General features: G+C 35.4%; 3 protein-coding genes and 1 long non-coding RNA gene across 6 annotated transcripts; 1 reads left to right on the forward strand and 3 right to left on the reverse strand.

The window, feature by feature from the left end:
- Positions 1-23801: 23801 nt before the first annotated feature.
- On the reverse strand, positions 23802-26329 carry CDC45 (cell division cycle 45). The gene has a single exon (XM_079017083.1). The coding sequence runs from the start codon at positions 25986-25988 to the stop codon at positions 24195-24197; it is 1794 nt and encodes a 597-aa protein (XP_078873209.1). The 5' UTR covers positions 25989-26329; the 3' UTR covers positions 23802-24194.
- Positions 26330-42075: 15746 nt separating this feature from the next.
- On the reverse strand, positions 42076-48879 carry LOC145066518 (uncharacterized). 3 transcript variants are annotated; one of them, XR_013688776.1, is made up of 5 exons: positions 48372-48879; positions 48198-48281; positions 45865-45929; positions 44558-44629; positions 42076-42977 (listed from the first exon to the last, which is right to left on the reverse strand). It is a non-coding gene; the product is annotated as an uncharacterized LOC145066518 (long non-coding RNA). The 3 variants fall into 3 exon arrangements; XR_013688777.1 differs by lacking the exon at positions 45865-45929 and having other exon boundaries at positions 42078-42977; XR_013688778.1 differs by lacking the exon at positions 45865-45929 and having other exon boundaries at positions 42087-42495.
- A 4415-nt stretch (positions 48880-53294) lies between these two features.
- On the forward strand, positions 53295-55344 carry LOC145069608 (B-cell receptor-associated protein 31-like protein). The gene is made up of 2 exons (XM_079016564.1): positions 53295-54051; positions 54804-55344. Exons 1-2 carry the CDS (start codon positions 53772-53774, stop codon positions 55178-55180), a joined length of 657 nt encoding a protein of 218 aa, XP_078872690.1. The 5' UTR covers positions 53295-53771; the 3' UTR covers positions 55181-55344.
- Positions 55345-58282: 2938 nt separating this feature from the next.
- LOC145069121 (GPI transamidase component Gpi16 subunit family protein) lies at positions 58283-61775 on the reverse strand. Its single transcript, XM_079016090.1, has 5 exons — positions 61443-61775; positions 59979-61187; positions 59747-59896; positions 59258-59438; positions 58283-58620 (listed from the first exon to the last, which is right to left on the reverse strand). Exons 1-5 carry the CDS (start codon positions 61674-61676, stop codon positions 58439-58441), a joined length of 1956 nt encoding a protein of 651 aa, XP_078872216.1. The 5' UTR covers positions 61677-61775; the 3' UTR covers positions 58283-58438.
- Positions 61776-72089: the final 10314 nt, after the last annotated feature.

Here is a 72089-nt window from a genome sequence, read left to right on the forward strand (position 1 = left end):
AAGAAATCCCTTGTTTGAAAACACAATTATAAATCACACGTGATTGATTATATAACAAAGAGTATAACAACAGATTTATGTTTTTCACACGATGATAATCGTGTGTTTACTTGTATTCCCCCCCCTTTAAAGTGTATAAAATGCATTTATAAAACATTTGAAAGTGTTGTTTACAGGGGTATGAACTCACTTGATTGAAGTGGTTGATTTGAAGTAGTCGAGAGAAGAATCGAGCAGAACTTTGACAGGAAGAGTTGAAAACGTAGGAAAATCTCGGGATTCTCGGGAATCTCGGGAACACAAAACCTTCCTTCGGGACTTGAAGGTGAAAAACCGTGGCTTTGGGAGGGTCTCGGGGGCATAAACACAGAGTTTCGGCGCGAGAAAGAAAGGAACTGAGCAATGGAACTCGGAGCCCTTGAAACCTATTTATAGGGGTATTTCTGGTGTGCCACGTCGTGGCTAAGGCTGGCCACATCGTGGGGAGTCAAACTTTTCCTCTTCCATTGATTGGACGCCCTCAGTCACTTGCCGGCTCGCGGAAAACTTGTGCCACGTCGTAGCAAGCCTGACAGCCTCGGATTTCGGGCCTCGAACTTGTCAAATCCATAACTTTCGTGTACGAGCTCCGTTTTTGACGTTCTTTATATGCACGCGTAGCTAAAAATATGATCTACAACTCTCGTTTAGACTTCATCGGCTAATTTTGACTTTATTTTTAATTATTTATTTTTAACGGGCCGGGACACGAAAATTCCATTAAAAATCCATAACTTCTTCATTTGATGTCCGTTTTCGTCAGACTTTTCATCGTTGCACTACTATTGTTGAGACCTTTGATTCTCATTTAGGTTGTTTTGGCTAAAAGTCTCACGATCTCTATTTCGAGTTTTTAGCTGTCTACTGCTATATCCGGATCTTGGAAAAATCATAACTTCTTCATACGAAGTCAGATTTGGAAGTTCTTTTTATGTACGCTCGCGGTTTAATATTATCTAAAACTTTCATTTAGATATGTAAGGATGAAAACTATTGTATTGAAACTTCGCGTTTTTCGTTTAATCGGTGTTGCCGGTTTTGCCGAGAATTTTCGGTTGGTCATAACTTCTTCGTTATAACTCGGATTTTAGGGTTCTTTATATGTACGAAAACCTTGATACGATTCCTACCACTTTATTTAATCCAAATAAGATTTTAGGAAAGTTATATTTTGACCTAAATTTGACTGGTTTTACATTACATTGTCTCTAAATATCGGGTTGTCACATCATCCCCCCGTTAGAGAGAATTTCGTCCCGAAATTAGAGTTTAAGCAGAATTGATAATCATGCTATGGTTAGAAGTTTTATTTGCTCCTCGTGTCCTAAGTGAACTCTAGTTCTTGCTTGGCATTCCAGCGAACCTTTCATTATCGGGATACGACTTTGCTTCTTTCGTTTGACTTCGCTGGTATGATAACCCTTCTTGGTTGAATGTATGTTGAATGTTTTGTGGTTTGTGAGAGTATGCCCTACAAGTATTGTCTCCAGATCTTCAGAGCAATTACCACTGCTCATGAGTCAAGATCACGTGTTGAATAGTTAACTTCTTGTGTCTTAAGTTGTCTTGAGGTATCGGCAGTGACCTTTCCTCTTGCTTAAGAATACAACCAAGCCCTTGGTTGGATGCATTGCATTACACCACGAAATATGTAACGCCCCATTCCTGGTATGTTGCTTCCATGGCTTTTTATTTAGAAGTTTTCGAAAGGGACTCGGCGAGTCTATGGCCCGACTCGTCGAGTAGGGACGAGATTTCGAGCACGTGTTAGTCGGCGACTCGGCAAGTCCATATTCGGGACTCGACGAGTCTATCTGCTAGGTAGAAACCCTAAATCCCTGGGTTTGCACCTTATTTAAACCACCTTATGAGCCCCAAACTCGTTCCCTTCACCCTCAGAGCATCATTTAGCAAACCCTAATCATTCCCTTGAGTAATTGAGCATTTCTTGTGTGAATCTTGAAGTTTTGAAGAGAAGAAGGAGGCTAGATCCAAAGGAGAAGAAGAAGATCCAAGGTCTTGCACTCATTTCAGAGTTTATTGAGGTATCAGCCGATTCCCTTCTGTTTCTATGATTTATTTCTCTTTCACAAGCATATTTAGCCTCTTTTAGCCATTTCTTAGCTTGTTCTTAGTAGAGAGATCACATTAGATTGATTAGCATTCAGATCTAGCCATGCTTCAGTTCCAAAATCGTAGATCTATCACCTTTATAGAGCCATTTTGCATGATAGCCCTAGATCTACTCTTCTAAGTGCCTTTTTAGCCTTTATATCCTTTTTCATGCGTATGTACACGTAAAGTTGGAAACTTTACGTGGTAAATCAGCCTTAGAAACTCAGATCTATAAATTGTATGCGGTGGTTTTGATCAGAATCGAGTTTTTAGGATCTGCATGCATGTGACTCGGCGAGTCGTTCTTCGGACTCGGCGAGTCAGGCCGCGAGTCCCCGATCTTTACCCTTTGAGTGATTCCGAGTGGAGGCCAGTGAGTAGTAGGATGGACTCAGTGAGTCGGAGGTTAGACTCAGTAATGGAGGGACTCGACGAGTTGTTCATACAACTCGACGAGTCGAAGACAATCTACTTAGATCGAAGAACAACTCGTCGAGTTGTTCATATGACTCGACGAGCCGGATGTAGATTGCCTGAGCTTTTGAATCAAGAGGGTACTCATCGAGTCGATGCCATGCTCGACGAGTAGCCACGAGTAAGGTTAAGAAGTGAGACTAGGGACTCGGTGAGTTGGCGGCCCAACTCGGCGAGTCAGGTCGACTGTAGGTTGACTTTGACCAGGAGAGTTGACTTTGACCAGGGGTAAAAGAGTCATTTACCCAATGCAGTGATTAGCATCTGATTGAGTGTGTTTATGGATTTGTAGTCGGGGAGATACCGGAGCTGCAGCAGTTAGCTTCCAGAGCCATACACACAGCAGCCAGTTCACGAGGTGAGTTTCCTTCCAGTAGGAACGGGTCTAAGGCCACAACGCCGGCCCGTTCAGTCAGCAGTAGTTTCTGGACTTCGGTCCAATGCAGTAGTTAGTATGTTTGACGCCTCCGTGGCTCAGACAGGATTTATGTGTTTATGCTAGTTGATATGTTATGCTATGTTGTGTTCAGTTAGTCCGGACTTCGATCCGATGCAGGGGACGGGGTCCCAGTCAGTTTTGGACTTCGGTCCGATGTAGGGGACAGGGTCCCAGTCAGTTTCGGACTTCGGTCCGATGTAGGGGACGGGGTCCCAGTCAGTTTTCGGACTACGGTCCGATGCAGGGGATGGGGTCCCAGATAGTTAGTCCGGACTTCGGTCCGATGCAGGGGACGGGGTCCCAGTCAGTGGGCAAGGCCCAATATGTGCTTTATATGTATTGTATGGTATGTGGTAGTTTGGGGGAGCTCACTAAGCTTCGTTCTTACAGTTTCAGTTTTGGTTTCAGGTACTTCCGCAAGCAAAGGGAAGAGCTCGGGATGATGGCATCGCACACACCACAACTTCAGTTTTTGTCCTGGGAGTTGATTCAGTTTCTTGATATGTTGGATACAGTTGTGATACAGTTCTTCTCACAGTATTTTATTATGGTTTTCGAAACACGCAACGTATGGTTTTATTATGCGATACTCTGTTTTCATGGTTTTTGTTATAATAAAAATTGAAATTTTTGGGTCGTATTTTTGGGGTGTTTCAAAATATTATATCCCTTTTGGGAGGGATAATATTGGTGCGATGCATCAGGCTTACTTTAGCGTTTGGAACGCTCTTTCTTGTTTACAGACAAGTCCGGTGCTCCTCCAAGTGAGAAACTTGGCCTAAAGAATCCCCTTCTGAGGAGTTTGTTAAGCTCGCTAGGAAGTTCTTGCATCTTAGTTGGAGCTAGATGATAAGGTGATTTGGCTACTGGGGTAGCCCCTGGAACTAAGTCGATTCTGAATTCGACTTGACACTGTGGTGGTAATCCCGGTAGTTCTTCTGGAAAGGTGTCGGGAAAGTCGTGTACTTCTTGGATGTTATGAATGTCCTTCACTTTTTGGCTCGTATCGACGATGTGTGCAAGGAATGTGTGATATTCCCTTCGTAAGCGCTTTTGAGCTTAAATACACGAAATGATGCGAAGGTTCGTACTTGATTTGTCTCCATAAATAACAAGAGGTTCTTTGATAGGGAGGTTAAGATGAACTGCTTTATCAAAGCACCGGATGTCGGCTCGATGTAGACTTAACCAACTCCTACTGATTATGATGTCAAAACCTTGGGGGTGGATTAGATGTTGTGAAGGTCTAAAAGATAGCATGACTACTCATGAATTAGGGAAAAGGATAGGTATTTCTAAGTTTATTCCCACGGAAGCACAATCACTCTCAGTCTTGGGCAGTCTCCGTCCTGAAGTTCATAGTAGAACTCATACCTGGTTCATCAATCACAGTCTTGAGTATACGAGTCGTATATAATTAAGATTGAAACTGTGGGTTTTTGGATTGAACTTGATGTGCTACACGAGTGGTACTTCGAGGAGGTTTGATGAGGTTTCTTTGGAAAGGGTAAGAAACATGAGGTACTCTACGCATGAGTACTTCGGAGTTCTGAAGTGATAGTTTCGTTAGAAAGATGATTTCGGAGAAAGAGATTTACGCACGAAACTGGTATTGTGAGGATCAAATAGACTCTGATCGTATGATGAAATTGGAATCACTTGGAAATAAATGCACTAGATTTGATCATAAAGGCGTTACAGACAAAACACAACAGTGCAACTTTTTAACAGAGTTACAGTACTTTAGAGTAAGTACAGGAATACTGCTGTGAACAAAGTATACTATAAAAGGCAAGTATACGCAGCATGAGGGACCCTTAACTGACGGGATCTCGCAAGAGATAAGACTCGAGTTGCACTAGTTCTAAACATGTTTTAAAAACATACATAATACTGACGATTGGAAGTGAACCTATACTATAGTAGGGTCCTTCGTTGCCTCTTTCCATTATGAGGTCAAACTCCTCCGGATTCACCGTCGTTCTCCTCTATTGGACAGTCCCTCTTGAAGTGTCCCATTGCGCCACATAGATGGCATATTCGAGAGATTTCAACATTGGTGGTTGAAGTAATGTGTTGGATCCGAGTCCTGCAGCAATTTGTAGTATGTCCGTTCTTGTTGCATTGAAAGCAGTATAACAGACGACAACTACCCAGATGATGGAAGTTGCACTTGTTGCATTTCGGTAGGTTTCCGGCATACTGCCTAGCTGGTGTAGGGACAATTGGGATACTAGAAGGGATGGTAGTAGGAGGTACATATGTTGTGGCTGCGAAGGTTGCCGCAGGTTGTTGTCTTTTGCTCGCCCCTTGGGGTGATTTTCCTTTAGCCTTAGCCCAGAACTTTCGTTTGTTATTCTTGGGATTGAGATTCGGGGTGTCGTGGTAGCTTGTTGCTCGTTGAGGTAATTGATTGTTACTTGGATTGGAACTATTGTTAACAATCCCGCTAACATTCACGTTGTTAGCGTTAAGGTGGGTCAGAACAGCTGACACAGCAGCCGAGACTGCAGCTTGAAAGGTAGCTGCATCAATCTGAAGAGTTGGTGTTTGGTTGATGGGTTGATCGTTGTCCTTCGGCGACATGATTCTGTTACACGGAAAGAAAATGAATCTGTGAGTGAGTATGGTTGAACCTAGATGTAGTTCGATCGTTCATGTAAAGAATAGAAGTATGTTCTCGAAGGTTTGACCTACATCCCTATGATGCAGTCCCAGTACGGAATAGGAGTATGTTCACGAAGGTGTGACCTACATCCCTATGATGCAGTCCTAGTATGGAGTAGAAGTAAATTAATAGAATGGTCTCAAAATGTTTATCGTCCAAACTAGGGTATTATTGGTTGGTGGATAACATGATCCAACCTTTGAAAGAGAATTGGGAATGATCCCTGAGCTAATTTACCCTAGTCCAATAACTTGACTAGAGTGGGTTTCAGATAGATCCCAATGAAAGTATGATGAAAGTACTTGAACAAAGAGTGACTCAAAAGATAGCCGACTTTCAATATTGATATTCATGACGTAATAAGTTTGGGAAAATTGATCTTGTTGTAGGTCTTACATCATATTCGGAGTAGAAAAGTCTTTGACAGCGTAAAGACTTAACTAAAAGTACTTACAATACAAGGTAATTACATAGGAAGTACTACACAGAACGTTGACAGGAACACGGTTCTTTAAAACAAAAAAGTAAGTAAGGTATCTCCTACTGGCGGCGGTCACCCCCATGGTGAACCCTTAGTTCGGTTTAGTTGACGTTCCATATCAAGCAGGTATCTCTCGTACACCCTCTGGCGTACTTGGAGCTCTATGAATTCGGTTCGGGTTTCAGCTAGTGCTTGCAGCAGGGTATCATGGTTTCTCTCAAATCTCTCACTTGTGATCAAGGCAATTGGTGCAAATGGTATGCATTCTTGCATTGGTATTCACCTCTTCGATACGTTGGAGAGTCGTCCTGCCCTGAATTTCGTTTCGGGTATTTCTACGGATTAGTATTTGGAACAAGAGCCATCGGGGTAGGTTCTCTACTTCAGGTTCGGAGTTAGACCCTTCAGCAAAGCCTTCAGCTTGGTGACCATCCATAAGGATTTGGTGATCAACCACTGCCTCCTCTCCGAGCCATCCAACATTTTCGTGGTTAGGGTAGTACGGGTTGCCGTGGGGATGGAATCTAGCCATGATATCTACGCGAGAAAAGGGATAATAAGAATTAACTAAATAGACGACCTAACTAAGATAATTATCAGATGATCTTTATTAGTTGCTTCTATACTTGTTTAGTGCATACCAGTTATATGTATTTAGGATTGGATAAACCTTCGAATAAGTGACCTTAACTCCAAATTCACAAGGAATAGGGTAAAGCAAAAATTTCACCGATTCTAAGTCTATAACATCCTAGTAACATATTGTTGGATTAGTGTCTAAGTCCATAACTATTTTGGTATGTACTTGACCCGATGGTGCATGGTCCTTTTGGGTTGCCTTCACCAAAGCAACTTGATTGGAGAAATAAAAATAGAGAGAGGTTATTATGATTTATTAATATGTTATAAGAATAATATATTAAAGGAGAAATCATATTTGTTTAATTAATATTGGTCAATAATTAATTAAGAATTAATTTTGTGATCAAGTGTAATTGATTAAACTAGAGGGGCTGAATTGTAATTATGTGATAGTTACAAAATAAGGTAAGGATTATCTTATATATATGGTGAACGAATTTGAGGTGTAAATCCCTTAGAATTTGACTAGGATAAGGATTTCTAGGACTTATCTTATGGTTGCTTGGTGGACAAGCAACTAGATAAGGATAAGGACTAAAACCCTAATCTTTACACCTATATAAACCCCCTAAGGCTTGTGAATTCGGCCAACCCTTCCCAAGAGGTCCTAAGGACGAATTCTAACCTCTCTCCTCTCTCTTTATACCTTCTCCACTTGCTTATGGTGTTTGTAAGCCATTAGAGGAGTGACACTTGTGACTCTCAGCTTTCCAAGGTCAATTCAAGGAGGAATTGGATTGTTATTGCTATATAACAATCAAGGTATGTTCTTAAACCTAATTACATGTGAATTCTGATTTCCATATGCTAGAATTAGGGTTCAAAGTCTTGGATTCAAAGTATGTACAATAGAGAAACCTAGATCTAAGCATTAGGGTTTGTATGAGCACATAGGATGTCTTATGACCAAATCCCATCAGTGGTATCAAAGCTTTGATTGGTTTCTATTGTATTGATGCTTGTTGTAACTGAAAAATTCGATTTTTTGCATTCTGGAGGCTGGACTCGCCGAGTCCATGGCTGAACTCGCCGAGTCCAAGGTGACTTGACGAGTCCAAGGCTGACTCGACGAGTCAACTCGTCAGAAGGAGGGTACTTCGGGATTTCTTGCTGTTTTTGCTTATGGATAGTTACCTTATCATGTTAGATCATTATTAATCCGATTATATGATATATTTGACTATAATTTTGATCTAATTGAAGATATTTATCAATTAATAAGATAATTGTTTCCTTATAAGATAATTGATTAATTATTTTGAGTAAATTGATAAATTGTTTTGCAAGAAATCATTAAATAAATCAAATATGGATAATTATGTGATTAAATGTTAATTTGAATTATTTGTTATTTGATCCTTGATGCTATGAAAAGTTTCATATTTTGCCCTTTAAGTTTTATAGTTTAAATTTGAACCCCAAAAGTTTGTTGTTTTGAAATTTAAATAGTTGAAACTCTAATGTTTTGAAAAAGATTTCAAAACTTGCCCTCAAGTTTTGGAATTTAAATTTTGATTAAATGGTTTAATTTTGATGTATATTTAAATTCTAAAACCTAATGTGTTGAAATGTTTCAAAACTTGCCCTCAAGTTTTGGAATTTAAAAGTTGATTAAAAGTTTAATTAGGAATGTTAAATTCTAAAACCCTTGCATAGTTTTGAAAAAGTTCAAATCACACCCTTATGGTTTTATTAATTAATTAAGGTGTATAATTAAAATAGGTTTAATAAATCCATAAAAGTTTAGGTTAACAATTTAATTGAATTAAAAATATAATTGTTAAATTAAACCACCTAGTATTTTAAAAGTGTAAAATACACCCTATACTATATATATAACATTAAAAGTCTAACATTATATATATGTATGAGTAAAAGTCAGTCTTACCGTTAGTAGGCCTCATTCACGAAGCTGGTCTATAAGGGGTGTTTAAGGAAATTGCCTATAAAATGGCGATTGAATGGGTATCCACTCTTACCCACCGCACTCTTGACTAGTGGAGGGTCGTTAGCCGAACGGGTAGGATAGGACGAAACCTTCCATTATAAGTACAATGAATTATAAAAGTAACTAAATGTTTTTCAAAATTCCCAATCTTAGTTACTTAGGCAAAAGTGAATTGATGCAATTCCATGAAATTACACTTTGTGCCCTTGCGAAGACGTTAGTGGAGCGTGTGTCGTTTACCGACACACTAAATGGGTCTAAGCAAAGGTAGCAAAGGGTGACTCAATGTTTGTCATAGTTCGGTGGAGCGTGTGTGGTTTACCGGCACATCGAATAGGTGACTGAAACATGTGAGGGCACCATGTAAGTTTGCATGGTTATTCACACCCGCTTTGTGATCCTCGGCATCCCAGTCACAAACAAGAGGGGCATATCGAGATTTAAACATGCCATTGAAAGTTCAATGAATCTCAAAGGATCTAGGAGTTTTCATAGATTTAAAACTTAAATTCTTTTTCGTTTTTTCGTGGTGGAAATTAGTGAATCGTCATTCACTTACCTTCAAATATTCTGCAATTAGGGTTACGGCATCCCTCTCCCGAGTTGTAGAATATTGTGTTGGGTCCTAGCCTTAGTATCTCATTTGGGTGATTTACTAAGGACTCAATCAATCAACTAACTTGAATTTGTTTTCTCCCGTTTTGTAGATGTCAAAGTTCGACAACTATAGTCTTCCCAAATCCCGTGGAACAAGTATTCCACATGAAGATGGTATTCCACGATTTAATCGAGGAACGAGAAATCATGCTTCACTTCCTCCTCCTCCTCCTATTGTTCTCCCCAACCTACAAGATCGAAGAATTGAAAGGTTCAATATCACTAAATCCCTATTGGAAATGAAACATGAAGATGGTAAACCCGTGTGTGCCCACATTCTAGGAATGAAATCGCACATTGATAGGTTGATAATGTTGGGTGTGTCATTCCCAGATGAGTTGGCTGTGAATTGGGTTTTGCAGTCACTTCCTGAATCATATAATGAGTTCAAAAGAAAGTATTATATGATGAATCATGACGACAACCTCATTGACCTAACTTACATGCTCATTGCTGCTGAATCAGAAATGATTTGGCGAAGCAATGGAGCGTATTTGTTGGGAAAGTCAACCGACCATGCTTCCGAGGACGTTCTAGGAGAACCGACCTGCGTTTGCTGCCAAAAGAAAGGGCATTGGATACAAGTCTGCCCAATGAGCCTGAAGAGTCCAGAAGATGGGAGAGTCAAAGAGTATGGCTGCGCTTCAGGTAAAATCCACTAACTCCATTAAGTTCCTATTCATTAATTCTTAATACATAATGCAATAAGATTGCATTTGCATGTTTTACAGGATCAGTGAAAAGAAAGGAAGCTTGGTGAAAGAGCAAGATGAATCTAATCACAAGGAATGGATCTTGATCGCATGGACTTGAAGATTAGATTTTGAGCTTAGATAGTTATGATAGAGTTGTTAGAAAATTTTCTTTTGAAATACATAGTTTTTCAATGGATTTTGCATTGTAAGGACAAATGTTTTCCGCTGCTTTTATAAATAAAAATAAATTTTCGTTTGACTTACTTATTTATTTATTTATTTCCTTGCAATGAAATCGTTATGAAAATTAGTGTTTGCATATTTCTACAACAAATGGATATGATTCTTATTTATGGTGTTTATGGAAAAGTCGAGAATTTACCAAACAGGGAGAGTTTCTTATCTCCCAAGTTTCAATTGGACAGAAATTTGGAATCATGCAACTTGGTTGCACGATGAATGAGAAATTTCATATTTGGAAATTAGACTAATTCATTGACAAAGTGTCAAGTGAAGGACTTGGAGATCGAATACACAAAGTTGCGTGTTGATCAAGTCCACCATAAGAGTAACAATGATATTCGTCGTGATTTACTAAAGGTTTAGTAAATATGATTATACTTACATGATTAGGTGTAATTCTGAATTGATTAAAGGGTTTAAATCAATAGCAAAACGAATAAGAAGAATCAAGTAGGCAGAAAGATAAAAGTTTCTCCATTCTAAGAAGAAGGGAGAGTAGCTTTTATGCTTTATGATATGTCTTAGTGATTAAGAACCATATCTCAATTGATCCTCTAAGTGAGTCTTAGTACAATTGTATGTCTAAGAAGAGGAATCAAGAATTGAAGAAATGGTTAAATCAAGAAGTCAATCATACTTCGTCCCAATAACAAGTCTTAAAGTTAAGATTGTGACATTGAGTGAAAAGTATTAAGAAGGTTTGTAACATTCATCAAATGTGGAAAGTTGTGATGTCTTGGATAAGACAAAGACCAACTAGGACCAATTTATGAAGAGTTTTGATAAAAGCTACACTAACTCTTGAATATTTGTCAAGAAATGTTTTGACAAGAGAATCGTATATGTCAAGGAGTCAGTGGGAGTCTTAATAGTCTTGAAAGGTTTCAAGAACAAATCAAATAAACCTTATCGATCATCACTAGCACACGAGTTGAGGTTTACAACCTATCGTGTTGACATTATTTTGATTCTGTGCCAATCCAATCGAGTTAATTATGCATGTGAGTCCTATGAGTTCTCATTTGAATGCATAAAAGGCAAGGACCTTGATCAATGGAAAGTACATTGATAGGAAAAGGTGAGCTGCTTAACTACTTGGAAGACGTGGTGGGCAGTTGTGCTACCATAAGGCAAGAAATCAAGATTAAGAAAGTTCGATCCATATGAGTTTGAATTCGTCGTAAACTTTGGTTTTGACAAATTCACATGGATAGGAACATATACACCATTTAAATCTAAGTGTCATAAGATTTCCTCCTTCATGAAAATGATTGTGAGGAAATGCTTTCACTAAGACAGATTTTAAGAAGATAGTGATTGTAAAATTGCATTCGAATTCAATTATGGTTACGGCATCCCTTTCCATAATTTGAATTGTGAGGTTTGGCAATTAGTCTTAATTGTTTAGACACACATATGAACTATCGAAGGCAAATGTGTATAAGTTCAAGAAACCTTGATAAAAGATTATCAAAGCACTAAGTATTAGAAACATGAACTTAAGAAATTCAATAAGCATTGTTTTTCTGAAAGTTAAGATGTTTATGAATACATGTCGAAGCTAGTGGGAGCATAAGTGTTATGTTTTATAATAATCATCAAGATAGTGGGAGCATAAAATTTATGATTGCATGATTATTAAGGAAAGTATTGCAAGGTTAGAAATATTAATTATAGAAAACAAGAGTCATACTTTGCAAAGTCGCAATAGTTGAAGAGTTGTTTTGCTATAATTAAGGGAGAGAATATTATGCTTCATTTCAAATCTAAAGGTTTAGGTTGAGCAATGTTAATAAAATTTAGTCAAAGGTACAAAGTGTGTTCTTAAAATTTCGATTATGATTACGGCATCCCTCTTCACTATTCGAATTTTGAGAATATAGCAAATAAAACATTATGCGCCGTGTCCCATACGCTTCGGGTATAGGATCGATTGCAAATGCTTTAATGGTTGACCATTCTAAAATTTTCCAAATGTCTAGCGCATTTAGAGGGAAAAAGGACCAGAATTGGTTTTGACTAAAATAATTAAACAACTATCAAAGGACAATCCAAAGTTCGACGAGGATTGGTCGCTTGTGAGTAGTTGGAAGTATAGTATTGGAAAATATGGAAATGTTTCCATATTGGATGGACCATATCGACATCATTACGAATAGATAAGATTCTATTAAGAATGAGTTGTCATATGGAACATATGGAAGTGTGTCCATATTGGGAATTGAATATTGAGAAATCTATGATTAGATTATAAACTTCTATGCAAAAGGATGTTCAAAGAATGTACTTTGAGTGAGAGATATCACGTCTATGGAATTGTCTTGTAACAATCTCCGATAGAGGACTTTGTAATATCATTGGCAATAGTCTTTGTGACTTTGGTGCAGGGACATTACGAAAGGATAGTTGCATAGAATGTTAAAATCTAGAATATTCTATAAGTAGCAAGAATTTGATATTCTTTCACTTATGGAAAAGGATTTGGAGTTGTGAAATGAGAATGATTGGAAATGTGTTCAATATAATCTATTTCACAAAGTAAGAACCATAGGTAAACATTATGTGCATGCTAGGAGCCTGGGACAAGTGTTGTAATTCAAGTAAGAAGTTGATTACCCGAAACTACAAAAAATGAGTAATCCATATGGTGATAAATAAAAGGTGTTTTATTTATGCTCAAAGGGTTGAGGCCATATGGGATTAGTATTATTCTTGTGTTTCACATTTGCATGTTTTGACTTCCAGAATAATTGAATTTATTAAGAATAATCGAATTATTCGAACGGGCCACAGTTGTTCATATGTTGGAAGTAGATATGAATGAAGACTGTCGTGAATTGGTGTGTGGATTGTCTAAAAGAGTATTAGACATAAGCAAATGTTTGCTGCAACGTTCATGAGTGCTTATGAATGTGATTTGAGCATTGGATTAGACCCACGCTCACTTGGATCACTCCATGGATTGTATCACGAGTGATTGGTGAGACGATAACATCTTATATTCTTGAAACCGAGATGTGTGAGTTGTATCTTGCAAATCGGTTGCACATTGATAATATGTAAACGCACTAGTAACTTGGTGTTATAAAACATATTGTTGTGTGTGATTCGGTGCGTAAGTGCAAGCAAGAATTGTATCAAAGTTTATCCATTCCTTTTATTCAAAGTAGGATAAAAGCGATATCTTTGGGCCCCTCGATGATTTAGTGATGACAAACGTAAATGCTCGGCCAGGCTAGGTCTAATTTGATTTGTTCAATTAGTCAGTCGTCATAAATCGGAATCGAGATATAGTACAAAGAGAATGATTAGAAATCATATCTCATATGATATCTAGAATGGAGGAATATATGATCCCTTATCTAAGGACACGCGTATTTGATATGATCAGAGATGACAGCGGCTTTGGAAAGCTACGATTGCAGATCAGGATCCGAAGTCATACGCAGAATAGTTGTTAGACTTATCCAAGTGGGAGACTGTTGGATTAGTGTCTAAGTCCATAACTATTTTGGTATGTACTTGACCCGATGGTGCATGGTCCTTTTGGGTTGCCTTCACCAAAGCAACTTGATTGGAGAAATAAATAGAGAGAGAGGTTATTATGATTTATTAATATGTTATAAGAATAATATATTAAAGGAGAAATCATATTTGTTTAATTAATATTGGTCAATAATTAATTAAGAATTAACTTTGTGATCAAGTGTAATTGATTAAACTAGAGGGGCTGAATTGTAATTATGTGATAGTTACAAAATAAGGTAAGGATTATCTTATATATATGGTGAACGAATTTGAGGTGTAAATCCCTTAGAATTTGACTAGGATAAGGATTTCTAGGACTTATCTTATGGTTGCTTGGTGGACAAGCAACTAGATAAGGATAAGGACTAAAACCCTAATCTTTACACCCATATAAACCCCCTAAGGCTTGTGAATTCGGCCAACCCTTCCCAAGAGGTCCTAAGGACGAATTCTAACCTCCCTCCTCTCTCTTTATACCTTCTCCACTTGCTTATGGTGTTTGTAAGCCATTAGAGGAGTGACACTTGTGACTCTCAGCTTTCCAAGGTCAATTCAAGGAGGAATTGGATTGTTATTGCTATATAACAATCAAGGTATGTTCTTAAACCTAATTACATGTGAATTCTGATTTCCATATTCTAGAATTAGGGTTCAAAGTCTTGGATTCAAAGTATGTACAATAGAGAAACCTAGATCCAAGCATTAGGGTTTGTATGAGCACATAGGATGTCTTATGACCAAATCCTATCACATATAGCCTTAGTGTATCCACTTAGCAACTATCAACTTAGTAATGAAGATCCTTTTTAGTTCTCAAGTAAGTAATTATGGTAACCCAAAACACCCCTATGGTATTTTAGACTTAGGTCTTGTTATAATGTCCTCATTATGGTAATGTTGGTAAGTTTTTAGACTTGTTGCCATATCACAACCATTCTTGGGCATATGCTAATCACTCCTCGGACCAGCAGAGTTGATCTGGCTATGCCATTCCCAGGACTGACCATACATCCCCAAGCTTACTTGTGATATTCAACAATCGTAATACTTTTGTTCTTGTCATTGTGACACTGATTTTTGTATGAATGCAGGCACGTATACTTAATTAAATATTTTATTATTTAAAAGTATAAACTCTTGGTCAGAGTATTTTAATCCCATTGTATTTATAGTTAGTATATCTTTTATGGGTTGATATACTCAATTCACTATAAACAATGCTCTGATACCAATCTGTCACACCCCAAAACCGAGAACGGCGGAAACGTTCTGGGGCGGAGGACGTCATGTAATGTATCACAACAAATGTAAAGTAGTAAACAAGCAACAACATCGTCCATTGCATTAATAGTAATAGTTTAATACATGTGTGTTCTTTCATAGTAATAAGACATTACAACAAGTAATCAAAATAAAAGACGAGTCTTGACTGCTCCGTCTTCGCAAAACCTGGTCATCGTACCTGTCTACTGGTGACCTGAGAATACAAGTTATTTTTGAAAGTGTAGGTCAGCATTTAAGCTGGTGAGTTCATAAGTATTTAATGTCATCGTTTGCTTAAGTATGAAGAAAACATTTGGAATTATTCAATGTAACAGTTTGTATAAGTATGAAGAAAACATTTGGAATTATTCAATGCAACTGTTTGTATAAGTTTGAAGAAAACATTTGGAATTTATTCAATGTAACTGTTTGGATAAGTATGAAGAAAACATTTGGAATTATTCAATGTAACTGTTTGTATAAGTTTGAAGAAAACATTTGGAATTATTCAATGTAATTGTTCGTATAAGTTTGAAGAAAACGTTTGGAATTAATCAATGTAATTGTTCGTATAAGTTTGAAGAAAACGTTTGGAATTAATGAATGTAATTGTTCGTATAAGTTTGAAGAAAACGTTTGGAATTAATCAATGTAATTGTTCGTATAAGTTTGAAGAAAACGTTTGGAGTTAATCAATGTAATTGTTCGTATAAGTATGAAGAAAATGTTTGAAATTAATCAATGTAATTGTTCGTATAAGTTTGAAGAAAACGTTTGGAGTTAATCAATGTAACTGTTCGTATAAGTATGAAGAAAATGTTTGAAATTGTTCTACATTTGTATAAAACTGAATAAAATGGTTTGTACATGTTTGAAAGTTTCTAGAAAATCCCATATTTTCTACTAGTATAAAAGTAGTCTTCTACCAAGACTCGACTGTTTTGTATGTTTACCTTTAGAAATCCAGTATCTTTTCATAAGTGTGTATGTAGTTTAAAAACTCCAAAACTATAACAAAATGATGTTTTTCATGCCTAAATAATAGATTTATGTAAATATAAAATCACTAAGGCATTTGATAACCCCGTAAACCAATGTGTTTCTAATACTCCATGTGAGTTTTATAACCATACTAATGACCCAGACTGCCTGTAACAACGTTCTTCAGGCGTTGAAATGTTATGACGTTTGTCACCCCAGGCTTGCCGGCCTAGCTGTAGCTAACAGCTCAGGTGCGGGATTGTCAATCCCGTATAGATCTATACACAAATATCACGCTCCCCCAGAAGGGATTATGGTATATAATACAAACTTAATAATGCATACTCGAAAGTACGTGAACCGTCTCACAAAACTTAGTATAAAACAGATTTACGTATAAAAAAAATGTCCATTTGTTCTTGTATGTGAAAGTATCTCTTTGATATCGTGTTTCTAGTATGTAAATGTTCATGGTTTTCTCGTAAACTATACCTATTATAGTTATTCAAAGTGTGTGTTTCGTTCGTATTGTAAATCCTAGTGTAATGCTCACTTGTTTTGTAAAGTATAATATCTAAAGTGACATAAATGATCACATATACTTAAAGTATAAATAAAGTGTTTGATTTGTGTATACATATATAAACATGTTTTATTTCCAAAAGACAAGATGTTATCGAGAATATATATTGCATACGAAAGTTCCTATGTAGTAGTTATGAATCACATATGATTCACTTGATAAAAAGAGTATATGATGAAACTTTATGTTACACACGATAATAACCGTGTGTTTACTTGTATTCCCCCCCCCCCCTTTAAAAGTGTATACAACGATTTAAAAGTAGTTTGTTTGATAAGACAGTGTAAAGTAAAGAAATCCCTTGTTTGAAAACACAATTATAAATCACACGTGATTGATTATATAACAAAGAGTATAACAACTAATTTATGTTTTTCACACGATGATAATCGTGTGTTTACTTGTATTCCCCCCCCCCCCCCTTTAAAGTGTATAAAATGCATTTATAAAACATTTGAAAGTGTTGTTTACAGGGGTATGAACTCACTTGATTGAAGTGGTTGATTTGAAGTAGTCGAGAGAAGAATCGAGTAGAACTTCGACAGGAAGAGTTGAAAACGCGGGAAAATCTCGGGATTCTCGGGAATCTCGGGAACACAAAACCTTCCTTTGGGACTTGAAGGTGAAAACCGTGGCTTTGGGAGGGTCTCGGGGGCATAAACGCAGAGTTTCGGCGCGAGAAATTAAGGAACTGAGCAATGGAACTCGGAGCCCTTGAAACCTATTTATAGGGGTATTTCTGGTGTGCCACGTCGTGGCTAAGGCTGGCCACATCGTGGGGAGTCAAACTTTTCCTCTTCCATTGATTGGACGCCCTCAGTCACTTGCCGGCTCGCGGAAAACTTGTGCCACGTCGTAGCAAGCCTGACAGCCTCGGATTTCGGGCCTCGAACTTGTCAAATCCATAACTTTCGTGTACGAGCTCCGTTTTCGACGTTCTTTATATGCACGCGTAGCTAAAAATATGATCTACAACTCTCGTTTAGACTTCATCGGCTAATTTTGACTTTATTTTTAATTATTTATTTTTAACGGGCCGGGACACGAAAATTCCATTAAAAATCCATAACTTCTTCATCCGATGTCCGTTTTCGTCAGACTTTTCATCGTTGCACTACTATTGTTGAGACCTTTGATTCTCATTTAGGTTGTTTTGGCTAAAATTATCTCGATCTCTATTTCGAGTTTTTAGCTGTCTACTGCTATATTCGGATCTTGGAAAAATCATAACTTCTTCATACGAAGTCAGATTTGGAAGTTCTTTTTATGTACGCTCGCGGTTTAATGTTATCTACAACTTTCATTTAGATATGTAAGGCTGAAAACTATTGTATTGAAACTTCGCGTTTTTCGTTTAATCGGTGTTGCCGGTTTTGCCGAGAATTTTCGGTTGGTCATAACTTCTTCGTTATAACTCGGATTTTAGGGTTCTTTATATGTACGAAAACCTTGATACAATTCCTACCACTTTATTTAATCCAAATAAGATTTTAGGAAAGTTATATTTTGACCTAAATTTGACTGGTTTTACATTACATTGTCTCTAAATATTGGGTTGTCACACGTAATCCTTGTAATTAATATTTCTTAATTATGCATTTTGCCTTGGACTTGGCAAGTTGAAGGACCAACTCGCCGAGTAGAAGAGGGATGAGACGCGGGGTCTAAGCTTTGGACTCGGCGAGTAGACCCTGTTTGGGCAAAAACCCTAATCCAGGTGTTTACACCCTATTTAAACGCTCTAACTTGGCCTCCTTTTTTCCTAACACTTCCAGAGAGCTGTAGAGCGAAACCCTAGCCCCCATATTGTTCTTGAGAGTGATTTTGGCTTTGTGAAGAAGGTTTGGAGCTTAGAAGAAGAAGGAAGAGGTTGAAGTGTGCAAGGAGGGGAGGTAGATCCGGAATCTACACTGTGAGAAGCTTCCATTGAGGTAGAAAAGTTCTTACCTTGATCACTAGTTCATTAGATCCCCTTTTGTCCCAAATTAGTGGTTTTCAAGCCCTAAAACCTCAAGATCCATGTGTTATGCTCTATGTTCTGAAAGGACTTCAGATTTGGACCTTATGGACATCTTGGAAGTGTAAAGTCACTGTGGTTGGGGTTATTGAGGTCCCTATTGAGTGTATGACCTCTTAAAGAGCTTGGATTTGCCTTTTTGAGCTTATGGGGCCATGCATGCACGTAAAGTTTGCAACTTTACGTGATACGCATGCCCTAGGAGCATAGATCTATGGTTTAGATGCGTTGCATGTCTCAGATTTGGTCTGTATGGGAAGTGGGTCGAAGGGACTCGGCGAGTTCTATAAAGATGGTCTTAGACTCGACGAGTTGGATGAACAACTCGGCGAGTCCTATGAAGATTGCCTGGAACTCAACGAGTTGTTCTTCAAACTCGGCGAGTCATATGAACTGTTACTGAGTAAGAGGGTTCTAAGTGTTGAAGGTCCAACCCTTCATATCTGCATGCGGAATTAGCAATTTAACGTGTAGCAATAGTCCCAGAAACCCAATCCTCATAAGGGATGCTCTGGTGAGGATTTGGAAGCGAGTAGGAGATCTGCTCGTGGGGACTCGGCGAGTCGGATCGCGAGTCGGTTCTATAGTCCCAAGTAGTGAGTTAATGGTGACTCGGTGAGTGGGAAGAGGGGCTTGGCGAGTAGGACCGGGTTAGTAGGAGAAGGACTCGGCGAGTCTGTGCCATAACTCGACGAGTCCAGTCAACTGGAAATTGACTTTGACCAAGGATTTGACCTTGGACCAGGGGTGGGTCAGTCAATTGACCTAAGGGTATTTATGAGTGGCTAATCTACGTTTATGGATTTTTAGCCGGAGGATTACCGGTGTAGCAGTCAAACGTCTAGCAGTCAGACTTTCGGTAGCTACTTTTCGAGGTGAGTTTCCTTCCAGTAGGAACGGGTCTAAGGCACCAAGGTCGGCCCGTATAGACGATATATTAGTATCGGAGTGTGGGCAGAGCCCGTATCTCATAGTTGAGTTTGATTATGTTATATGACAGTATGATAGAATTGCTTATACTCGTTGTCTGTGTGATACTTGTATGTTATGGTTTAGTAGCTGAGTGTGGGCGAGGCCCGTATCTCCCAGATAGCGGAGTGTGGGCGAGGCCCGTATCTCCTAGCTGTTCATTGTATAATTGTATGGTATGACGTATTGTGGGGGAACTCACTAAGCTTCGTGCTTACAGTTTATAGTATTGGTTTCAGGTACCTCTTCAGCGAAGGGGAAGGAGCTGGCACGGTAGCGGCACATCATACACACCTCTTGTTTTCCGCACTAAGAGATTGTTATAGGATTTGTACTCTGACACTATGGTTGATTCCATGTTTTGGTTTTCAGACACGTAATATGTTTTAAGAAATGATATGATCGAATGTTGTTTATTTTCAAATGTTTCGCAAAGTGTTTAATTAAAATGAAATTTTTGGACTTGAAAAATTGGGTCGTTACATCAAGGTTACGACAATGTATCAAATATGAAAAGAAAACATTAAGGTGTACAGAAACGATTGTTACTTAGAGCATTCTATACTCCTTGTGGTTGCCATAGTTTAAATTTAGTAATTTATGATATTGCTAATTCGTGTGGTAAAGCTAGTGAATTTTTTGGAGTTATACAATATGTACATATATTCGATATTTGTTTCATCAACTCAAAGGTGGAAAATATTACAAGATAATATATCAAGTCTTACACGTAAATCACTATCGCAAACTCATTGGGAAAGTATGGTAGAAAGTGTAAAAGCAATTAGATTTCAAGCACCACAATTAAGAAAAACACTTTTACAATTATCCAAAAATTGTGGAGATCCAAAAATTAAAAGTGAGGCTAAATGTTTAGCTACACATGAACTTGAAAACTATGAATTTTTATTATGAATGATTATTTTGTATGATGTTTTGTTTGCTATTAACATTGTTAGTAAAAGCTTGCAATCAAATGATATGTGTATTGATTATGCAAAAGAATTGGCTTCAGAAATTAACGTAAAACCTGAATTTCGTGAAAAACGTATTATTCAAAGAAATAAACGATATGATGAAAATGTTGCTAATGAAACTATTAAAACTCCTTTTAAGTTATTTAAAACTGATTACTTTTTATATATAGTAGATAAAGTCATTAATTCACTTAAAAGTAGATTTGAACAATTTAACGAGTTTAAAAATATTTTTAGTTTTCTATTTAGTATAGAAAAATAAAAATCATTTGATGAAAATACTTTAAAAAACCTTGTTTAAATCTTGAAAAATCTTTAAAGCATGATGATAACTTAGATATTGATGGTTTATATTTATTTCATGAACTAAAACTTTTAAGACATATTGTACATTTAGATCGTGATACAATTATTAATATACTTAATTACATTAAAAAATTTAGTTCTTTTTCAAATGCATGTGTTGCCTATAAGATTATGTTAACTATTCATGTAACCGTTACCTCTACAGAAAGAAGTTTTTCAAAATTAAAACTTTTAAAAAATATATTTAAGATCTGCAATGTCACAAGAAAGATTAAATGGATTAGCTATTTTGTTAATTGAAAAACAGTTAGTAAAAAAAATTGGTTATGAAAATTTCATTAAAAATTTTGCATCTAAAAAGGCTAGAAAAATTAACTTTATGTCATAAAATATATTCACAACAAACATATACATAAAAAAAAATTAACTCCACCCTTTATAAACTTTTTAGTTTATTATTGTCGGTCTCAAGCCCGAATAAATAAGGAGAGTTTATAATATTAAGTATACTAAATGTAAAAGGACCTCAAATTTTTGGTTTACTTAGTGGCCCCAAACTCGTTGAGTCGACCCTGCAACCGAGTATGCATTGCATACCCCATCTCATGGCCATTACCGAAATTACACTTGCAAAGATTCGCACCAAAATCATTTATGTTGAGAGTTTATGTGTGTTATTCGCTACCCCTATACCACGATAAACCTTTTCTGATGATTTATCTCATAACACAACTTCTCATAAAACACAAAAGTCTAAAAAAACTATCCACATAAAAGTAACAAACCATAAAGTTTTTTTTTTATTATTTTTGTAATATTAAACCCAAGTTCTCATTAAACTATAAACTAATTTTTAATTTGAAATTGATATTTTTATCTATTGATCCTAACATTAGTTTCTTTTTACAAGGTCTAGTTTATGCTTTAGAAAAATGATAAATCATATCCATGATGGTCCTTTGACTTATTTAAAAAATCATCATATTATAAGTAATCAAGAAACATTAACGGTTAAAGGAGTGTACACATGTTTTGAACATGGAAACTCGATTATATAATTCTACTTCTCATATGAAAGTGAATAAACATCCCTCGTCATTACATAGGGACTTTTTTCCAAAATATTGGAACCCAACATCATATTAGCCCGTAAAGGTACAATTAAAATAATAAAAGGATTTATAATGGTTTTTAGCACAATGTTTATATCCTTTTTTGAGTTCTTTATTTTGATTTTTATAACATATTTTCAATTTTTAACCAACTAAACATTACCATGAAACCATCGTCACCAAAATTACATTCATTAAGTACTCAAAACAATATAACATGTAGTTCTAAAAACTATGATTTAGATTATGTTTGGTGTATTAGTTGAAAAGTTAAATTGATAGAAGATAATATTTGATAAAAAACAAATTGATAGCCTAGTTGGAAGATATAAAATTACATTAAATATATTTACGATAATGAGTTTTCTAAGTAGTTTTTTTTTTTTAAAAAAAACTAGCTTATAATCTATTTTTGTCATGCCAAAGGAAAATAATAATAATAATAATAATAATAAGTTAGTTTATAAATCAGTCGAAATGTATCAAACACAACCTTAAAAGTAAGCGGTATTACTAAATTTTAATGTGGTGAGTTGATATATAAACACATATGAGAAACAAGAAAAACAAAACAATCATTCGACTAAGGAACCTCTAAATTGGTACTTAAGAAACTTGTAAATTCAAGTGGCCGGAAATTCAACAATCGACTTTAACATAAAATATTGTCAACTGATACATACATTTTTCCCAAAAGCGTTGCTAATTTATACTTGTACCACGCATATTCAAAAATTTATTTGTTAAGAGTCTCATGTTTTTTAAATAATGTTTCAAAAGATGAGGTATTTTTTAACCGGTCCAACAAACCCGCAACCGGTTTTTCTATAACCAATTTTTAAATAACCTATTCAACTAAAACCAAACCTCAGGTTTGATATAGATTTTTATAAATAATTGCAACCATTTTAACTAAGAAAAAAATTAATTAATTAAAATAACTAAACTACATTTAAGAAAAAAATTAATTAATTAAAATAACTAAACTAGATTTTTAACGGAAACAAGTCTAGAAAAGATCGGTATATATACGCCTCTAACTGTAACCTATTCAATCGGACATTCTAAGACCATAAACAAGTTTTATGGCTTGGTTGAGTCCGTGATGGAAACAAACTATCTATTTTCTCACCAACTTGAGACTCAGCCCAAGCAGACATAAAATTCTTTATGATCCTAAAAAGCTCAATTGAATCGGTTAAGGGGCATGTTACCCTAAACTTTATTTCCCTTTTGTTATTTAGCAAAAAACAATTAATGCAAAACAGCTATATATATGCACTTGAGGGTATGTTCGACACATTTTTTACCGTTTTACATTTCAAAGATGTTTATACTTTATAAATATAATATGGGTGCGACTATTTGGTTGAATCAAAAAAACACTATTTAATCTCATATTTTGAGTAAATTTCGTGTTCTCAAATCTCAGTTGCCAACATGCCATGCTCTGAAATCTCAATTTCCATCTTGTTTTTTTCTGTTAACCTTTGTATTTTTGGAACTCATTTTTTTCATCAAAACAATCCATTGTTGGTGTGGTTCTCCAGTCTCTCTCTAGATGGCCCTTAACATTCATAACTGAAGCAGTAACTTAAAACTATGGGGACCAAAAGTGAAATATTTCTAAAAAATATTTAGAATCAGTTTTGAATAGATCTGTGTATAAAAGGTGTGTCAAATGACTTTGTTAACTTGATTCAAGCTCCAAAACAATCACATAGATAGTTTCTTTACAACTCACTAATTCAGTATAAAACACATCCAAATTAACCATAAATCTCCATAGTTTTTAACCACTTAATAACAAAGATACTTGACTACAAATACAATAAACCTGGTAAAACTCAAACTCAAACTAATAACAAATTAACAACTCAAATAACTCAGTTGCCAAGGTTTCTATGTCATAACTACTCTAATTAATATAATGATTAGAAAAGGCTAAGTTTAGTTTTGGTTTTTTTTTCTTTTTTATTAATAGATTTTGCAGACTCTAAAACAACATCAAGATTCAAGATAAAATAATACATTTTTTTGATTAAAAAAAAAAAAACTCACAGTAGCTTCTCAGTCAGCCTGATCATGAATGAATTCACAGCACTTGAATCCAAAACAATCCATGATGACTCAAAGAGTTCATGAAAAAACTCAGCCCCAGTCTCTTCAGCAGCATTCCTAAATGCAATCCCAAATGCATTTCCCTGAATTGCCCCTAGTCTCGGTTTCCCACAAACCCCAACAATCAAAACTCTCTCCTTCCCTTGTGTATAACAAACACAGATCAAAGGTTTCATTTTTGCCCCTTTTTCCCTCAAAGCATCCATCAAAAAATACCCAAATTTAGTCAAAGCTTGTGGATACCCCAAAAGCTTTGTGTCAGCTGAATCTTCAAGTTTCACCCATCTGAACTTACTCCCGCTTCTAATCGAACCCTTTCTTGTGATCGCAGTGCTTCCTTGTCTCAAAATCGCCCTTTGAATCTTGATCGCATGTCTCATACCCATTTCAAGTTTTTCAAGTTTCTTCAACGATAAAGCATCGTACGCTTCACCAAAAGCACATGACCCGTTCAACCCGGTTGACCCGCTTGACTCGGAGGATTCTAGTAAAGCTGTGACTCCATAAACCACATCAGCTGCTGAAACTTTCGAGCTGTACCCATGTAACAACAAGAACCCACGATAGTAAAAGTCGTTAAGTCCGTAATCAGGGAGAAAATGGTCAAACATGTCTTTCATTTTTCGTTTGATTTCAACACTCATGTAACGGAACTTCTGTTTGGACTCATCGAGTGCGAACCCCATTTGGGCGAGAAGCAACATGAGCTTTTTTGTCCCGTTGTCGGACCAAGTTTTTAACTTTGTTGCCATGTAGGATGAACATAGCATGGAGTCAAAGAGGTTCCATTCTTGTAAAAGCATGAGTCTTGGTTCATCTTCATATGCGATTCTTGAAGCATCGGGTGCGCAGACTTTTGTTCCGTCTTTTAGGGTTACTGAAGTGAGGGTGTCTAAGTTACCTGAACTGTTGATGTGTTGTTCAAGCTCCATTACTCCAGCTTGGTACCTTTCGTTTGTTAGCCTTTCATGGACGAATTGGTCTGTTAGAGAGACACAAGCGAGCCAGAGTAATTCGTTGGTGTTTTTTCGTAGGTAATGAGAGAGCTCATACATTAAACACCCTGATGGCTTTCCATGGAAAGTACCCATGTGGTAGTACTCTTTCTTGAGCTTCCTGAAAAGCTTTAATGGATCTGCTTCACCGTCTTCAGAAAGGCGCCTCTTCTTTCTATTCCCATTTCCACCGTCTTCATCGTCACTGTCGTTTTCATCTTCACTATCGGATTCGTCTTCTTCCACTTCATCATCACTGTTTAAATCACTTACAGCAGCCAATGCAGATACATCGAAATCATAAGATAAATCGGCTTGATTCTCATCGTCTCCGGTGTAAAGAACAACTACTCTGTCGTTTTGATGACTGAGATTATGAAGATGAATAGGGCGGTGACTATCGACGACAAAAACACGTGCTATAGGCCCTATTTCCAGAATCTTCCTCAGATCTCGATGGCATCCCCAATTTATCAGAAGTATAGTGATTGGAACGCCAGATGGAGAGGAGAGACTAGGTCCGGCATACTTATGGATCTCCTTGAAACTAGAAACGGGGTAGCAAGCGTATCTAACGGAATCGGATTCTAGAACATGGCCTATAATTTTCAAAGCACATAGAGAATCTACATCGGAAGTGGATGGGAAGATAAGCAAAGGGGTATTAGACGCTGAAGCAAGAGCAGACTCCCTCAATTTACCATAAAAGGATTCAATACTGTGTTCTCGGACCATGATTCCTAACAATTCCAAGAAAAAAGATGGAATTTTTGGATGCGTGAGTTCATGAAATCACCAAAGCTGGTAGATCAAGACCTCAAACATAAACAAGGGTTTCCGGATCTAAAGGATTTATAAGCATTCAGATTAAGGAAAAATACGCGGAACTACACGATTGAAGTGTGAATCATGCTTGAATTGTGTTACCTTGGTAATGAGATTGAGATGAATCGCCGAGCGACCAGATCCGAAACCCCCTTGAGCTGACCTAATTGGAGCTCTGAATAGCGAAACGGAGAGAGAGGGAAATGGAGAGGGAAAATGTGCCTATTCTGAATCTGAATTTGCTTTGAACTGAATACTTGATTGTTTTTTTTAGATGAAATTTTGAAATTTTTGGAAAAGGCGCTAAAGATTTGGCGGTGAAATCGGATGTGGTGTATTTCAGATTTTTGGTCGGCATATTTGAACTTTCGTGTGTATATATATATATATATATATATATATATATATATATATATATATATATATATATATATATATATATATATATATATATATATATATATATATATAGGGGTGAGATCGGTTGAAAACTCATAGTTTCCTGAAAACCCGAGACCTAAAAGTGGAGCGTTTAATCAAAGTAATTCATTAAAAATATGATCGTCATCTTACCAATCTCATTTAATATTTAATTTTTTTTATGTTATTTAACATATTAATATAAATGTCTAAAAATTCACATCATAAATCAAATTTTAATATTTTTTAAAAATAATATTTTTCGTTTTTTTTTAAATGCAAATTTTTTTAATTTTTTATAGAAAACATGATTTTTTGAAAAAAAAAATTGAAAATTTATTTTTTTAACTGCAATATTTAAAAAAAAATTGAAAAAATATTTTTTTTAAAAAACTACAATTTTTTTTTAAAAAAAAAAGTGCATTTTTTTCGAAAAACTGCAATCTAAAAAAAAACATCATTTTTTTTCAAAAGAAACTACAATTTGTTTAAAGAAAACTGCATTTAAAAAAAAAAAAAAAAAAAAAAAAAAAAAAAAAAAAACAACTGCAATATTTTCAAAAAGCTACAAGTTTTAGTTATTTAAAGAAAGATACATGTTTTTCAGTAAAAAAAAATGCAATTTTTTTTTTAAAAAAAAATTTTTAGGTGCTTATGTGCATATTTTTTTCAAATGCACATATGTATATTTGTTATACTATAATATTTGTAAGTAAATCTGAACAAATCTCATATTTATTAATTAATCTATAAACATAATAGTATAAATATTTTATTCGATACAAAATAAAATATAAAATATAAAAAATGCTACAAATTTCAAAGCGTTTTCATGTCTTCGTGTCAATATCTCCTTATTTTTTCTTCAATTTATCATTTTTCACCTCTTCCATATTCACCACAATTACTTCCAAATCTACAAGAAGATTAAAAAAAATATATTGATGCAAAAACACTCACAAAAAATACATATGTGATTTTCATGTGATTAACATATGAATCACATGCAATTCACATATGAATCACATTTACATATGACATCATATGTAAATCACATGTGATTTATATGTGAATCACATGTGAATTACTTGTGAATCGCATATGATTTACATGTGAATCACATATAATTCACATGTAAATATATAATCTTTCTCGTACCTTGTAAAGTAAATAAATAAAAGTATGAGGCTAGTGTCATTGAAGATAATAAAGTTCATTAACTCAAATAATTTTCACTTGTGAATTACAAGTGGTTTACATGTGAATCACACATAATTAATATGTGATTTACATGTAATTCATATGCGTTTCACTCGTGATTTACATGTGATTCATATGTGAATTACCTGTGATTTACATGCGAATCACATGTGATTAATATGTGAATTATCTGTGATTTATATGTGAATCACTACATATTTATAGTCTTGCTTCCAGTTAATTACTAAAATATTATAACAAATCACATACAGAGATATCCACCCAAATATCATAATATAAATTATTAAATTCTCATAGGTCGGGTTCATAAGATTCCAAAAAACTGCAGTAAAAGGTTTCTTTTACCTGGATTTGGTTTAATATATTGAGCCTGGCTTGCTTTATCCGTGCACTTCTTGCTGCAGCTAGATCCAGTCAAACAGGTTGTGTGCACAGATCAATGAATCAAACAACCGATTCATTGTTTTAACTTAATAAATCAAACAATCTATTAAACATATCGGCGTCTAAATTTTACAAAATAAATCTAGTGAAAATATTTATTCGAGGATGAAATAGGCTTTTTTTTCCGATTATCAGACTTGAGTATCATGTTATTTTCATTTTCCATTTGTAAATAACAAACATAAACTCATAAAAACCATAACCGAGTTGCAAAAATTAACATGATATGTGAATGATGAAGGGTGCAACGTGAATAATGACCTTATGGCAATATTTGGCATATTAAAAGGGTAAAACTGTACATTCAGAATATGTATAAGCAGATGAAAGAGGTAATAACTGAAGTTAAAAATACCAATACAAGATTCAGACCGTTGTTGTCAAGTATGTTGATCCCTAAAATCCTCTTCACTGTGGGTCCCGGTTTTGATATAACCTAACAAAAAAAATAAAGTATATTTTAAAAAACAGTGGATTACAAACGGATAAGAAGGTGTTTGAACTTTTAATTAGTAACACTAAATGATGAGAAAACAGGTAAAAGATGCTTAACCTGTTTATTAAAATAACCAACAACATTGTTGTCTGCATATGTGAGAAAATGAGTAAGCGCATCCATATGTCGAGCATGTTGCTTTATATGATTCATCAGTCTTGTACCATGACCCTTTACTTGTTCATCTGAAATGATTGTACAAAAATCTATCTCCCCAATTTTTTGGCTAACATGTCACATATGATAAGCAAACAAAATATATTTTCAGAAAGTAATTATTCCAAATGCTAAATGAAAGTAAACCATGTAAGATATGTAAAATATCTACCTGACATATGGTTTGTATGTGATGCCACCAACAACTGTACTGAGAGTGAAGAAAGAAGAGTGGAGAAAGCCTGTTTGCAATAAAAGAGGGAGATGGCATCATCACCTACTATCGGAGGATCTCTTCTAGGTTGTAACATAATATATTAGGGGTTACACCTGCCAAAACAATAGATTACATCATACATCTCTTATAAGGACAACAACTTAAATGAAGTAAAACTACGACACTTTATCAAACAGGTTGTGTGCACAGATCAATGAAACAACGAGAAGGATGAATAACAAACTTGATTAGAATCAAAATCTAACAAAATTCGAAGATTTCCATTGGTACTCATCTGATACTTCATTTTTTAATATTTTATGATTACAATAACAATAACATCGCACTCTCTACAAAAATAGGGAAGCAAGAAGGATTTTAATGATTCAAATTTCACGTGATGTTCATATGATGGAAGAAAATGAAAGTAAATCATCTGATTCCTTTTCTCCAATGGAGGTGGAGGTGGAGTTTGATTCAGTAAATTTGTTTTCCAATGTTCCTCACTCGATTCCGTGACAGGTCATTATATAATTTTTCGTATGAGGAAAGGTTAAACACATCATGCCATTATACCATGGAAAACAGAATAGGATAAGATGCATTGTTCAATGGATTACCTGACTCATGAAAGACCGAAACGATTGAAGGAACTTGTAAGGCCGCCATGAGGTGTGAGGACAAGATGTAAATCGTGTATGAACAATTACAGGATATCAAAAAATTGTTGTTGATTGCAGGATAAAATAACTTCATAATCAATAATGGAAGAGGCAACATTGGATTTCTAGGTCGGAACGTTGATCCATGGATTTAGGTGCTTGCAATCAAGAGATTACAGAGTGCGGATAGGCAAAGGCGGCCATGGATTTCATACGACGGTGCTAGAATTTGGATTTTGAGTGAAAAATCAACAGGTGTGGCGTTGGAAAAGAGGGTTGGTGAGAAGTGAAAACAACACAGGGTTTGAGATGATGAATAGAGCCAGAGAAATGATGTTTTAGGGAGAGCATCAAAGAAGAACGTCGTTGGGGGAGGAGGAAGATTATGGGTTTGACAGAAAGGTATCAAGGGGATATGAATTATCTTATCCCTAAAATGCCCAGTGATTTATTTCAATCGTATACCCCCGCATCATTTTTTTAATTATTTACAAAACTGCCATAAAACATTCAAACATTTTATTATTTTGATCCGATGGTCGTTATTTAGTTCTCGAGTTATCGGGAATATATAAGTTCTCAAATGATCATTCCTCTCTCTCTCTCTCTCTAACTTAATTTACTTCCAAGATTTTCGAAATTTCATTATTATATTCTTCTTACATCACATTTTTTTACTGAACACCTACTACAATACATATCTTATAGTTGAAATTACGGGATATATAAGTTCTCAAATGATCCTTCCTCTTTATCTCTCCCACTCTCACTCTCTCTCTCTCTCTCTCTCTCTCTATATATATATATATATATATATATATATATATATATATATATATATATATATATATATATATATGTTGGATTAGTGTCTAAGTCCATAACTATTTTGGTATGTACTTGACCCGATGGTGCATGGTCCTTTTGGGTTGCCTTCACCAAAGCAACTTGATAGGATGAATTATGGAGAAATCATATTATTTAATTAATATTAGTCAATAATTAATTGGTAATTAGTTTTGTGACTAAAAGAGATTAATTAAACTTAAGGGCTGGAATTGTAATTATAAGATAATTGCAATTTCGGCCATGGATTGACTTGTATTAAGGGGTGGACGAATTCTATGGGAAACCCATAAGGAAATCGTCCAAGGCCCTAATTAAAGGAGTCCATGGGTTGCTTAGGGCTTAAGCATCCAAATCAGGGTTTCATTGTTAGATAACCCTAATAGCCTCACTATATATAGAACCCTTAAGGCTCAAAAACGTGGTGAACATCTCTTCTAGGGTTAGAACACGTTTTGGGAAGCCTCCATCCTCTCTCCTCTTCATCTTCTTGCTTATGGTGTTTGTGAACCATTAGAGGAGTGACAATTGTGACTCTAAGCTTTCTAAAGTCAATACAAGGAGATTTGGGATTGTTATTGCTACATAACAATCAAGGTAACATCTTAAACCTATTCTCATGTTAATATGATTACTTGCATGCTAGAATTAGGGTTTATAGTCTTGGATAACTTGCATTTACAATAGAGAAACCTAGATCCAAGCATTAGGGTTTATATGAGCACATAGGATGTCTTATGATCAAAGCACATCAGTGGTATCAGAGCCTAGATTGGTTTCTATTGTATTGATGCTTTGTATGTTGAAAAAAATTCGATTTTGTGTTTATAGGGGCTGAACTCGCCGAGTTTTCTAGATGAACTCGCCGAGTTCATGATGAACTCGACGAGTCCATTCCTGACTCGACGAGTCGACTCGTCAGAAGGAGGGAAAACCGGGATTTCTTGCTGTGTTTGCTTAAGGATAGTTGCCTTATCATATTAGATCAATATAAATCCAATTTTATGATATATTTGACTATATTCTTGATCTAATTGAAGATATTTATCAATTAATAAAATATTTGTTTCCTTGTGTGATAATTGATTAATTATTTTGATTAAATTGGTAAATTGTTTTGCAAGAAATCATTAAATAAATCAAATATGAATAATTATGTGATTAAATGTTAATTTAGATTATTTGTTATTTGATCCTTGTTGTTATGAAAAGTTTCATATTTTCCCCTTTAGGTTTTATAGTTTAAATTTGAACCCAAAAGTGTTGTTGTTTTGAAATTTAAATAGTTAAAACCCTAATGTTTTGAAAAAGGTTTCAAAACTTGCCCTCAAGTTTTGGAATTTAATTTTTGATTAATAGTTTAATTTTGATGTATATTTAAATTCTAAACCCTAATGTTTTGAAATGTTTCAAAACTTGCCCTCAAGTTTTGGAATTTAAAAGTTGATTAAAAGTTTAATTAGGAATGTTAAATTCTAAAACCCTAGTAATGTTTTGAAAAGTTCATATCACTCCCTTATGGTTTTATTAATTAATTAAGGTGTATAATTAAAAGAGGTTTAATAAATCCATAAAAGTTTAGGTTAACAATTTAATTGAATTAAAAGTATAATTGTTAAATTAAACCACCTAGTATTTTAAAAGTGTAAAATACACCCTATACTATATATATAACATTAAAAGTCTAACATTATATATATGTATGAGTAAAAGTCAGTCTTACCGTTAGTAGGCCTCATTCACGAAGCTGGTCTATATGGGGTGTTTAAGGAAATTGCCTATAAAATGGCGATTGAATGAGTATCCACTCTTACCCACCGCACTCTTGACTAGTGGAGGGTCGTCAGCCGAACGGGTAGGATAGGACGAAACCTTCCATTATAAGTATAATGAATTATTAAAGTAACTAAATGTTTTCATAAAAAAATCCCAATCTTAGTTACTTAGGCAAAAGTGAATTGATGCAATTCCATGAAATTACACTTTGTGCCCTTGCGAAGACATTAGTGGAGCGTGTGTGGTTTACCGGCACACTAAATGGTTCTAAGCAAAGGTAGCAAAGGGTGACTCAATGTTTTCATAGTTTGGTGGAGCGTGTGTGGTTTACCGACACATCGAATAGGTGACTGAAACATGTGGGGGCACCATGTAGTTTGCATGGTTATTCACACCCGCTTTGTGATCCTCGGCATCCCAGTCACAAACAAGAGAGGCATATCGAGAATTAAACATGCCATTGAAATGTTCAATGAATCTCATAGGATCTAGGAGTTTTCATAGATTTAAAACTTAAATTTCTTTTTCGTTTTTCATGGTGGAAATTAGTGAATCGTCATTCACTTACTTTCAAATGTTCTGCAATTTGGGTTACGGCATCCCTCTCCCGAGTTGTAGAATATTGTGTTGGGTCCTAGCCTTAGTATCTCATTTGGGTGATTTACTAAGGACTCAATCAATCAACTAACTTGAATTCGTTTTCTCCCGTTTTGTAGATGTCAGAGTACGACAACTATGGTCTTCCCAAATCCCGTGGAACAAGCATTCCGCATGAAGATGATATTCCACGATTCGATCGAGGAACAAGAAATCATGCTTCACTTCCTCCACCTCCTCCAATTATTCTCCCTAACCCACAAGTTCAAAGGCTTGAAAAGTTCAAGATCGCTCAAGCCATTTTGGCAAGTAAACATAAAGAAGGAAAGTCGGTGTGTGCACACGTCCTAGGGATGAAGTCACACATTGATAGGTTAAGAATGTTGGGATCCATTGTCTGTGAGGAAATGGCTGTTGATTGGGTTCTTCAGTCATTTCCTAACTCATATAGTGATTTCGTAAGAGAGTACCATATGATGAACCGCAACGTGACCCTTATAGATCTCACCTATATGCTTATTGCTGCTGAATCAGCAATGGTTTGGCGCAATAGAAAAGCAAAGTTGATTGGTGAATCTGCCTTCAAGACCTCTATGGATATAGACAATGGCAACGAAAGACATGCTATGATCGAAAAGTTTGATCATAAGAGAAAGGCAATGTATGAAGTAGTTCCATATCCTGTTCCAAAAGAGTCAATTTGCTTTTATTGCCAAGAGAAAGGGCTTTGGAGACGAAGCTGCCCCATTTACCTAAGAGATCTAAGAGATGGGAGAGTCGAAACGTATGGCTCTAATATAGGTAAAATCCATTAACTAAATCTTTTAAGCTTCTATTCTAGATTCTTAATACATAATGTGATAAGATTGCAATTGATGTTTTGTAGGATCGAAGAAAATAAAAGAAGCTTAAGGGAAGAAGTAAGCAGAATCTAACCGTGAAGGAATGGATTTTGATCGCATTTCTCGAAGATTAGATTCTTGAGCTGCTACTTAGAGTTAGAATTAGATAGCTAAGAAAGATGTATTAGCATAGTTTTTCAATGAATTGCATTGTAAGGACAAAAAATTTTCCGCAATAAAAAAAATTTTGATTTTATATTATTTATTTATCCTTGCAATGGCGTATATGAAAAAATGATTTTGAATGTTTCTATTATTAGAAATAATGGATTTGGTTCTTATTATGTTATTTATGGAAAGTCGAGAGTTTACCAAATATGGAGAGTTTCTCATCGCCCAAGTTTCAATTGGACAGAAACTTGGAATCATGCAACTTGGTTGCACGACGAATGAGAAATTTCATATTTGGAAATTAGACTAATTCATTGACAAAGTGTCAAGTAAAGGACTAGGAGATCGAGCACACAAAGTTGCGTGTTGATCAAGTCCACCATAAGAGTAACAATGATATTCGTCATGATTTACTAAAGGTTTAGTAAATATGATTATACTTACAAGATTAAGTGTAATTCTAAATTGATTGAAAAGGTTTAAATCAATAGCAGAACGAATAAGAAGAATCAAGTAGGCAAAAAGATAAAAGTTTATCCATTCTAAGAAGAAGGGAGAGTACCCTTTATGTTTTATGATAGGTCTTAATGATTAAGAACCATATCTCAATTGATCCTCTAAGTGAGTCTTAGCACAACTGTATGTTTAAGAAGAGGAATCAAGGATTGAAGAAATGGTTAAATCAAGAACTCAATCATACTTCGTTCCAAAATCAAGTCTTAAAAGTTAAGATTGTGACATTAAGTGAAAAGTATTAAGAAGGTTTGTAACATTTATCAAATGTGGAAAGTTGTGATGTCTTGGATAAGAAAAAGACCAACTAGAACCAATTTATGAAGTGTTTTTGATAAAAGCTACACTAACTATTGAATATTTGTTTGTTAAGAAATGGTTATTAACAAGAGAAACGTATATGTCAAGGAGTCAGTGGGAGTCTTAATGGTCTTGAAAGGATTCAAGAACAAATCAAATGAACCTTATCGATCATCACTAGCACACGAGTTAAGGTTTACAACCTATCGTGTTGACATTATTTTGTTTTCTGTGCCAATCCAATCGAGTTAATTATGCATGTGAGTCCTATGAGTTCTCATTTGAATGCATAAAAGGCAAGGACCATGATCAATGGAAAGTACATTGATAAGAAAAGGTGAGCTGCTTAACTACTTAGAAGACATGGTGGGTAGCTATGCTACCATAAGGCAAGAAATCGAGATTAAGAAAGTTCGATCCATATGAGTTTGAATTTGTCGTAAACTTTGGTTTTGACAAATTCACATGGATAGGAACACATACACCATTAAAATCTAAGTGTCATAAGATTCCTCCTTCATGAAAATGACTGTGAGGAAATACTTTCACTAAGAAAGATTTTTAGAAGATAGTAATTGTGAAATTGCATTCTCGAATTCGATCATGGCTACGGTATCCCTTTCCATGATTTGAATTGTGAGGTTTGGCAATTGTTTAGACACACATATGAACTATCTAAGGCAAATGTGTATAAGTTCAAGAAGCCTTGATAAAAGATTATCAAAGCACTAAGTATTAGAAACATGAACTTAAGAAATTCAATAAGCATTGTTTTTCCGAAAGTTAAGCTGTTTCTGAATACATGTCAAAGCTAGTGGGAGCATAAGTGTTATGTTTTATAATAATCATGATGATAGTGGGAGCATAAATGTTATGATTGCATGATTATTAAGGCACGTATTGCAAGTTGGCAATATTAATTATAGAAAACAAGAGTTATACCTTGCAAAGTCGTAAGGGTTGTAAAGTTGTTTTGCTATAATTAAGGGAAATAATATTATGCTTCATTTCAAATCTAAAGGATTAGGTTGAGAAATGTTAATAAATTTAGTCAAGGGTACTGATATGGGCATATTTACTTATATAATTCATACATTATCTTAATACTTTATGTTGTTTTTGTCTCATTTAATGAAAAAAAGGTGCTTAATTAGTTTAGAATTTCATTTTTCAGCAATAAAGACATGCTCGAATGGAAAATGAAGCGGAATTGGTGATTGGATGCTTGGATCTTCGATTTTGAAGAAAGAAGGATGTTGCTGGACAGCTTGACCCCTCGTCAGTGTTTTGGCCATATCTCATGAACCATAACTCCGATTGACTAGATTCAAAATGTTATGAAAAGTAGACTCTAACGACCCAAAAATACGACCAAAAATTTCAATTTTATTTATAACAAAACCATGAACTGAGTATATAATAAAACCATACGTTGCGTGTTTCAAAAACCATAATAAAATACTGTGAGAAAAACTATAACACAATTGTATCCAAACATATCAAGAAACTGAATCAACTCGCAGGACAAAAACTAAAGTTGTGGTGTGTGCGATGCCATCATCCTGAGCTCTTCCCTTTGCTTGCGGAAGTACCTGAAACCAAAACTGAAACTGTAAGCACGAAGCTTAGTGAGCTCCCCCAAACTACCACATACCATACAATACATATAAAACACATACTGGGCCTTGCCCACTGCATCAGACCGAAGTCCGAAACTAGCTGCATCGGACTGGAGTCCGGAACTGACTGCATCGGACCGAAGTCTGGAACTAACTGCATCAGACCGAAGTCCGGAACTGACTGGGACCTTGTCCCCTGCATCGGACCGAAGTCCGGAACTGACTGATCATAGCATAGTATAACACATATCAACTAATATAGACACATATATTGCATACTGCATCGGACCGAAGTCCGGAACATATAACACACCAACATGCTTGAATCACATAGACATCAAGCATTCTGAACTATTGCTTCGGACTGAAGTCCGAAACTACTACTACTAAACGGGCCGGCATTGTGGCCGTAGACCCGTTCCTACTGGAAGGAAACTCACCTCGTGAACTGCTGCTGAGTGTATGGCTCTGGAAGCTAACTGCTGCTGCTCCGGGATCTCCCCGGCTACAAATCCATAAACACACTCAATCAGATGCTAATCACTGCCTTGGGTAAAATGACTCTTTTACCCCTGGTCAAAGTCAACTCTCCCGGTCAAAGTCAACCTACAGTTGACCTGACTCGCCGAGTTGGGCCGCCAACTCGCCGAGTCCCTAGTCTCACTTCTCAACCCTACTCGTGGCTACTCGTCGAGCATGGCATCGACTCGACGAGTACCCTCTTGATTCAAAAGCTCAGGCAATTTGCATCCGACTCGTCGAGTCATATGAACAACTCGACGAGTTGTTCTTCGATCTAAGAAGATTGTCTTGGACTCGCCGAGTTGTATGAACAACTCGTCGAGTCCCTCCATTACTGAGTCTAACCTCCGACTCACTGAGTCCATCCTACTGCTCATTGGCCTCCACTCGGAATCACTCAAAGGGTAAAGATCGGGGACTCGCGACCTGACTCGCCGAGTCCGAAGAACGACTCGCCGAGTCACATGCATGCAGATACTAAAAACTCGATTCTGCTCGAAACCACCGCATACAATTTATAGATCTGAGTTTCTAAGGCTGATTTACCACGTAAAGTTTCCAACTTTACGTGTACATACGCATGAAAAGGGATATAAAGGCTAAAAGGGTACTTAGAAGAGTAGATCTAGGGCTATCATGCAAAATGGCTCTATAAAGGTAATAGATCTACGATTTGGAACCGAAACATGGCTAGATCCGAAGGCTAATCAATCTAATGTGATCTCTCTACTAAGAACAAGCTAAGGAATGGCTAAAAGAGGCTAAATATGCTTGTGAAAGATAAATAAATCATAGAAACAGAAGGAAATCGACTGATACCTCAATAAACTCTGAAATGGGTGCAAGACCTTGGATCTTCTTCTTCTCCTTTGGATCTAGCCTCCTTCTTCTCTTCAAAACTTCAAGATTCACACAAGAAATGCACAAATAATCAAGGAAATGATTAGGGTTTGCTAAATGATGCTCTGAGGGTGAAGGGGACGAGTTTGGGGGCTCATAAGGTGGTTTAAATAGGGTGCAAACCCGGGGATTTAGGGTTTCTACCTGGCAGGAAGACTCGCCGAGTCCCGAATATGGACTCGCCGAGTCACCGACTAACACGTGCTCGAAAACTCGACCCTACTCGACGAGTTAGGCCATAGACTCGCCGAGTCCCTCAAGAAAACTTCTAAATAAATGCCACGGAAACAACATACCAGAGATGGGGCGTTACATAGACACAATTTCAGACGACTTTCTTGTTTTGAGAAAATGCTGATTCGAAACGTACTCGGCGAGTAGGGTCGACTACTCGGCGAGTCGTATCGAACTTTCGCGATTCTGGACGCGCTAACTTGCCGTACACGGGTTTTAAGTGACGGAACCGCCGAGTAGGTCACTGGACTCGCCGAGTAGCCTCTGTTTTGTGAAAATCTATATAAAGGGACTTTCAGATCGATATCATAGCATGGAGAGAAACCCCAGGAGGCTGAGAAACGATTGGAAGTGCTTCTAGGTCGTGAGGAACTAAAGAATCAACCCTACATTCAATTGTGAAGAGAATCAAGACAATTTTGGTTTATTCTTAGTAACTTTTTGATTTGAATCATGTTTACATACTTTTATTTATTTTTTGAGTTTATGTTTACTGCAATCATGAGCTAAAAACTTATTCTTCTGTTAGGGTAGACAATTTTGTGAACATGGATTGATTATTTGAGTAGGATTAATTTTAATTGGTAATTATGTTTTGTTAAGCTTGTTAACGAACCTTATGTGTTGACAATAACTATTCTTCTGTTAATAAATCAGTAATTAAGTTGTATGAACATCTCTTAGTTATTAATTTCATATGATTTATTGTGACCACATAGTTGTATGTCTAGGAATAACAAACGTGAAACTAGAATTAACTAGAAGATAGGTAAGTTAATGTGTAAGCTTGTTGGATGAACATCGACAAGAGGTTAATTGAAGGGCCAATTTAGTTAACCACTACAAGTCTTACTCAACCCGAATTAATAATCTAGGAAACCCGTTAATTTAGACAACTGGCCATTGCTTGAGTTAATTTGTTTTTTAAGAATTAGGAATAGCGAACGTGAACCTAATTATCTTAATCGGTAGCCAATGAAGAATTAATCCGATACATTAAAATCATCCATGGGAACAAATGAGTCGTACCTAAACAGAAGTCCTCTTTACTATTGAATTTAGTTGGTAATTAATTGTTTTAGTTGCTAGTTAGTTAATTTGTGTGTTGGTTATTCTAATTAAGTTTCTAGTCTTGTAAAACTAGAGAAAACCCCCTTTTTGTTATTTGTTTTATTTATATAATCTTAGCATTTATTTTAATTGTTTACCGTTCCATGTGTTCGATACCCTACTTGCTTGAACTATATTACTAATCGATAGGTACACTGCCTTTCGTGTGTTTATTTTGTGTCTAAGTTAGTAGGATTAAAACTAGTTGGTTTTACACACATCAGGTACATAGTGTGTTCTTAAAATGTCGATTATGATTACGACATTCCTCTTCACAATTCGAATTTTGAGAACATAGCAAATAAAATATTATGGCAGAAGATTGATAAAGTATCGAATCTTTATGTAAGACATTATGCATTGTGTCCCATACGCTTCAGGTATAGGATCGATTGCATAGGCTATAATATTTGACCATTCTAAAATTTTCCAAATGTCTAGCGCATTTAGATGGAAAAAAGGACAAGAATCGGTTTTGACTAAAAAATAATTAAACAACTATCAAAGGACAATCCAAAGTTCGCCGAGGATTGGTCGCTTGTGAGTAGTTGGAAGTATAGTATTGGAAAATATGGAAATGTTTCCATATTGGATGGACCATATCGACATTATTATGAATAGATAAGATTCTATTATGAATAAGTTGTCATATGGAAAATATGGAAATGTGTCCATATTGGGAATTGAATATTGAAAAACTATGTCTAGATTAGAAACTTTTATGCAAAAGGATGTTCAAAGGAATGTACTTTGAACGAGAGACGTCATATCTAAGGAGTTGTCTTGTAACAATCTTCGATAGAGGATTTTGTAATATCATTGGCAATAGTCTTTGTGACTTTGGTGCAGTGACAGTACAAAAGGATCATTGCATAAAATGTTAGAATCTAACATATTCTATAAGTGGCAAGAATTTGATATTCTTACACTTATGAAAAAGGATTGGGAGTTGTGAAATGAGAATGATTGGAAATGTTTTCAATTTAATCTATTTCACAAAGTAAGAACCATAAGTAAACATTGTGTGCATGTTATGAGCATGGGACAAGTGTAATAATTCAAGTAAGAAGTTGATTACCCGAAACGACAAATAATGAGTAATCGATATGGTGATAAATAAAAGGTGTTTTATTTATGCTCAAAAGGTTGAGGCCATATGGGATTAGTATTATTCTTGTGTTTCACTTTACATGTTTTGACTTCCAGAATAATTGAATTTATTAAGAATAATCGAATTATTCGAACGGGCCACAGTCGTTCATATGTTGGAAGTAGATATGAAGGAAGACTATCGTGAATTGGTGTGTGGATTGTCTAAAAGGGTATTAGACATAAACAAATGTTTGCTGCAACGTTCATGAGTGCTTATGAATATGATTTGAGCATTGGATTAAACCCACGCTCACTTGGATCACTCCATGAATTGTATCACGAGTGATTGGTGAGACGATAACATCTTATATTCTTGAAACCGAGATGTGTGAGTTGTATCTTGCGAATCGGTTGCACATTGATAATATGTAAAGTGTAAACGCACTAGTAACTTGGTGTCATAAAACATATTGTTGTGTGTGATTCGGTGAGTAAGTGCAAGCGAGCATTGAGTCAAAGTTTATCCGTTCCTTTTATCCGAAGTAGGATAAAAGCGATATCTTTGGGCCCCTCGATGATTTAGTGATGACAAACGTAAATGCTCGGCCGGGCTAGTGCTAATTTGATTTGTTCAATTGGTCAGTCATCATAAATCGAAATTCGAGAGATAGTACAGAGAGAATGATTAGAAATCATGTCTCATACGATATCTAGAATGGAGGAATATATGATCCCTTATCTAAGGACACGCGTATCTGATATAATCAGAGTTGACAGCGGCTTTGGAAAGCTACGATTGCAGATCAGGATCTGAAGTCATACGCAGAATAGTTATTAGACTTATCCAAGTGGGAGACTGTTGGATTAGTGTCTAAGTCCATAACTATATTGGTATGTACTTGACCTGATGGTGCATGGTCCTTTTGGGTTGCCTTCACCAAAGCAACTTGATAGGATGAATTATGGAGAAATCATATTATTTAATTAATATTAGTCAATAATTAATTGGTAATTAGTTTTGTGACTAAAAGAGATTAATTAAACTTAAGGGGCTGGAATTGTAATTATAAGATAATCGAAATTTGGGCCATGGATTGACTTGTATTAAGGGGTGGACGAATTCTATGGGAAACCCATAAGGAAATCGTCCAAGGCCCTAATTAAAGGAGTCCATGGGTTGCTTAGGGCTTAAGCATCCAAATCAGGGTTTCCTTGTTAGATAACCCTAATAGCCTCACTATATATAGAACCCTTAAGGCTCAAAAACGTGGTGAACATCTCTTCTAGGGTTAGAACATGTTTTGGGCAGCCTCCATCCTTTCTCCTCTTCATCTTCTTGCTTATGGTGTTTGTGAACCATTAGAGGAGTGACAATTGTGACTCTAAGCTTTCTAAAGTCAATACAAGGATATTTGGGATTGTTATTGCTACATAACAATCAAGGTAACATCTTAAACCTATTCTCATGTTAATATGATTACTTGCATGCTAGAATTAGGGTTTATAGTCTTGGATAACTTGCATGTACAACATAGAAACCTAGATCCAAGCATTAGGGTTTGTATGAGCACATAGGATGTCTTATGATCAAAACCCATCAATATATATATATACCTTAAAAAGCATTTACAAGATTTTGCTGAATTTTAAGAGGTACAAGACCTTATGCAACATTTACAATGAATTTATGCATGCAAAAAAAATCTGTCTATTATTGTTTGAATGAGTCAATCTTATCTAATCAAATTTGAATGAGTATTATCATTTGAATGAGTCTATCTATTATTGTTTGAATGAGTCAACCTTACATATTCAAATAATAAACCTATTTTATAGGAACGTGACAAAAAATTTGTTATTGTTTCTGATTTTTCTAACTACTTATTTATATCTTTGAAATAAAACCCTATTTTGTCAAATTTGTTGCCCGGTTCCTGTAACAAAAATTACAAATGATGTATTTTCTTTCTGAACGAGATTAAAGGTGTGTGTGTGTCTTTTTTGCATACATAAAACCTAACATGTATGCAGGTTGTGAATGTGATTGATTGTGTGTGTGTGTTGGGTGTGTTTACTACATACATAAACTCGCTCTCTCTCTCTCTCTCTCTCTCTCTCTCTCTCTCTCTCCCTCTTTAATACAACAGAAAAAAACTACATACATAAACAAACTCACTCTACACAAATTTACACTCTCTTAATTGTGTATGTGTTTTCTGTGTGTTTACAGGACCCAAAACAGCCAACGTTTTTTTCGTACATACTCTCTTTCTCGGTCCCTGCAAAAGAAAAAACCTTAACAGGTAAGTTCTTTGTAAAACCCTATTAATATAGATTATAAATCTATTTAATATGTGTGTTTTTTGTGTTTACATATGTTTGTTTTTTGTGTGTTTCTAGGACCCGATACAACCAACACTTTTTCCTACATTCTCTCTTTCTTTGTCCATACAAAAGAAATAGGTAGAAAGTCTCTCTCTCTCTCTCTCTCTATATATATATATATATATATATATATATATCCCTCTCTCGCCCTCTCTCTATTGGTGTGTGCGTGTGTTTTGTGTATGCAGGTCCCATATCAGCAATATCAGTAATATCCTGCAGAAAAAGAAATAACAATTTTAGGACAGGTCCAAATTAGACCCTGCAAAAGAAATGGGTAGAAAATCTCTCTCTCTCTCTCTCTCTCTCCCACTCCCTCTCTTTCTAATGGTGTGTGTGTGTGTTTTGTGTTAACACTTCCCATATCAGCATACTCCTGCAGAAAAAATAAATAACAATTTTAGGACAGGTCAAAATTAGTTTTAAGGGCAAGTCTGTAATATTTTCTTTTAATATCATTTTATACACATACATATATTTATCTTATTATTCATCAATTTACGTTAATTGATTAGTTTACTCATCTTACCAATTTTTATACCAACTTCTCATCAAGTCAAATCCCTCAAATTCGGGTTTTAATTAATCGTTTGTTTCACATCTTTGATAGATTTTGCAGCATCTATAATGGATGTTGAGGTTATTGTTGAAGAACAATTATATGATCTAATTGTATGTGATATATGTGGAGATGTAGGCTATGAGCATTTACTTGCTATATGTAGTAGATGCATGGATGGCGCTGAACACACATATTGTATGAAGAGCATTATAGATGAATTACCGAAACATGATTGGTTATGCGAAGAGTGCAAATCTGGTGAGATTTATGATAAAGAAAAAAATCATGATGACAAACAAACAGAAATTCCAAAAATACCCCTACAATAGGAAATCAATATGCATGCAAATGATAAATGTATGAATGAAGAAGATTGCATGCAAGCAAAAATTCTAAAATTACCCCTGGAACAACAAAAATCATTCATATATTTTTTTTATTTGATTATTTGACAACCATTGGAACAACATAAATCATTCATATATTTTTTTATTCGATTATTTGACAACCATTACATAGAGATATATTTTCATTACAACATGTTAGTTTCAATTTTTCCAAAGTACAATGCTCTTACAGGAAAAATTAAAGTATAATACTATAATTTAAAATTTTATTTTTTAGATTTACAATATGTATTTATTAAAAATTTTTAAAATGGATATGAAAAAAAGAAAATATTTGAATTTTATAAATTTTACATTATCCTAATTTGAAATTTAAAAAACATATCCTAAACTTTCTACATTATCTATCCTAATTAAGTAAATGTTGGATATGTTTCATTGACTTTTTCTTATCCCTCCATATATATATATATATATATATATATATATATATATATATATATATATATATATATATATAGAGAGAGAGAGAGAGAGAGAGAGAGAGAGAGATTCTATTGTGCCATTTTTAAATTTGTTATCACATTATCATTCCTATGTTGTTCCTGCAAAATGTATGTTTTTCTTATGGTTTTTGTTTTTAAGTTCTTAAGTATTGGCTTAAAGTGTTATAAAAATTAAAAGTGCATATTTCTTCATTCTACAGCCGCAATCAAGAGTTGTTTCCTTGATTAATCACAATCAAACATGTATGTCTTTCATTTATTTAAGCCTTTTGTTTTTGTAATTCGCTAAATCAAGTAGTATGCATCACATTAATATGTTTATGTTTCATTGATTTTAGTTCTTCAATCATTTTGATCCTACATAACATACCATATGACTATATGTTTTCCTAATTATATGTGACCAATTACTTGAACAATGTAGCCACTTTGTGTATGTATGCTTTTAATTTTTATCAACAGATATCATATAAAATAAACAATTTTCTAAAATATTTAATAATGCAATCCACATAAACAATCATAAATAATAGAATATTACCAAATTAATCAATTTATAATGATGTGCCTCCTTTTAACTGAGCATTTCACAACTTTCTAGCTTCCAAATTTCCTGTCATCAACAAAATAACAAAAAAAAATATATAAATATAAAGTATGTTACTATAAACAATGAAAAATATTGGAGCACAAAATTAGATTGATATCTTCTTAAAATTTATCTAAAACTTTATTTGAATTCAATAAAAGGCAAAGGCAGATCCTGTTAGCAAAATTTCATAATTTTTTGGAGTATTATTTAAGATAGCTTTTTAATTGGAGCATAAAAGAAATGAATACAAGCAAATAGGCACTAAATAATCTCACATGGCAGTTAAAAAAATGATCTCATAGCTAACATAACCCATCAATAATAATAATAATAATAATAATAATAATAAACATACTGCACTTGATTACTTCAATCAAACACATACCTAGGGCTGGTCCATTAGTTTTCAATGGCTAGGGCGAGATAATAAAATCATGCCCTTTGTTTGTGATTAAGGATAAACTGAACATAAATATAAAAATGTTATAAAACAAAAGTGCAATGGATTTTATAATCTAACAAATAACATAAACAAAAACCATATATACAAACAAAATCCATATTACCATAATAAAAAACCATCTAAAATGATGTTTTCATACATTTTCTCAATCGTGTATCTTTCTTAGCATGCAGAATCAAAAACCATATTAAATTAGGAAGATTTGTATAAAATATATATTTCAAAATACTTTGTATATAAAAATATAAGAGCATAAAATACAAAGGTTTTATTTCATGATTTGTACAATCTATTAAAAATAAGTCAATTAGATCAATATGAAAACTGTCTTGAGCAGCAATGGTATCAAGTAATCTCATAATACCCTGATTCCATTTAGAAATCAAAAGTCAAATTCTTATAAAATATTCAATGTATGTACATTACTACTTACTAGGGCTTAAATTTAACCAAAGAGTCAAAGAACCTTGGAAATATGCTATCAAAAAATAAGAGCCACGATAAAAATACAAGTTACAACACTTAACATTTTTTTTAAAAGCATGCTTAACGACTCCATATTAAGATAATTTAAGATATTTGATCAATAAGAAAATAATCTCATTAAAATACAAAACAACAGGTAGCCAAGAAGGCAAGAACACTACTGTTGTGTTATGGAAAACTAATTTCCAATTTGACCATGTTTATTGTAACCAAAAATAGAACTCAGTTCACAACAATCCACACAACCCTGACGGGAAAATAATCATTCGTTCTTATTATCTAAAATATCAAACAACTACCATCTCACCTTGCTGTTTGTAACCATGATTGTAAATAATTTCCAATTGCATCATTCATTATTCACTGCTTCACCTTTTCAATTTAAATTAAAAATTAGAAAGAACGAAAAAAACGCCTCCAAAATTTGTGAAAAGAAAACAAGAAGCGAAAGATAAAATCTTGAGAATTTCAGGAAACTAATCACTAATCCGAATTAGAAACAGAAATCACACACTACATTTGTGTTTACCGTTGTTGTCTACTGCAACTGCAATGCGTTTGGTATTTCAAGGCTTCAAGGTTTAAATTTCAAACGACAGATAGAGGCTGATTACCTGAAGGCTGAAGTGTCCGGTGTCCCATCTCCTCGATTTCCAAAAAAACATAGGAACCAGAACACACAGAAACATAGGAATCAGAATGTAACCACGCTTAGGCTACCCGGTATGGGGGTTGTTTCACGCGTCTTGGGCTAAGGTGGCACCCTCTCCCACGCGTGAACACCGCCACCAAGTCCGGTGGGCTGCGTGTGGTGTGAGGCTGAAGACGGACGAAGACGGGCTCTTTGATTGGCTAATAAAATTCGAACGTTACAATCGACCGTTATCTTGCATTAACAAAAACAAAAATTTCATTTTTTCAAATTCTCTATATATACATCCACTTTATTCACAATTTCCACTAAACCACACCCACATTTTTTCAAAACAAACACACACGTCAAACCAAAAAATGGATAATTTTCCACCTCTAATTATTTCGTCTTCCGATGATAACGATTCCGATGACGATTTTATTTTGTATACGCTGTTATCCGCGGCACGAGACGTGGTACGTGAGAGGGGCGAAAGTTCAAACGTCGACAAGAAGCATAGAAAATGGATCAACCGGGATCGAGAGGCGACACATGAACTTTTGGTACGTGATTATTTTGCCGTTAATAATTTATATGATCTATCTAAATTCGACGAACGTTTTCGTATTAGTAGAACTTTATTTTTACGTATAGCTAGAGATTTGGCATGTAATTATGAATTTTTTCAATTACGATGGGATGCTAGAGGTAAACGCGGTTTTACTACAATACAAAAATGTACGTCCGCTCTTAGACGGTTGAGATATGGTATAACCGCAGACGCATCAGATGAGTATCTGAAAATGTCTGAGAGGACGGGTCGAGAGTGTACATATTTATTTTGTGAGTATGTCATAGAGCTTTACCGTGACATATACTTACGACATCCGACTAAAAGCGACGTCAAACAGTTGTATGTCGCACATCAAGCGAAACATGGTTTTCCAGGGATGCTTGGTAGCATTGATTGTACACATTGAGAGTGGGAAAATTGTCCCAACGCGTGGCGTGGCCAGTTCACGCGAGGTGATCATGGGGTGCCGACTGTTATTTTGGAGGCGGTGGTTTCAAATGACCTATGGTTTTGGCATGTATTTTTTGGTATGGTCGGGTCAAACAATGACTTGAATGTGCTCCAAGTGTCTCTGATATTTAACGATATTTTACAGGGCAAAGCACCAGAAATGTCATATGTTGTCAATGGAAATGAATACAAATATTGGTATTACCTAGGTGATGGGATATATCCAGAATATGCTACATTTGTCAAGTCATACACATTTCCGGCCGACAACAAATGGAAAATGTTCAAGTTAGCACAAGAATCTGCAAGGAAGGATGTTGAACGGGCGTTTGGAGTCCTTAAACAAAGGTGTCACATAATCAAACATCCGGCACGAACATGGGACGGAGAAAAATTAAGGACGGTGTTGACTGCTTGTGTTATTTTACATAACATGATAATAGAAGAAGAGGGTAGGGCTATTTGCTCATATACCACAAACGATATACTTAACCCTCCCGCAGTAATACAAGTTGGCAGTCCGGCATACTTTTCAAGGGTTTTAGAAATACAAAACCGTGAAACACATCACAATATACGACATGATTTGACCGAATACATATGGGAACAACAATTTCAAGGGCAAAATGACGGTGAAGACGACGATGGTGACGATGAGGAGGATGATGATGGTGGAGACGAGGAGGATGATACCAATGACGACAACGACAACGATTAGAATTTTTTATGTTTTTTTAATTTTTATTTTATTTAGACAATATAATGTTATTTTTCTATGTTGTTTATGTTTTTAAAATTTTATTTTATTTAGACAATGTAATGTTTAATTTTAGTAGTTTAAGTTTTAAATTTCTATGTTTTAATTAAAATGAAATGTGCTCTAACTGTTTTATGTTTTAAAAAATTAATGTATGTTAAAAATAATGCTTTGTAATTAATATAATGTTCAAAAAATAAAAAAAAGAATTTGTGGAGTAGTAACCATTTTCGGTCTTTAGTGGGTTGGGTGTGAAGCTGACACAGTCAGGGTGGTGTGGAGAGATTGGGAACGGGATCCAACTGTTTTCTGCAAATTAAGAACGTCAGATGTATTCAGATATCAAAAGCCACAAAAGTAACTGCAAAAAGTCGATAAAACACCAACTCATTACGTTACCTGAAGAAGATTTTGGGGGTACAACGAAATATAGTTGATTATACCGTTGTTGTTGCTGTTAATGGTGATGATGAAGCTGAGCGACACTGCTTTTGAGAATCATCAGGAATCCTTGAGCCTAAATATTATTCACTTAGGTTTCTTTCTTTGTCTGGTCAACTCGACATCTGTGGAGCTTGAGGCACGTTAAGTCAGGGCACCAAAACGAGATACGGATCGGCCCTTTCGTCATTTATACTAACGGGTCTGTTGTTGCACTGCAGCGCGGGTTTGGTAACGGAGTCAAGCTGTGCGAAATTTGACTAATTAACAAGTAGAAGATCAGATTGGGAGTTTAGATCGAGGCAGTAGCGAATCTCGCCTTCGACGACTAACCATGTGCGAGATACAAGGGAACAACGCGCGACGGCGACGACGGTTGCTAGAAGAGGATCAGATCATCCAGACGAAGTGGTAATGGAGTTCTAGAGCAAATGTCGGCTGTAAGAATCGATTTTGCAATTTAGGATTTGATAGAAGATAATAGGGTGTTATAACATTACCCAATATAACCCTATATTATTATTACAAATAATAATAATAATAATGAATGGTAAATATTCACAAATTAACGTATGTATAGAAAAAAATAATTAGAATATATATATTTAGGGAAAAACAGTTCATACGTATTATATGATTTTTTTTATTCTTGCATTAAATTAAATGTAATAATGTAATGTGGATTTTTAAAGTATTTTGTATTAGTTAGCATAACTCTTATTAACGCTATTTCAATTGATTATTTTATGTTATTATTATCGTGTTGTGTCATGGTTGTCATATTTTAATTGGTTTGTTTTGTGTCAATGTAAAAAAACAAGTTATCGTGTCATGTCCTGTCGGACTAAAACACGATATGACACCCTAATTTGATGGCACTAATTGAGGAAAACGATTCTCATAAAGAAAACAATTTACCCAATAAGACAATCAACTATACATTTTTAATCAGGAAAATTAGTTTTAAAACAAAATAGCAACATACATATAACTTTAAATCAAAACAAAATCATACTTATATTTGAAGTCCAAAAAACAAATCGCCTCTAGAAACTAATTTTCGTAAAAACTATTCACACCCGTCGCTTGACGTGGGTAAACGGCTAGTATGTATATATATATATATATGGAAAAATGAATATACTTTAAAGGTATATACAATTAGATACCCAAACCCATGATAATATCTTGTTTTGTTTGATATATTCATTATAATGTTCTTAAACTGCAACCCCTAACTTAATTTACTTCCAAGATTTTCGAAATTTCACTATTATATTCCTCTCACATCACATTTTTTTACTGAACACCTACTATGCTACATATCTTATAGTTGAAATGAAAATTATGTAAGAGGACGATAAATGTGAAATTTATAAAAATCTTATAAGTAAAACAAGTTAGAAGTTGAATTATAAGAACATTGAACAATTACAATGTATATATGATACAAAACGACATAGTATAGTGGGTTTGGATGCCTAAGCTTATATACCCTTAAGGGTATATTCATTTTTCGTATATATATATATATATATATATATATATATATATATATATATATATATATATATATATATAGGGCTAGGTTATTATGTGGATGGACAATTATTTTGCGGACGTGTGGACAGTGCGATTCTATGATAATTACTAAGAGAATAAGTTGTTTAGTAATGCGGATACGTTCAACTTTACAAAAATATCGTCATTTTCATGCATTTTCACTAATTCTTATTCATTTTTGTTCTCACAAATCGTTTTTCACTCAATTTCATTCTGACAGAATACGACTCAATAAACATTCTGACAGCATTCTGACAAAATAAGAATAATATGCTAAGATTCCAAATGCTTGTTGACGGTTTGCCAATGACCCTCCCTCCTCTTTCACAAAATCTAAAACTACAAGAACATCCGCAAACAACTTCATCAAACTTGTGAGTGTGTTAAAATGTGAATCCCATCTTGTTTCTCCCACTCGAACAAATGTAGTCTCTTGATTTAACCCTCTTCCGGTTTCAAGTTCACCACTACACAAGACTTTTTGCACCCTTTCTCTTGCTTGCTCTCGTAGTAAGTCTATTCTTTTACACGAGGCACAAACAACAGTAACCACCAACGAGATTTGCTCAAAAAAGTCACTAACACCATCATGCTTCTTTGCTACAGCCACAACTACTAATTGAAGTTGGTGTGCAAAACAATGTACATAAAATACCGTGCCATTCTCTTGTAATATCAAAGCTTTTAAACCATTGAATTCCCCTCGCATATTGTTAGCCCCATCATAACCTTCTCCTCTTATCTATTAAAATTTAAAATAATATATATATATATATATATATATATATATATATATATATAAATTGAAATAACAAAAAAGTAAAGAATGAATTACCTGACTAACACTCAACTTATTACTTGTAAGTACTTCATTTATGGCATTTTTGAGGGTCAAAGAAGATGTATCCTTCGCGTGCACTAGTCCTGTGAATCTTTCTTTCACAAAGCCAAGACTATCGATATAACGCAAAACAATAGTCATTTGTTCATTTTTTGAAACATCACTAGATTCATCAACTAGTAAAGCAAAAACATCTTGACAAATCTCTTCATAAACACTCAAAAGTACTTCTTGTGCAAAACATTGCACAAGTTCTTTTTGAATTTTAGGGGAATTTAGTTGATTGTTTTTAGGAGCATTTTTAAAGTATTGTTGAAAATATCTTCACTAGTCTCTCGAATGGCTTTTAACACTTAAATGTAAAGCCCTGTATTTCCGAGTTATCCGACTCGTCATGACCACGAAACGATAAAACGGTTTTCAATAAAAGTCTAACAACAATAATAGAAACACGTAATCAAGCTTTATATTTATGGTCATCTACTTCGGTTTGCCTCCTCAAGACTACATTAATTGCTTGTTTTTCCCTCATTAAAAACTCACACTTTTCCCTTGCTTTGTTGTGAAAACTATCAACACCACCTACATGAGTCCGAAATGCATCTTTTTTATTCCAAGTATCAAAACCTTGAGAAACAAATGCATCTCTCCCTCCTTTTTGTCCCATGAGGTCCCCACACAAATATCAATATAAACAATATGCACTGTTCTTTTTCACACTATATTCCAACCAATCAAAGTCATCAAACCATGAAGGAACGAATCTTCTAAATCTATCACCTATTTTTTTTAGGAAACTTATGTGCACTTACTTGACACGGTCCTTGAAGCAAATATGCTCTTCTTATATCATCTCTTATATTTGATTTGTAACTTGTAATCAATGGCATATATGTCGGGTCCTTTGGAAGATCTAACAAGTCAACATTATCATTAGGTTGGTTAGAGCATGGTGTTTGTGGAGTTGCATTAGAAACCGAAGGGATTGATTGATTGGTGATTGGTGTTTGTGGAGTTGCATTAGGATTAGAAACGAAAGGGATTGATTGATTGGTAATTGGTATTTGTGAACATTCTTCACCACTTTCATTAGGATTAGGTATTTGTCTTTTGGTAAAAAAACCACTTAGTTTAACCTATAAAAACATAACAATTACACCTAATCAAACAATAACTTCAATAAAACAAGTTGCTTTCACCTAATCAAACAATAAATTCAATAAAAACATAACAATTACACCTAATCAAACAATGACTTCAATAAAACAAGTTGCTTTCACCTAACCTGACAATAAATTCAATAAAACATATCAATTTCACCTAATCAAACAATCAATTCAATAAAAAAACATAGCAATATAACCTAAGCAAACAATATAACTTCAACAAAACAAATCAATTTCACCCAAGTCAATCAATAACTTCAAAAAAACATATCAATTTCAAATATCTAAATGAATTGGTAAAACTTACTTGCTTCATTGTAGTGTAGGGCTTTGAAGTGGATTTTGTTAATTGTTAACCAAAACAGTAGAAATTGAAAGAAGAGAGAAGTTGATCGATACTTGCTTCAAGAGATTGAGTGATTGACTCTTGTTGAAATCGATCAAGGATTGTGATCGATCCAACAATGAAATCGATCAAGGTCCAAGGATTGCGAGGTCACGAGTCAATGAATGTCGACAGTAGCCATCGCCCATCGAATGAATTTTGGACGCAGGAACCAGGAAGTCAAGTAGTTGTGAGTCGTCTAGTCGATATCTGTGTAATCGTGTTTTTTTTTCCTTGTACCGATCAACAATTACACACTTAATTAATTAGGATTGGGCTATTTTTTTTACCAGCAATTAGCCCAATTGCTAATTTATCCAATTAAGTTTTATTTTGAGCTTTAAGCAATTGGACTATTAGACAATAATTGATTAAAACATTGGGCTCGTTATTATTATTTTTTGTTTGGTAATTCCCAATAGAGTGACAATATTTTTTTATGTAGTTGCACGATTTTTTACGTAGTGACACAATAGGTAAAAATTAAAAAAAAAAAACGAAATTTTTTCTACTATGTGCGCAGAAGCTAGGTGTTGCCAGTGCCACACCGAGCACCTAGGTAGGACCGCCCTTGGTTCCACCCTACCCTATTTGATATTTTTATGTTTTTGAGTTTTAAACCTATTTTATTCGGTTTCATAAGGGGAACGGAGTGAAATTGACAGTCCAATTTCTAGTTCTACTAAATCTTGTTTTCTAGTTTCGAAGTCCATTTAGATTGCGTTTGGACACGGTTAACCCCTAATTGGTATACATAACCCATTTGGAAATGCTACATTATTTTTTGAAGTGGAGGAAAAGATGAACTCGAAGATTTGATGTCAACAAAACCAAAATCATGTGCCCCACGTCCAAGTTCCTGAACGAAACATATGATACACTTCCCTATAGTATATAGAAGCCACCGTCAAACCATCTCTTGCACTTTTCAATGCGTTTCCCTTTATTCACGCTCCAGATTTCATACAATGCCCACGCCTTTCTTATAATCTCTTTCCCTTTTCTTTCGCTCCTCTGAAACCATATGCCATCTCCAAAATCATTGTACATAACACCTGAAACACCAAACACAAACCATTTTCCAGTTCCCACTTACTCCCTTTTCCGGTTTTAGATTCTTCAGATCTGGGACCTCAAACCCTTTTCCTTCGCCCAAATTGAACAATCTTAGAACTGGGTTTCCTCCCTACATCTAAAGAACCAAAGATTTTAGTTTCTCTTACGTAATCCCGGGCAGGTTCTATGTTCTACTTCATTCAAATGCTAAAGCCCTAGTTCATTATGCGATTGAAGGTCACTTGTGAAGTGGGTGTTCAGTTATCTAGTGTTTTTCATACGAAATTGAAGACCCAGATCAGATAAGAGTAGCGATTTGAAGTATACGGTTGAAAAATTTATTGAAGATGATACAGTTATTGTTCTTTGTTGTATTTGCCGAGGCCTTTGTAGCATTTCTTCTAATGGTGAAAATCGGACCACTTAGAGAGCTGGTCATGAATGGGTTGGATCAAGTGAAAATGAGGAAGGGGACTGTTTTGACGATTGCTGGGACGATGTCTGTGATCTTGTTTTCAAATTGGATTAGTATTGTTAAAATCCAGAACAAAGGTGCTAAGATTGGTACAATGACACCCATGGATCAAGTTCTTTGGAGGACTCATTTGCTTGAGGCTTCACTGATGGGTACATCGCTACTACTACCACTGTTTTGTTTTAACTTTAAGTCTTCATTCATGTTTTCAAATGTTTTTGTTTCTTATGGTCAAAATAATCAGATTTTGAGGGCAGTTGTCCTTATCTTTAACCTTTAATTTGTGTATATATGATTCCAAGTTTGATTATTCGAGTCACATTCACCAGTTTCTCATGGTTGGCTGGTTAGGGTTGTGGCTAAATCGATAGTTTAGATATACAACAAATAGGATTAAAATTTTAGTGTAAAACTTAACAGATTTGATAACACAATTTGATTAGATGATCTGGATAGGATTTTGATTTATAAGTTGAATCATATAGCAAGATTCTGAATCGTGAATCATCCAATTTTAAAAACCATGAATATTTCTATGCTTGTAGCCTCATGGGGAGAACTTACATTCCTAAACTTTCTGTATTAACTCGTATCTGTATATTAAGTAAAAAAGAAACACCCATATCATATGTAGCTTACCTGTACTCATTAAGTTCATTAAGTCAGAAAGAAAGAGCACCTTTGTCAAGTCCTTATTCACAACATTATATTACTAAATTGTGCAATGATGTGATTGGTTGATTTTTCAAAGTACAGTGTTGTAATAGGAACAAATGAAACTATGATATTGATGGTGTATAAAAATATCCGTGAAAGTATGTTGCTGTTTATTTGTATTTACTATTTAACCCTAGTCATATATGAACATTGATAGTAGTCAAACTTGTATACTTTGACCTTGCAGGATTCTCTTTGTATCTTGGCTTCTTAATTGATCGAATGCATCATCATCTTCAAAAATTAATCAATCTGAGAAAAAACGGTGGTTCATCGAAAAAAGAAGTGGAAAAGCTGGAGGCTGAAAAGTTGCAGCTAAAAGAAAACGAAGAGAAAGCAAAAGAAGAAATCAATCGGATGCAAAAAGAGATTTCCAATCTATCAGAAAGCTTAAAGAAGCTTAAGCTGGAGTCGAAAGAAAAAGATAAGAAGATTGAAGTTGCAGAAGCTCATGTCACTTCCCTTCAGAAACAATCTGCTGATTTGCTTCTTGAATATGATCGTCTTCTTGAAGACAATCAAAATCTTCAAGCCCAAACTAAAAACCGACAATTTAGGGGTTAGATTTATATGATCTTGTTTCTGTGGTGACCATTGTTGTTGACTTTTTTGTTTTTGACTTGAATTTAGATATGATCTCATGAGTCATTTTTTGGAAACATGGAAATTGTTGTCTTGTTGTACACGGACGAGAAATGTTTACCGATGTTGAATTGTTTTGCATTTGATTTTTGGTATCTTGAGAAAAAAGTTAGAATTTCTTAAGTATATCTTTCTATTTACTTATTCTCATTATTAGTACATTTGTCAAAAATAAAAGGAGGTAAAATCATTCGAACGAACGAGAGAAAAAAAAAAGATAGAGAGAGACGTTATCGATGACTGCCAAATTGTTTACATTAGGGTTATACATGAATTTCTTAAGGAATTTATTTATAAAAGCAAATTGACTTAAATTTTGCCAATAAGGCCAAACCAAAAAACTAAGAGGAATCTAGTCATGGCTTATTTTGAAGTGGGATATGATATAGGAACTAGATCCCAAAAAACACATCCAAACTGATATTCATTTTGCTCAAGACAAAGTCCCTATGGGTCGGGTATGCGTTCTCCATGTCGTGTCTACATCTCACTACACAAATATCTTCACAAAAGGACTACCATCCTCTATTTTACGAGTTTATATCCGGTCTTAATGTCCAGCCAATTACCCACATTTCAACTGCACGAGGATGCTAATATATTTGTATGTTTGTTTGATTTGTGTACTAGCTTATCGGGTTTGGCCCATTATGTTTCAATAATCGAATTGTATTATTTGTATGTATACATGATTAATGAGAGATCATTTTCATGAGAAAATAATGTTATCAGACATTCATAATAAACCACGCTTAACCAAGGAGGAATAAATTCAAGTAGAAATGTCGATTCAAAAGCTAAGCCCGTTCAAAGGAATAAATTCACCAACACAATTATAAAGGTCGAGAAACTTCATGTCTATATCATTTTGTTTTATCCTTCCTTAATAAACTGATTTCAACTGTCCAATTACCGCCGCTTGATGCAACTATTGGTGTATATATTGAATTTCTCAGCAAATTTGGTTCTTTTTTACAATGAATATTCATAAAAATGACTGGTTATTGTGATTTAAGTAATCGATCCAATTTCTTTGCATTTCCTTAATTGACTACCAAGTCGAAAATGAGGCGTCTTGAGTTTGTTTCCACCAAACACTTCAATTCTCCTTCCATTCTTATATCCAAAATATTTACTATTTTAATTGGAAGGTATTTTGATATTGATTTTATACATGTTACAATTTTGCACTCCGCTTAATTATTATTATTACTATTATTATTATTTTGCTCATGTCAAATAAAGAAAGTCTAATTAATTTGGTCCGAAATACAATTTTTTGGAAATGATGGTCATTTTCTTTAATTCTCCATACAGTCCGTTCCATACAACATTTTCAATAAGGTTCGTGACATTAACACCCAAGCAATTGAGGATCAATCTATTAACCAAGGCCACTGTCTAACATAAGACACGATCAGATCAATATCCAAGTTTCATTATCTTACACTATTGAACCCCAACAAATGACTTATAACTTATAAGGGTAACTATGTTTCAAAATTATTCAAAAAATATGATCTGAGTTTTGTTTGTTCAAAAAACACCATCCAACGAAGGCTTGAGGGAGTGGGTGTGGTAGAGGGTGCACTCCCTTGCCACATCAGCTTGAAACACCGCCCCTCCCTGCGATTTTGGTGCGGTAGAGACCGCAGTGTGGCACTCCAAGGGAGTGCTCCTCTCTTCCGTATGTCATTCCAATTAAGTTGTTATTGGTCAGATTTTTTTAAGAAAATGTGTTTTTTTTTAAAAACCTTTTGGCATGAAACCACACTTTTGTGGTAATTGCTGACGTGTCGCCTATGTGACAGTGAAAAGAGTTTTGTGGTACCACTCCCTCTAGCCTAAGGTCTTTTATAAAAAACACCAACGAACTATATACTTCGTTCAAATGTCGCCTTATGGTAACCGGCATTTACGGGTAAAAATTAAATAAGGAAAAAAAAACAAAGGTAATTGTTTCCAAAATCGTTCAAAACACACAATCCGAGTTTGTTCTATTCATAAAGCATCTTTTAAGTAAAGTCTTTGTACAATAAATATCAACAAACTATATATTTTGTTCAAATGTTACTCACTCGATCCGTTAAAGGATGACTTGACCTAATTATTATGACATAACATAATATTAGTTACATGCCATTAATTGATATATTCATCATTTATAAATCGATTTAGGACTTCTTCATGAACGAATGATTTCTTCTTATCCTTCTCTGATTGCTTCTTCTACTAAATCAAATATCTCCAACTCTAGCTCACACATTTCAAAAACACATAAGATATTTGATGATACAGACCCTTGTGACTGCCGACATCCTTTTCGAATTGGCATAAAGTTTGGGGTTTGTCTCAACTAATTTTAACCAAAAGCTTTATTATGTCATTCTCCTATATATTTGCTTGGTTATGTGATTCGTTTTTTGGATATATATATATATATATATATATATATATATATATATATATATATATATATATATATATATATATATGTGTGTGTGTGTGTGTAAGCTTTTGCTATAGGTAGTATAGGCAGTACACTTTTTTATATATATGTATGTTAATTTGTAATGTGACAACAATATCTTGATGAATATTCCTTTAAATTTGTAGTGCAGTGAAATCTAGTTTTTGTTTGCATCATGCTTAGCTATAGGTCATGACTAAATTGAAATAGATTTCAAACTATTATGAATCTTTTAGTTTTCACAAATTTCAATCCTTGAGTTATGTATGGACATTTATCCCCTAGTTTTCACAACTTTTAGTTGGCTTTTCATGAAGAAGCGCTAAATATGTATCAACCAATATTATGTCAATAATGATTATGTCATATCACCAATAATTATGACAAATCATCCTTTAACCTATAAGAACTTGTTACCGGTGAGTAACATTTGAACAAAACATATAGTTTGTTGGTGTTTTTTGTACAAAGACTTTACTTGGATGGTCTTCTTTGAACGATTTTGAAACATGATTATCCTTATAAGTCATTTTCCCATAACAATACTTTGGAGATGAGTTAAAAGTAAAATAATCATATAATCATAAACAAAACAAAACAAAACAAAACAAAACAATATGGTTCTAACATTCCTAATTTCCGTAACACCTAAGTTCAAAATAATAGTATACAAACCAAGCCGTGTGCATTAACTACCTAATTTCTCAATGTCATCCAGAATAATATTGCCATCCAAAAGCAATAGCAGCTATCAATACAATTTTCAAAACTACCTTTGAACTTATAAACTTTGAAGAAGAAGAAGATGAAGACGAGGGCGGGTCCCAAGGCTTCCCTCTCAACTTAGCTGACAATTTGGAGAACAACAATGGAAGCTTGCCACTCTTCTTATCTGCACATCATACATAATCAACTTCTTTAAGTACAATGTCTTAATAACAAAAATTAAAATTGATAACTAATTATAACCAAAATAAACTATTAATTTCAAATTAATTATCGTATTTACTACAACATCCATTTTATTAAATGAGCAAAAATAAATTCAATACATGTTTAAGTAAATACTACACATGTTAATATAAAATATGTTAATTATGAGTTTTTATTTGATTACTATTACTGTAATGTATGTTAATTATGTGGTTTATCCAAAAATATTGTGTTTTAAATTATTAAAAAGCATTAAAATTTTTAATAAGTTTGAAAAGAAAAATTTTAATTTCATATATACCATAAATAAATATCAATTTAATTTATAATTATAACACATTACACATAGAATATCATTGTATAAATAATAACTTAAAATGTATAAAATTCAAAGCTGAATAACAAAATTGTACACCAAATTTGTAAATGAATAATATAATACCATATCTGTGTTTTATTATCCACCAACACCATTTTGCTGTAAGAAATGGCTTTGGGTTGGAGTAACTTTACACCAAATTCAGTGTAAAATGGGATTTAGAGTATAATAATAATATTATTAATAATTAATAAGTTCCATAAAGAGCCAGTTTTACCTTTTTCTTTCAAAAGTCTTTCTTCCTCCCCAACACGTCTTCTAAGTGCATTCATCAGTGACCCAAAATACAACGCAAAAACAGTGCATGTAATTGTGATTACATTATAAGGCATGCTAAAATCAGGGGTAGTCAAAGGAACAAGAAGCACTTCTGTGTAAGATAATATTTTTCTTTTTTCCTGCAATACAAAACAGACCAAATTATAGCAACCTACTTTTATTCATTCATTTATATTATAGGCATAGCATTCTACTTTCATTTCCTCCAATCATAACATTGTATTTTGAAAAATCTACCCAATAATAGCAATCTTGAATCCTATAAATGGGTAGATTTTGCAGAGTAGATAGATTTCTCAAAGTACAATGCCTTAATAAGAAAAAAAAGTTGAAAGTACAATGTTGTAATGTAATAGAAAGAAATAGAAGTACACTGTTATCATAAACAAACAAATGAAGATTGTTGCTATTTTTTGCATTTAAATACCTGCATCTTAGACACCATAGGTGACTTGATGGAAGCATTGTCCTGTTTATATTGCATGCATGTTTGGAAGTCCGGGTAGCTGATTATGGCAGATGGGATGTCAAATCCCTGGTTAGCATCTGGTGGATACTCATCTATGTGCAAGAAACCCTGTGGTACAAGTAATACAGCAGTAAGTACAAGTAAACTGAGCATACTTTTAAATCAATACAAAATTAGATGAAACTTGCACCTTGTCAAATTCTAAAGTTAATGAAGCTGATTTCAAGTCACAAGGTAATTTCAAGCTCATTTCCATTACTCCAGGGGACACCTTATCTTCAGAAGGTGAGACACTTAGTTTTTCTATGGCGTCCCCAAAAGATTGGGGTACCCCATCTACATATACTTTTGCAGTATGGTAATATACTTTGATATACCAAGGCACAACTTGAAAAACATCTACTTTTAACCTACATTTTTCTTCATTATGGTCAACCTTTGGGAGACTTTGACTCCATTCTGTTGACTGTAAAGAGAGAGCAATAGCACCCCTTTCATTCCCACTTCCCATTAAGAACCGACTTACACGTAATGGTGCTTTCACACATGACCAAGTTACTGGAAGATTCCATTTGAATCCCAAATCAAAAGGTTTAGAATTGTGATGATCTTTTATTGAGAAACCATATAAGATAGAGGAGTGTTCTCTATGGAAACTGTTTACTTCTTTCATTATTCTATCAGGAGAAACGGAAAATTCAAAGTTTGAGATACTCCCAAGACCTTCATCACCCTTGTCTTTCATGTTATGAACTAAGCTACCTTCAAGTTGAACATACACATTACTAGATTTTGCTAAAGCACATTTTCCATCAACTGTTTTTCCAAACAATGAGCTCATAGACCAGTTTGGTTGTAACTTTCTGCCACGAGTTTCCAAAGCATCTGGTTGAAGAACAACTGTAAGCGTTTGTTCAAGAGCTATTCCATGATCTGAAGCCATTGGATCGAATTCCCCTGAAGTTAAATGCAACCTTTGAGAATGATAAAATCCTCTGTAAATTGATGGTCTGTCCATTAATGAAGAAAGCCCAGATTTGTCTCGACATGGAAGCAACTTCAACCATGGAGTCAGATTTTCAGTGCAAACAGCCTCTCGAGGCAATGAGCCGTATCTTAAATTGGATGAAAGTGGCTGGAAGCTCCAGTCTGGAGCAGAATACGTGGTGGAAGATTCTAGAAAGTTGATTGAAGCACAAAAGAGACCTGAAAGTGTGTGTGTTAGGTTTTTCCAGGAAGCATCGACCTGATCTGGGGAGACATCAAATACAGCCCATAATTCAACTCCGGGAGGTTTGGCGTTGCTGCTTGAAACAGGATCAAAACCACCCCAGCTTTCGTAATTCCAACGTCCTTGAGTGAAAGACAGTTCCATTTCTCTGATTCGATATTTGTGAACCTGTAGTGTCCAAATCCTAATTTAGAACACAAATACGATTGGTTGAAATCTATATAAAAAAGTAATACAACAATATAATGTAACTTCACAAATCATCCTAATCAATGAATCATTAAACCCTAAACTCAATTAGGATGGACCAGAGCAACAATTAGAAAGCCTTTGGTACTGTTAAACCTAAGGATTCAATAAAATGCCTGGATAGAAAAACGAATCTGATCGAGTAAAGTAATTAACGAACTATTGTAATCATACCAGCTGATAGATAGCTTTGGGAAAAAGCCGGTGGTGATGTCCATAAGAATTTGTCGGAGGAACTCTACTCTCGAAGTGAAAATGAGAAAGAACTTTCCGATCAGGAAGTGGCCTGAACAGCAACTCCTCAGTGAATTCTTCTCCATCGATTTGTTCTACTACTTCTCCCGTGGATTCAGAGGCAACGTGGAGTACGAACACTAACAGCACGAAGATGGAAAGTAAACGAGCCATGAGAATCTGAATGTTCGTGATTGTGTACTATGGTAATGGAGTCAATCGCGTAGGAAAATCGGCCATTGCAGGAACTTCAAATTGTATTCTCAGTGACAACCCACATCACAGATCAAGCCTTAAGCTTCACCGGGTCATGGTTCAGACCCATTCATCTAACGGGTCGGAATATGTGTCTTTTTTAATGTTTTTTTTATATTTATTTATTTATTATTTTTTTTATAGTTGTAATTTACGGTTTTGATCCTATAGTTTGTACCTAGGGGTGTGCAAAAAAACCGCAAAACCGAGTCGATCCGGTCAATCCGAAACCGATAAAAACCTAAACTGAAAAAACCGGATATATACGGGTCGGTTTCAGTTTGAATATTTAGATATCCACGGATACCCGAACCGAACCGATATATATATATATATATATATATATATATATATATATATATATATATATATATATATATATATATATATAAACCAGTGTTTTAAAAACCGGTTCGAACCAGTCGGTTGAACTGGTCGAACCGGGAACCGGAGGTGAGGGCGGTTCGATTTGGACCGGTTTTATAATGATTTCCTGACCGGATTGAACCGGCCGGTTTTAGTAAAAAACCGGTTCAACCGGCTGAATTGAACCGGAATGGACCGGGTTGAACAAGACATTCTTGGATTTTTGTGTTTGTTTTGGTCTTCTTTGTTTGATTTTGACTTCTATATGTTGCATTCTATTTACGTTTGTAATACTAAAAAGATGACAAGTTTTTATAATCAATGTATGCAGGATAATTAAAAACATATAAAAATATAGAACCGGTTTGACCATCCGGTTGAACCTGTTAAACCGGTTGAACCGGAAAACGTCACTCGACCGGTTCAATTAAAAAACTGGTTTTTTAAAACATTGATATAAACATTATTTTACGTGAGAATGTAGAAAGGATTATAGATCTTTCAATCACTAAACAACTTCAATCACTATGCACAATCTAATTTGATTATATCCTAAATATAAAAAAGTGGTTGTAGTTTAAATATAATATATTTTTTATGCGTAATCTAGAAATGAGTATTGGTTATATTAATATATGTTATTGTGATTTGAACATCAAAAAACTGTTTTGTAAATATTTAGAGGCCACATAAAAAAAAAACAAGAATTAATAAATATTGAATATCTTTATATCAAAGAACTTTTTGAAGTTTACACCATTGTGTTTGCGTAAATTTAGAACTGCCGATAAGTTTTATAATATTAAATTATTTATCTTTTACATTTAGAGAATTGGTTTTATTTCGGAAAAAAGAAATTGTTGAAATAGAGTATGTAGTTTTGATTGATTCTTATTTTTTATATTTAATGGATACCCGTGAATTGAACCGTGGTTACTCGCCTTTATACGGTTCGATTCGGTTCGGTTACGGTTAATGCTAGCAAGGTACCCGCCCCGCTGACACGGTTCACAATTTTATTACTATCTGATCCGAACCGCTCCGTAAACACCCCTATTTGTACCTTTATTATAGGTTTTTAGGGATAGTCGTCGGATGGTACCAATATCGATCAGTGTCGTTCCCGATTTCTTCAATATCGAATTTCATCTAAAGTCAATATCGAGTATTGTACCGAATTAACGTTATTAGTACCAGGAATGGCACCGATTTTCGGTACTAGACCGGTACCGACGGTACCGAATCCCGAATTTAATGATATTGGAGTACCAAGTATCATTCCATATTTTTAAATTTGGTGCCAGTGTGGGATCGGTATTTGATACAAACTGCTCATCCCTATAAGTTTTAAAAAGACAAAATGTAAAAATGGTCATTATGGTTTTTTAATTTCTTTAGGTAAGGTCAAAAGGAAATTTATTAGCAAAAAAGTCCCTATTGAGTGGTTTTGGTCTCTAGCTCGTTACGTTTAACAGTTTGGCTGTTAACTTTTTAGAAATGATAGTTTTACCCTTACGGACCATTTCTGTAGTTTTATATTTTTACCAAACTACAAGGACCATTTCTATAATTTTTCTTTTTTATTTTAATGAATTATTGCACATTAATTCTTTTAATTAATTCTTTTTTAATTTCTTTCTTATTGTATTATTTTTATTAGATTATTATATATTAATAAATATTATTTTTAATATATATATATATATATATATATATATATATTAATACTTATTATTTTATTATTTTATTAATTTTTTAATTAATTAGTTTTTAATTTTCTTTTGTAATGAATTCTATCTATTGGATTATTACTTTTAATTTATTATTTTTATATATAATAAATATTTTATTGGAATAATAATTTATAATGTATAATATTAATTCTTTTTTATTTTAATGGTTCCATCACAAAGTCTTCATAATACGCAAAAGTGCCGCCTCTGATCGTCGAAAATCGACGGGACAACCGCCAATCACCTTCATTGATGGTTCAACAAAAACCCCACCAACATGTTACACTCAATGCCGTTAGCAGCCACCTATGACAACCTCTTCACAATCGGTCGGAATCCTTTATATCTGTCACTAAGCCGACCATATTCCGCTACAACCACCACCATGAGGTTCGATCCAAACACTCCTGGTCAGTTCCTCCATTCGTTTCTTTCTACCACTTTGCGTCATCGTATCATCTCACTAGAAAATCGCTGATCATTGCCTACAATCGGGATTTCTCGACGAAAATTAGACTGATCGACTACCCATACAATGCGCAAAAAATCCCAAAAAACATACAATCTTATAACATCCTGTTTCAAATTGTTCCTATTTTGGGTTGATGATCAAAGGAATGGGTATTAGAAGGTTTCGGACCCTCGAAGAGTTAGGTTCTGGACTCAGTTGGGGTGGTTAAGGTATTTCGAATGGTTTGGGTATTCGGTTTGTGTTTTGGAATCAAAGGGGCATTTTGGTAATTTTTCAACTTGGGTTTTTATGGAAAGCGGATGTTCGTTAAGGATATCTTACGGTGAGTATGAATTGATATTAGTGTTGAGCGTCTCGGTACCTTTTCATGGGTACAAGGATGGTCGGATGCGGTGAAGAGTGGGTATTTGAAGCTTCGGGTATTCATTTGTGGATTTGAAGACCAGTATTATTTTGAAGGGAAGTTGGTCCTGATCGCGCAAGTTCGTTGGATATTAAAGTCAGGCATCCAATCCTAACTTTAAGGGGGAGAATTTTAGGGTGCAAAGTCACGCTTGGATGTTATTTGTGCTTACCCTATTGTATTATGTAACGATTTGTCTCTCCTATAAATAGGAAGTGAGTGACACTCATTTATGTAATGATCATTTTGAAGTGTTAGTTTTAGAGAGAGAAATAGCAAACCCATTTGTACTATTTCTATCAAAAACTAATGAGAGCTTAAAAAAGATTTATTTACTCCATGTGTTCATGATTTGTATGATGATTCACTAGATCTTTCATATTCTAGCTGCATTTGTCATCATAATCAACACCACTACATGCAGAATTGTATTGAGAAAGATATGGCCTACGGAAGAATTAGGATTTGGGAAGAACCTTAGTACGTGGGGCGTACCAAGGAGGTATGGAGGGCGTACTGATGCGAAGCCGGTTACACAAGGCACAATGTAGAGTACACGCAACGTAGATGCGAGATTTGGGTCGGGGTGTAAGACCCTATACGCGGGGCGTACGAGGAGGTGCATTGGGCATACGTGGGTCAAGTTGAAAACCCTAATTTTATGGTTGGAATCTATATAAGCTTAATGGTTAGCCTTCTTCTTCATTTCTAAGTCAGCCTCTACCCTTTAAAACCTTAAAAATCATCCTTAAGCCTTCATGGTGGCATTTTGAGCTTATGGAGTCCATTTTTGGTGTGTTGGGTCCATTCCTATGAAGATGGAGCTTGGTGCAAGGATGGGAATCAAGGAAGAGATTATGGATCTTGCTTATTTGTCTCGTTTCCAGCTTGTTGGAGGTATAAAGCTTTAAATGAAACATTCCAAAAATACGATCCAAAAATTTCGTTTTAAATCATTATAAAATCATAGTAATCCAATCATCACGTAAAAACATAAGTGGTAATATCTCAAAACATCATGTCAAAACAATGTATCCAAATCATATATCAAAACATCAGAGTAAATCCTCCCAAGCTAAAACATTGTGGTGTGTGCAATGCAGTCATCCCGAGCCCTTCCCTTTGCTACTGGAAGTACCTGAAACCAAAACTGTAATGTAACGAACCAAAAATTTCAACCAATTTAAAACATTTTATTTCATTCAAAAACCATTACTTTCATACATCTTGTTTTCCAAATAGTTTAAACATCAAAGTATTTCCCCATAACCATATGACGTAAAGCATAAAACATGAGGAGCGGTACGATCACACCTTCGCCTTGCCACGATCTCCTGAAGCACCTGAAACAACAAACCACAACTGTAAGCCCGAAAGCTTAGTGAGTTCCCCCAAAGTACCCATACACACATAATCATATGCATACATCAAAGAACAACATACTACGGGTTCAATCAACCTTCCATTTGGAATACCCCCGACCCTCAACCATTGGGTTGGAATGCCTACATAACACGGGCCCAGTCATCCTACCGGGATGGAATACTCTCGAACCACAACCATCGGGTTGGAATGCCGAAACACCTATACGTACAACAATAACTACTATGGGTCCAATCATCCCTTAGGATGGAATACCCCAGGCCCCTTAACCATCGGGTTGGAATGCCAACATACTATGAGTCCAATCATCCTACCGGGATGGAATACTCCTGGCCCACAACCATCGGGTTGGAATGCCCCACTTCCTATACATACAGTAACTACTACTACTATTATGGGTCCAATCATCCCTTGTGATGGAATACCCCAGGCCCCTCAACCATCGGGTTGGAATGCCAAACTACTATGAGTCCAATCATCCTACCTGGATGGAATACTCCTGGCCCACAACCATCGGGTTGGAATGCCAATCTACACTAACAGACATATACACATAACAGGCAACCACATAACACTTTACAGAACCAACACACTAGGTCCCTATCATCCTACCGAGATGGAATACCCTCTGCTACTGCTCAACATACATAACCCGCAGATAACCTCCTACCAACGTACATAGTGCAATACCAACTACCGGTCTATAAATAATCACTACCCAACTACCAGGGCGCTGATCCAACAGAACTAGCCATCATACAACTATCCATTTCTCTAGGATACTAAGCTAACAAAGCATATCCTCATATCACTATCTCATCTACCAAGGTACTAGCAAGCATATCATCACATAACATAACAAGCTCTAACAACAATTCAAAGGGCCGGCCTTGGTGCCTTAGACCCTTGAGTATAGTGAGGAAAACTCACCTTGCAACTGCCGAAATCCTGCAAATCTCGAACCGCTGACTCACCGGAAATCCCAACTATCATATGAAAACCAACACATTAGAAACCATCATGACTTTCTAGGCCAAGGGCCCACAACACTCATTACGTCCATCATCCTCTTATTGGGCCAAGACCCAAAACCAAATCCTCATGCGAAGCCCAATATTAGCCCAATTTACTAAATTGGGCCCACCTCACCAAATGGGCCTAGATCCAAGGTCCAGAATAATTATTGGGTCCAAAATACTCCATCCATAATGTTCAGTCACGGCCCAAGCCCCGCTAGCCCAATAACAGCCCAATCACTTAAGGCCCAAAATCAAAAACCCAACAGAGGGAGTATGCTGGGCGTACCCCTCTTGGTACGCTGGGCGTACTTCGATTCTCGCGGACTGGAAACGGGACACTGACCCACTACGCTGGGCGTACATCAGCTTACTCGAGGCGTAATCTCGCTGAACTAAAATTCCACATAAGTTCTTAATGGCTTAAGCTCTTAAGCCCAAACTTCAGATCCATCGACCAAACATGCCTATGATTCATAAAGTCTCAAACTTTATTACTTGGGACGTCCATAAAGCTCTTAACTCAAGGTATTAATCCATTAAGACCCACCTACATCACACATGAGACAATCAAAGCCATTGGGACCTTATTTTTCTCACTCAAGACCCCTCCTAAGGTCTGAAAGGACAACTAATCTCAACCAACTCACATCATGCATCACTTTGGGGTTTTTGGGACAAGAAATGGTGTCAAAACTTCATAACATATAGATCTACACAAAATAGATGTCAAGCAAGAGACTTTATACCTCAAAAGGCTCCAGAAGATGATGCCTTCCCAGATCTACGAGCTCCAGCCACCCAACTCCTTCCTTGACAACTTCTTCTTTCTTCTCCAAGGCTCTCCTTTTCCAAACCAAGCTCCCCAAGGTCAAATATCCACAACCATGGAAGAAAACGACTACTTAGGGTTTCTGAGAGTAAGAGGGCAGATATGGAGGCTAGGGTTGGAACCATAATGTTCCTTATATAGTGGTTGGCCCTAAAATTAGGGTTTCTGGGCACTAGACGTATGTTGGGCGTACATCCTGTACGTTGGGCGTACGCCCCCAACACCCGCATTCACTTACCCAATCTACGCTGGGCGTAACCTAGCTTACACTGGGCGTACCCATCCAATCACACGCATGCACTCCATGCATGCCTAGGACCCGTTTTCCAAATATTTCCTTTAGGGACCATTATTGACACTATCTTCAAAGTGTCATAACTCCCTTTTATTCTAAGTCTGTTTCCAACGGACTTTATATCCACGGAAATGTGGCGAGAAGCTCTACACTTCTAGCAACACACCCCGTCCCGAAACCTTCTCGAATAAAACCTGTTTTCCATAAAAGACCGAAACGCCCTTACTCATGATCTCGAGGGTCCATAAATAATTACTCTTAAAATGGGGCGTTACATGTAAATTGTAAGTACGCAACTTAGTAAGTCTCCCCAAACTACCACATACCATACACATAGCATATAACATACAACTAGGAGATACGGGCCTCGCCCACACTCAATGAGATACGAGAGCCCGCCTACACTCGGCTAACTATGAGTTACGGGCCTTGCCCACACTTAGCTATCTCAGAGATACGGGCCTCGCCCACTTTCTGTTAACCGGTGGGTATGGGCCCTCGCCCACACCCCGCTACCTAAGCATACATACAAGTATCACATAGACAACAAGTATACTAAAATCTACCAATTCATAAACATACTCATATAATACTAAGATACGGTCCTTGCCCACACTTAGCTAATAATCATAAAAAATTATAAGATACGAGCCCAGCCCATACTTAGCTACTCTACACAGGTCGGCATTGGTACCTTCGACTTATTCCTACTAAAGGAAACTCACCTCGCAAAGCTGGCTGTGAAATCTCACAGTGAGGAATCTCTGACGGCTGCTCCAACGACTCCCCATCTATCATTATCACAATAACCCTTAGTCAAAATCTGATAATCCTACTTAGGGTAAAATAACCATTTTACCTCTGGTCAAACTCAACATTCTGGTCAAAGTCAATGTCCTGGGTTGATTCAACTCACCGAGTTGACTCATCAACTCGTCGAGTTCTATAACTCAAAACCCTGAAATTGTGATCCAACTCGTCGAGTCATCCCCCTGACTCGCCGAGTTCCTTGGCTACTCATATTCGCGATTTGGCGAATCAACTCGTCGATTCCCTTCACAGACTCGTCGAGTTCTACCATATTTAGCTTCGGGACAAAACGACTCAACTCGTTAAGTCCCTATCTGGACTCGCCGAGTTTCCTAGTCTGATTGACCCATCTTAATAGATTAAGCTCATATCCTTCAGATCCAAACTCCCTACTTCATCTATACACTGGAAATGACCTTTTAAGGGTAAAGTTTCCAACTTTACCTGCCATTAGTCCTTCTTAATGGGTTTAGCTAAAACCCTAGCTCTCTAGGGCATAGATCTTGGTCCAAAAGCCATAATACTTTAAACTAAAGCATACTAACATAGATCTAGGTCGTAAACATCATTTGAACATGTAAAGCTCCTAACTTTACTTCCATGCACGACCTTTTGGGGCTTAAAAGGCCATAACAACACCTTAAATCTTGTATGGGGCTTCTCTGGTCATAAAGTTTGCACCTTTATGCCATGAAACCCCTTCTAGACCCCAGATTTGAAAGGTAGATCACTTGGGACGTCCATATCCCAATGACTAGGCTTCTTGGACCAAAAACCCCATGAATATGATAAAATGAAGATCTAACAAACCACTAAGCAGGGTTGAGGCTTGCTTACCAGAAAATGAAGAGGATGACATGTTGCTTATGGATCTACAATCTTCTCCTGGAATCCTGTAGCTTATTCTTCTTCTACAAGCTTCAAATCACACAAAGATCACTAAAAAATGGCTCACAATCTCACACTTAGCTCTAGGGTTTCATGGATTAGGGTTTGGGACTTGGAGGCTGGAAATTAGGCTATAAGGTAAGGATTAATATGCTTAAATAAGGTGCAACACCCCGAATTAGGGTTTCATCCTGACAGCCCTACTCGTCGAGTCAAGGCATCTCAACTCGTCGAATAGGCGACTTAAATCCCGCATCCAATCTCATTCCTACTCGACGAGTCTGGGGCTCCCAACTCGTCGAGTAACTCTTCAAAAATGAATAAATTCTAATAAAATGTGTACCAGGAATCAGACATTACATTAAACTTGATCATTAATGTCTTAGATCTATCATTTATGAGTTTTGGTTCATTTTGGTCCCAAGAATGAGATCTAGGGGTCTTGATTCCACTTCAGGAGCTTTGAGTTGCCCCTCTTAGTGTTTCTGAGGTTTAAGGTCCATAAAGTTGGTACCTTTGGAGTTTAAAACCATCCATGCTTGAGTTTGGGTCCTTTTCATGAAAGTAGAATGCTACACTTTAAGATTGGGTCTTCTTCGGGTATGCAAAGTCACCAAGTCAATGAATTTATGGTTCTAGACGTTCATTTAGAAGTAGATATGTGGTTTGGACTTATGGGATCAAGCATGTGACAACCAGGAAATTTTGATCAAGCAAGGTACCTCTATAGATTGTATAAAACCACATCACAATCTTTTTGTAATAAACATTTGAAGATTTAATGTGATAGATAAAAAATTTCTAGATATTTCAATTTGCATGGAGGATGTTTTAAACTTGGATTAAGGAGTTTAAAATCTCAATTTGTAGTTGAAACACTCAATCTTGGGCCGAGAAGACTCGCAACTGAGAACCCCCTCCCTCGAACCAAAAACCCATGCGAGGCAGCAAGGTTGGACCGAAATGTAACGCCCGTAGATCCGGGCTAGTCAATTTAGGGACGATAAGAATCAAAAGTGACTTTTTGATAAAAGATTATTTAGAATGAATAATCTTAACTAGGTTGTAGTGGTCGTGACAAGGATTCCAGATATATAAAGAATGCCGAAATATGAGTTATAATGAAGAAGTTATGACATGTCGAAGTTTCGTGACAGAACCGGTACGAAACTGCGTGACGTAAATAGTGAATTTACGATAGTGTTATATTTAGCCTTAGTAATCTAAACGAAATTCATAGAATACGTTAAACCGAGAGCGTGCATAAAGAGAACGTCTAAATCTGACTTCATATGAGGAAGTTATGATTTTTCGAAGTTTTGACTTAGCGGTAAGCAGCCCAAAGTTCGAATATGAGATCGAGTGATTTCTAGCTGAAACAATCTAAACGAGAATCGAGGATCTCGTTAATAGTAGTGCAACGGTAAAAAGAGAGACGAAATCGGACGTCGGATGGAGGAGTTATGAGCTTTTAACGGACTTTTCTTGTCCCGGCCTATTAAAAAAATATAATAATAAAAATAAAGTCAAAATTAGCCAATGAAGTCTAAATGAAAGTTGTAGATCATAGTCTCACTTATATATGGATATAAAGAACGTCAAAAACGGAGCTCGTATGCGAAAAATATGAATTTTTGAAGTTTGGAAATGCGGAGTACGCCCAGTGTACTCATGGTTTATGGTCTGGGTTGGGCCACGTCGCCCTACTCCACCACTCGAGTGCCCTGGGTCTGTAAGCAGTGACGCATTCGGTCTGATCTGCTTCGTACGCCCAGCGTACTCTGAAGTTACGCCCAGCGTAATCGCAGGGATCAGCCCCTATAAATAGAACTCAAGGGCTGCCGAGTTTTGTTGCTCATTTCTTTCCTCTCACTTCTTATTCTCTCTTTTTACGTGAAAAATATACCCCCGAAGCCCCAGTATCATCCCGACACCCGAAGCAAGTCCCGAAGCCCTGAAGATCCCGAGAAATAGAGTTGTCGAGCCGAAACTCTGCCCGCGAGAAGCCCCTTTTTGGAAGATATCCCGGTTTCATCGAAGATTATTGTTTTAAGAGCCGTAGTGTTGTCCGAGCATCGTCTTATCATGTGAGTGAATAGTCCCTTTCATGAACTTGATTTTAGTACAAGTATTG

The sequence above is a fragment of the Lactuca serriola genome, chromosome 8 (genome assembly GCF_051521515.1).
Source record: "Lactuca serriola cultivar US96UC23 chromosome 8, Lser_US96UC23_V15, whole genome shotgun sequence".
NCBI lineage: Eukaryota > Viridiplantae > Streptophyta > Magnoliopsida > Asterales > Asteraceae > Lactuca > Lactuca serriola.

Coding starts and splice junctions, on each gene's coding strand:
- CDC45 (XM_079017083.1), bottom strand. CDS start 25,988: ATGGTCCGAGAACACAGTATTGAATCCTTTTATGGTAAATTGAGGGAG.
- LOC145069608 (XM_079016564.1), top strand. CDS start 53,772: ATGATACAGTTATTGTTCTTTGTTGTATTTGCCGAGGCCTTTGTAGCA. Junction 54,052..54,803: donor GCTTGAGGCTTCACTGATGG/GTACATCGCTAC, acceptor TTGACCTTGCAG/GATTCTCTTTGTATCTTGGC.
- LOC145069121 (XM_079016090.1), bottom strand. CDS start 61,676: ATGGCTCGTTTACTTTCCATCTTCGTGCTGTTAGTGTTCGTACTCCAC. Junction 59,897..59,978: donor TAACTTTAGAATTTGACAAG/GTGCAAGTTTCA, acceptor CTTGTACCACAG/GGTTTCTTGCACATAGATGA. Junction 58,621..59,257: donor AAGACTTTTGAAAGAAAAAG/GTAAAACTGGCT, acceptor TATGATGTGCAG/ATAAGAAGAGTGGCAAGCTT.